Genomic DNA, 71,824 nt, shown 5'->3' on the forward strand with positions numbered 1-71,824 from the left:
GATTCTTCCCCTGCCTTCCTACATCCACAGTGTAAGCATCTTTGCTGACCCCCAGAGTTCTAGAACAAGATACTCTTAGGAAGATGCAGGGGAACAGTGAAGCCCACAGTAGTCCCAATCTCTGATGACACTACAGGGGCCCTGCCCCTAACTACCTCATTTCTGTCCCCAGTTGATTTTCACTGGTGGTCTAGAGGATTGGGAAATTGAATGATTTGTCCAGATCATGAGCTACAGTTGGGAGACCTGGAGCCGCAGCCTAGGAGTGGGGAGTGTAATGTCATACAGCTCTGACAACACCAAAATAATCAGACACATAGGAATTTTAAAAATAATTTTAATGTATTTTCAATAATTTTTGCCTAGTCTACCAGATAAATCATCTAAATAAATAGATGCTCTACAGTCTCTTACCCATCAGTACAAAAATAAAACCACATTCTGACCTGCTGCCTCTCCCCAGCACACATCCCAGGGGAAGGCTTGGACCCTCCTCACCCCTCCCAATACATTCATGTAGTCTGAACAAAGCTCGAAGCTCATTCTGTGCAAAGGAAGCGGTCTTGTGCTGAGACCTGGCAGCCAGGTGTGGCTCACCACTTAAAGCAAAAACCTATACCACCTCACTGACACTGAGCTCCTTCCCCAGTGGGCAGGAGGTGGGAGGAACTTGGCAATGAGATCACCATCTTACCAGATGATAACCACACAGCCCAAATGGGCAACTGTGGCATTTCGAGTGTCCACACCAGCAGTTGAGGTACATCTTTACCCCAGCCCAAAATGAGGGAAAAGTACTACCCAACCTCTACATTCAAATGGCAGGGCCAAGGGAAAGATAGCAGGTGGCCACCACTCCTCACTCTAGCGCTGGCCTTGTGGGTCAGTGTGTGTAGGAGGTACTGTCCACCCCATAGCTTCAGACTGGGTGAAGCCAGTGCAGCCTCTCAAAGCCTGCAGTGCAGCCTCTCAAAGCCTGCAGTGCAGCCTCTCAAAGCCTGCAGCGGTTCTCTCTAGGAAGCTAGTCCAGAGCAGTCCAGAGCCACATGACTGCCCAGAGGGATCCCCAGCCTAGGCCACAATTTCCCGAGCTAGTTGGTGCCATAAAAAGTCGTGTGAGAGAAAATGACACTGCCTGCTGCTAAAGACACAAGACAGATACCTGGAATGCCCCCTTCTCCCCACCCCCCCAAACCCCAAGCCTCATGATCCAAGTACAGGCAATTAGTCTCATGCCACTAGGGACAGGGAGCTTGTCATCCACTGGATGCTGCCCCCAGTACTGTGGGCCAGCAAACCCAGGTACAAAGCAAAATTTTAACCACCCACCCTCACCTTCTCTGCCAGGAGCTAGGACTCCTCCTGACTCTCCCCGCCCTGACCTACCCCAACATTCTCTAGATTCAGGATCGAGGTGAAACAGTCACCCACAGGAGGCTGTCCCCAATGGAAGCACTGAGTTAACCCTGGACAATTGAGAATTAAGGAGGAGGGGGAAACCAGGGACTTGAGAGGCTTGAGGACAACCCCCAGACACAGGGTACAGGCTCTTTGGTTTGGGAATGGGAGAGTCTAGGAGTCACCTTATTCTTGCTCATGTAGACTCTGCTGGCCTCCCAAAAACAACAGAATTGGGGGCTGCTGGGACCCAGCCACATAGGTTCCTATGGTGGCAGTGGGTGAGGGAGCATTTCAACCTTGACCAGGAGTTTCCCTTCCTCGGGTAGGAAGGTATTAGCCTATAGGACACCTGTGCAAACTAGCAAACTTCCCCTCACCAGGAACACAGGCTTTAGTACAGCCTGACTCAACATATATCATAGTTCAATCCTCACAAAGTAGGAGGGGCACCCTTAGCTGTGTCATTCAGGTGGGTGGGGAGGGAACACAGTAGACAAGGACTGCCCTGAGAAAGAGAGGGGACACTCCCTCCCCGACTGCCCACACCCACTGGCATCCAGATCAGCTGAGCTGCAGCGTGTGGGGTCAGCTGAAAGGGCTGAAGTCACCTGAGTCAGAAAGAACATGAATTCCTGTGGGAGAAAGAAGGGCCAAGTGTCTGCTATCCCAGGTGGAAGTGTCTGCACCTTGCACACCTGAGCCCGGTTCTATCTGTGGCTGGAAGATCAGATGCCACCAGGCCCAGGCTGAGCCCAAGCTGTCTGATGCTGTCACATGCCAGATGTGCAAGGTGGAGTGAAGGTGCCATGACAAGTTCATTTGTGCTGTGAATTACTCCATGTTCACCGGGTCATTTTCCAAAGGTGTGCAAGGTCCACGTGGACAAGTCTAAAGACATGGGGCAGGGGAGAACACACACAGGCAGTGTGTCCACACTGGGGTGGCTGGATGTGTTCACGGACATCTACACAGGCTAGTGATGGAAGGGACAGCACATTCAGAGGAGGCCTGGTAGGCAGCCTCTTCTCTGGTCCAGGCCACACCCTTTGTCCTGATCCTGTCCCTGGTGGCCAAAGCCAGCCTCCATGTCCCACCACAAAGCTGGAGTGGAAAGTTCATAGTCAAGACCCAAGCCAAGGAACAGGGAGGGGACACCACCAGTGAGCTAGGGTGATTGCTCAAAGCAGAATCTGAACCTCCTGGGCTCGGACTCCTAGGATCAGCCTCTGCAAGATAATGACAGAGGCATACTGGGCAGGGGAGCCCATCCCCATCTGCCCTGGAGATGAGACCCAGGCAACACTGCCTTCCCTCCCTGTGCCAGAGGCCCCTCTGCAAACAACCCTCATGGGGCAAGGCCAGGGTGGTGGGGCCTTCCCCATGCTTTTGCTTTTGTTTTTTTAAATAGTGTTTGCCCTGCTCCCAGCCCCTCCTGTCTCTGGAAATCCTCACCCAAGCCCCAAGGGACACAGTTTAAGAGGGGAAGCCGATGTTCACAGCTCCCCACTTCGGTCTCGGAAGAAGCCCTCGGCGGCCTGAGCCTCACGGAAGGTGACGGTGACAGAGTTGGCAGTGATGTCAGTCACGGTCACTTCACTTGAGGGGGGTGTGGGTGTCCAGGGAGGGGGCCCACTGGCCAGGTCTGCTTCGGCTGCAGCCATGGGACAAAGACACAGATGAGACGCAAGTTGGCACTAAGTGGTCAGTTAGTAGTAGTGGCAGCAGACAGCCCATTCCCCAATATGCTTGACACTGGATGCTTAGGGGCACACATGCACCTGCCTAGCTTACAGATGGGCAGGGGTCAAGCCCAAACCAGTCCTCACTATTCCACAGCTGAGTGGTCTCTAGGCCCTCTGGACAAAGGTCAGACACCTTTCAGGCTTTGAGGTCTTAGGATAACTGCCTTACCCTCCTCCTCTTCCTCCTCCTCCGGGGGCTGCTCCATAGGCTCCCAGTCATCGGTGGCCTGCAGGACATCTGGGGCTGGTGGCTCCTGCAGGGAGAGCTGTGATGGCTGTCGATGGCTGTGACTCTCCAGGTGGGGCCCGCTGTGTGGCGGGAACTTCTTGCGTGAGAGCCGCAGGTACTTGTGGGCCTTGCGCGGCTTGCGGAGCAGGAAGGGCAGGGTAGACACCAAGGGGCCCTTGTCCACCAGCTCAGCTGCCCCTGCCATGACCGCCCCCTCGGAACTCCCTCCCTGCTTCTGAGTGGGTGTGTCAGAGAGAAGCAGAGCTCCTCCTTGCCCTTGGCTTTGTGGGAGAGCTTGGACTTTGCTATACAGCCACTGCTGCTGCAGGGGCAAGCCAGGGCCTGGGTCAGCCCGCCTCCCACTGCGGCTCCTCTGCTCACGCTATTATTTTTCCAATGTACCCAAGTCTGTTTCACCTGTACGTCCCCTGTCCATGAGCCAGGGCAGACACCAGTCAATCTCTATACCCACTGAGCTCAGTCATCTCTCCTGGCCACAGCATGGGCCTTGTCTCCCCAGCCAGGGTCACGGCTCATCCATATCAGAGCAGTACACAAGTGTTTATACTGAAAAGTAACCCACAGAGGTAGGGCATAGCTCAGTGGCACAGTGCTTCCCTACCACATGCAAGATCCTGGATTTGTTAATGAGTGCTTTGCAAAGTTCAAAATACTAGATTTCTTAAGTAGACACGTTGAGGAGGTTTTTTGCCTTTTAGGAGGGGGTCTTTGCCTCCCAAGGACCCTTGAAAGCTGAAACGGGCTCTTCAGGGAGATGGCAGAGGCAAAGGGAGAAGTTGCTGCTGGGATCTGGGGGTAGTCCAGCTGCAGGAACAGCACCCCACCTGATCTTCACAGCTAACTTCCCTGGGCCTCTGCTGTCAACTCAACCTCAGTGAACAGAACAGGATGGCACACACACACACACCCCTAAGGAGTGGAACTCTAGAATGGGGAGTCTGTCTTCCAACTAACTAAGAGTAAAATTTGCACAGCTTCAGAAAAGAAAAACATTCCTAGATCAAGGCCAAAGAAGGTCCCACATTACCATAGGACACCATCAAATGGGGCCATGAGGTCACAAACCCTCCAGGTGGAGGAAGTGAGGGCATATGCCAGTCCCACAGTCCACGCTGCCCAGTAACCAGCATGTACATATGGTGTGGGTCACTGGCAGGAGGAGGAAAAGGCTGCCACAGGTAATCTCAAGGCTTTCCCTGAAGCCAGACCTAAGGAGACTTCAGGGTTTCACAAGCCATCTCATGGGAAGTTCCTTTGGGTCCTTTGTTACCTCACCCTGCCAGCTCTAGTCAGAGCTGGATTCTACCCTGCTCTGTGACCCCAGGCAAACCCCAAGCCTTGCTGAGCTGCAAGTACTTCATCAAAGTAAAAAACACACAAGCCTGTGTCCAACAGCACTGCCTTCTGGACCTATGGAGAGTGTGACTTCAGCCAAGGCCATAAACACTTATCTGTGAGGACACCTCCATAAGAGGACCTATCGATCTCCAGCACATGCAGAGCAACTGGGCAGCCAAGTTTCCTGCCCCAGCCCATCCTGAATGTATCTGAGGCTAAGATCACAGCTGAGACAGCACCACACCACCTTCTGGACCCACAGAGACCACATAACATGATAATAGCTCCATTTTCAAGTTGCTGTGTTGGGGTAGTTTGTCACACAGCAGTGAATGTCTGATACAACTACCTTGTTTTGCTGTAGAGAGGGGATATGTCCACTTGTGATGTGTGCTGGGTGCTTGTCTAGCAAAGATCACTTTCCTTCCTAGGGCCAGTTTATGACAAATCCCTTGGGTCATCCCCACCTAAAGGCAAGGCATCCTGTCCATCAAAGAGAACCTGAGATAATCCAGCACCAAGAGTGGTTAAACGCACACGAACCACATGCCCAGATGGGCCTTATGAAATCAAGAACAACACACTTTCACCCATCCCCTTATAGATGACCTGCCCAGAATCACTGAACAGCGTGGCTTCATACTCTTTTGGCTTCTATACCCAGATTTAAGGCATCCCGAGAGTGAGCAGAAACCTCTAAGGCAGGACAACACAGGCTTCATGGTCTTCTCCTGACACAGACACAGTTCTGAGTCTGCTGTTCCAAGGTCATATTCAGAATGCTAAGAGTGTCCAGTTCTTTAAGGTGGCAACCCTAGCCTACCATGCTTTTTTCCTCAACACTTAAGATCCTCAGTTATTTTGTGTTTTACAACATTTGAAGTTCTCAAAGACTAGCTACCTGTCTACCCCAGCGCAGGCTGACTTCCCTGGCTCCAGCTCTACACGTGGCTTTTACACAACCCCTTCTACTGAAATGTACACTGAATCTTTCCACAGTACCCTGGGTGGTGCTGGGTAGGGTGAGTAAATGGGCTCCAGGGCCAGTGCACATGCAGGTGGGGGCAGGCAGTGTCGGGCAGGGTAGGAGGAACGGGGAGGCTCAGAGACAGTGGTTACCTGCAGCAGAAGCCGCTTGGGTTTTGGACCTCTCTTCCTATACCCCGATGTTCGGTCTCTCTCCTCCCTGGGAGTGTGAAGAAGGTGGCATTAGACAAAGAAACACTGGTGACATCTAAGGGGAAGCATCATCTCCCATGGGTCTGGGTTGGGGACACAGGCCACCCCACACCCCCCATTGGGGTAACATTCAACTTCCAGGGCTCAGCCTTTACTCTGAAAACATATAGGCCCCTGCTCCATTCCAGGGCCACACAGCCCATGGTACAGGGGACCCTGTAAAAATGGAGCTCTACCATCTACTCTCACTTAGCTTTGGGTATCTTGGGACACTAAGGACTATAGCAAGTTTCTTGGCAAGGGGAGTTTGACCCAGCCAATCCATTTGGGACCTACTGGGATATGCAGAGGGGTCCCACCTCACCTAACTGAGTAGGAGAGGGGATAGAGTGTCCTGCAAGGTGCTCTCCTTACAAAGCCACCCTCAACCCATATGACACAACTCAAGATTCCACATGGCAGTGTCTTGGTTCACTCCACTCATCCCTTGTAGTCCCACCACGAAGACCTTGTACACAATAGAAAGAAAGTGTAGCGGAACGCACTCATTCTTCATTAAGGCTGGGAGACCTTAGGCCGCCTCTCCTCTGGGCTATCCATAAACCAGTCTTCCCCAAATGTCTTAAACTGGTCTTCCTGGTGGCAGCTGCCACACCCCTGACAGGCAATTATCTCCTGATTGGGAATGGACACTTGGCCTTGACCCTTCCCACTGCTTTCTTTTCTTTCTTTTTTTAAAAAATAATTTATTTAACTTTATTTGCATTGGTATGAAGGTGTCAGATCCCCTGAAACCAGAATTACAGACAGTTGTGAGCTACCATGTGGGTGCTGGGAATTGAACCTGTGTCCTCTGGAAGAGCAGAGCTCTTAACAACTCTGAGCCATCTCTTCTGCCCCTCCCACTGCTTTCTTTGCACAATCTAAGATAGTCCACACACCTGAACATGGTGGCACATGTCTATAATTCCAATACTTGGGAGGTAGAGGCAAGAGGACTACTATAAATATAAGGCCAGCCAGGTCTATATAATGAGTCTCAAGCCAGTCAGGACTATATAGTGAGATCCTGTATCAGAAAGCCAAGACAGTATATAGGACTCTCTCAGTGACACACCCTTTAGACCAGTGCTTCTCAACCTTCTTAATGCTTTGACCTACATACAGTTCCTCATGTTATGTGATCCACAACCATAAAATTATTTCCATTGCTACTTCATAACTGTAATTTTGTTACTGTTATAAATCATAATGTAAATATCTGTGTTTTCCAGTGGTTTAGGTGAACCCTGTAAAAGGGTTGACTCCCAAAGGGGTTATAACCTACAGGTTGAGAACCACTGTTTTAGACCAAGATCTCACCAAGAAGCAGAGAGAACAGAAACTGTGGGACAGGAACAAGTTAAAAGCAATGATAAAGGCTGGAGAAATAACTCAGTAGTTAAGATCACTGGCTGCTCTTATAGAAAACTCAAGAGTCAATGCCCAGCACCCACATGACAGTTCACAGACCAGGGGGATATGACACCTTCTTCTGGTCTCCCAAGGTACTGCATGTACATGGTATATTCACACATACACATAAAATGAAATAAATATTAAAAAGAACAACAGGCTCTTCCCCTTTCCTCTGTCATCATACACCGTGGTTTCTCTATATGTCTTCTCAAGACTTTCAGAATCAAGTGATTCCTGGCCAAGAAACAAAAGCATAACTGTCCTATTCCTCAAAGGATTCAGATGGAAACTGGTAACAAAATCAGGTACGATTCCAAGAGAAGACACTGGAGGAGACTAAGGCTGGGTCTGTAAGGAGTCAGATAATGGTAAAACTGAGAATTGACACTGAATTGTGGTCACTGATCAATCATACCAAAGGAGGTCAACATTTTAACCTGGAGACTTGGTCATGTTTAAGTTGGAGGAATGGTTTGTCCAGTAATAAAATGTGAAGTCTTTCAAAACAAACAACAAAAAGAGAACAACAATGAAGATACATCCTTTGAATCTTTAAAGGCTTCCAGAAGCCTTTGGGGAGAAGCAATAGTGTAGCAATGAGGGGCAAACTCCCTAACTGCTCAGGAGGTTTAGATTCCCCATTCCAATGACACCCTCCTTCCTGTGTCAAGAGATTACCATGAAGTGGCCAGGCCTTTAATCCCAGCACATGGGAGGCAGAGGCATGTGGATTTCTGTGAGTTCACGGCCAGTCTGGTCTACAGAGTGAATCCCAGGATAGCCAGGTCTATACAGATAAACCCTGTCCTCCCCCTGCCCCCCAAAAAAGGTTCAGCAAGTAGGAGAAAGAAGAAAGTGGGTCAACCCCAAGTCCAGGTAAGTCAGGGCTACAGGGCAAAAACTGGACTCTGTAAAAACAAGGCATGGGGTAGGGGACACTGTTGAGATCTTTCAGCTAGTACACAGCTCACTGCTAAGTCTGACAACCTGAGTTTTATCCCTGGGATCCACAGGGTGGGAGAAAACCAGTGCAAGTTACCCTTTAAGCTGCATACACGCACAGTGGCACTCATGTGTATGGGCATGCACATACAAATGCAACTTAAAAAAGGTAACAGTTGTGCCACACTTCGTGGTCCAGGTGGGAGCCATGAAGCCCATGGGAAGGCGGGATCATGACTCTCAGCAAGGTGCTAATGGGAGGTCAGAGGCCAAACCGGAAGGAAGCCTTCTTCACATCCCTGGCTTTGCTTGGCCTCATCAGACTTCCTTTTTTGCCAGGGAGTAAGATGCTGGCATTCCCACATGGGATGCATCTATCTGTCAGTGCTTCTGAATGAACCCTTGGACTGGAAGCAAAAACTGGCAGACAGGGAGACACCAACAACATACAGGAACAAGACTTTAAGTGCCTATCACCTTTCCCTGCTACACACCCCTAACCGACTCTTGCCCAGGGCCAGGACCAGCAGGCTTCCTGAGATATCTTGGAGCTGGCCTCAGGCCAGGCTCCAAATAGGCAGGGCTCTTACTTCTCCTCGTAGGCCATGACAAGGCGGGGATCCAGGATGTGTTCCTCTGGCTCCCATGTGCTGTACCTGGGGAGAAGAGCAAAAGGTCAGAGATACCCTGCCATCACCAGTGTCACAGAGGCTGTCTTTTGTACCAGCTTCTCACACAGCTTTGGCCAGGCCTATGAGGTGTGAGAGCCCTAATGTAACATAGGCTTTTTCTGTGGGTGCTGGAATTTGAACTCAGTTCTTCATGGTTGTGTAGTAAGTTTATATACTGAGTAATCTCTCTCCCCATACCTTTTATTACTTAGATATTTTTATTCTGTATCACAACTCCCCTCATTTGTGCCACACTGTTATCAGACTTCTACTATAGACTCCAATTAGATCTAATATCCTCCTGAGGCCTAAGGATGCCTCTGTTCCTCATCCCACAGCCTGGCAGGGGCTCCAGGATCAACCTATCTGAGTTCAAATACCAGCTCCAACCCTAGCTGACTGTGTAACCTTGAGCTACGTATTCTGTAGCCCCGTGCTTCCCTATCCCTCTCTGTGAAGAACTCAAGTACTAACTAAAGGTCTCAATGCTGTTCATTGTAGTACCTGGCAGAGAGAAAGGGTTTTTATGTTGCTCAGTCCCAGCTCTAGCCATCAAGCAAGGACCTTAGAGCCCCTTCTTCCTGAGCCTGGCCCACAACAGGTGTCTGGTAAATATCTAGTGATAACAAGTATCTTAAAAGAATACAAATAAATTTCTAAAGCAGTAAGTGGGAATACAAGTAGAATTTTTCTTTCTCTTTCTGAAACAGAGTCCTGGAACTTGCCCTGTACACCAAATGGCCTTGTCAGAAATCCACCTGACTCTGCCTCATGAATGCTGGGATTAAAGGTAGACACCACCACCACCTAGCAAATATAAAATTCTTAATTAAAAATCAATGGATGGATGCCTGGGTGTGCTGCTCTACATACAGAGTTCTAAGCCAGCCAGAACTATTAATGAGACCCTGTCTCAAAAAAACAAAACAAAACAAAACAAAACAAAAAACCATGCTCAATTATAGCACTCCTGTGCATGCACTCAAAAAAACTATTGCAGAAACACTTGCTCACTTGTGTTCATTTCTGCTCTATTCATCATGGTTAGGAAATGGAACCAGCCCACATGTTCATCAAGCAACGAACAGATAGAGATAGTGAAATGTGGCACACACATGCAATGAAATTTTATTCAGATGTAAAGAAAAATTAAACTATAAAATTCACAGAAAAACGGATGGAAGTAGAAAATACACTAAGTTACCCAGGTCCAGAAAGACATCACCACATGCTCTCACATAGATGGAGCCTAGCTGCACGTTCTCTAGGTTTTTTTTAATCTGATCGAGACAGGATTTCTCTATTGGAGCCTGTCCTGGAACTCACTTTTGTAGACCAGAGTGGTCTTGAACTCACAGAGATCCACCAGCTTCTGCCTCCTGAGTGCTGGGATTAAAAGGTGTGTGCCACCACCACCCTGCCCTAACTGCAGATTTTCAAATTTGTTTTAATTCAGTGTGTGGAGGTCAAGAAACTAGAAAGGTCCCAGGAGACGGAGGGAAAGAAGTAGGAAGGGGAGAGCAGAACCCAAGCATCAAAGCTGGGCGGAATGCCAGGGGTGGAAGGCTTAAGTGGGGATGAGAGTAAGGGATGGGGGAGTTAATCAAAACTACAGATGTCTGAAAAGTCAATGGAAAACCCACTCAGCTGTAAGCTAAATTTTGGGTTTTTGTTTTTGAGACTGGGTTTCTCTGAGTAGTCCTGGCTGTCCTGGAACTCACTCTGTAGACCTGGCTAGCCTCGAACTCACAGAGACCCACCTGCCTCTGCCTCCCGAGTGCTAGGATAAGCTACATTTTAAAATACAGAGGTTGGAGATGGCTCAGCTGTTAAGAGTATGGGCTGTTCTTGCAGAAAGCGGAATTCAGTTCCCAGCACCCAGGTCAGGCAGTTCACAACTGCTTGTACTGCCTAGCTCCAGGGGGTGGTCCATGCCCTCTTCTGGTCTTCTTGGGCACCTGCACTTATGTGCGCATAACCACACATACACACAGAACTACTACTACTACTAACAACAAAATCACACATATATATTTTAAAAGAGATTAAGGGTTGGTAAGGTAAAGGCCAGCTTGACAATTGAGTTTGATCCCTACTACCTACCAGGTAGACAAGAGAACCAAGTTGTACTCTGCCACAGTGAGACCTGAATGTTCCTTCCCACAAGTACACACACACATATAGAATTTTGAAAAACATGATCGTGAATGGGGCTATCCTCCATGAGAGGATGGTGCTGCTCCCAGAAAGCACAGGTTATTTAATGAAGATGGCAGAACCAGGCATGAGATGCCTCCCTATAAGATGCTTGACAAGATGGACTGAGGGCCCGAAACAAAACAGGCTATTGTCATTGTTCTTGGTTGCCCACCAAAACTAGGTGGTAGGACCCTGATGCTGAAGACACTGTATATTTTGATTATAGGACATAGACAATCAAGCTAAAACTGACTTGGGGGCTTCTTATTGGTTAGTTTTCATAGTTCTGAAAGGTACTATGTAGGCTGCTGGGGAGAAAAAAAAAAAAAAAATCACTGATAGTCTTACCTAGCAATGAACCTTGCTTGCTATAATATTGACCTACTAGGCAAGATGCCACCAACAATGCAACAGAGGCATAAATGGTAAGTAACCAACTTCTTTCTGATTTGACAAAGTTTATGTCTGGGACTGTAAACCTGGTTAAAATCCCATGGGAGAAGCCGGGCATTGGTAGTGGAATCTCTGTGAGCTCGAGGCCAACCCAGCCTTCAGAGTTTCCAGGAGAGCAACACCATACAGAGAAACCCCGTATCAGAAAAAAAAAAAAAAAAAAAAAAAAAAAAAAAAAAAGGAAGAAAGCCCATGGGAGAGAAATCATAGCTCCTAGGAGGGAACCTATCTGTTGTTTTGCTGAAGGGACATGCTGTCAAACTGCCTTCAAAGTATTTGTTTATACACACAGATCTGTGCTGCTCTCAATGTTAGAGAAGCTGTTTTTTTTTTTCAGTAGGCAGAATAATGCAGACTCAAAAATAGTTAAAAGTACAGCCAGGTATGGTGGCATATACCTTTAGTCCCAGCATTCAGGAGGCAGAGGCAGGTCAATCTCTGTGAGTTTAAAGACAGTCTGGTCTATAGAGTGAGTTCCAGGACAACAAGGGCTATTACACAGAGAAATGTGGAATAGAATATTTATTTAACTGTGTAAAGATGTATTGCTGCTTCACCTTGCCTACCTAAGGCACCTGATTGGTCTAATAAAGAGCTAAATGGCCAATAGCTAGGCAGAGGAGAACTAGGTGGGGCTGGTGTGCAGATATAAAAGGGGGCCAGCCAGCAAGACAGACATGAAGAAAGCAGAAAAGCAGGATGGACAGTATGTAGATGAGGGAGTCTCAGGGCAGCACATAGATTAATAGAAATGGGTTAAGTTATAAAAGCTAGCTAGCAACAAACCTAAGCTAAAGGTCAAGCACTCATAACTAATAAGTTTCTGAGTCATGGTGTGGGGGTTGGTGGTCTAAGAAAGCCTGCTACAGAGCAACCCTGTCTTAAAAAACACAAATGTCTAAGTGCTAAGAATAAGTTAAAGTTTGAGTGCTCAGCCCTAAATAGACATCTATATAGCTTCCCTCACCAAATCTGAGGCACATCACAGAAGGACAGGCAGAAATATGTTAAGAGCCAGACAAGGAGGACTGTAAGATGGACACAACAGAGCTAACACACCCCTGAACTCACAGGAGCTCTATCTATTTGTACAAAATGGAGCCTATCAACAATACACTACAGATGAGAGAGAAGCACACCAAACTATGTCCCTAGCTGAGGAACCATTGGCAGTCCATAGTTGCTGAGAAAGTAATTTTTCTTCAGAGATACAGCTACTAGCAAGACAACCATGACCAGGTAATTAACCCCACATCCATGCATAAGCGAGCAATCATACTTGAAACTCAGAGACTATAAACATACACGCATGGGGACGGTTCGGAGATGAAAGGGAACTGGAAACCTTTAATTCCACACTCCCAAGGCAAGGCAGGATTTCTGAGTCCTGGAACTCCCTCTGTAGACCAGGCTGGCCTCCAACCCAAGAGACCCACCAGCCTCTGCCTCCCTAATGCCGGGATTAAAGGCTTTCGGCCACCATGCTCAGTGCTATATAATAATAATAACATAATAATAACAAAATAAAATAAACAGACCAAGGCCATGTTCTATGATTTAGTGCAAGGTCTTCCTGAAGAATGCACAGAACTGGGTAGGAGGGGACATCAGCAAGGAGAAAGGAGGCAGAGACCCCTAAGAGCTAAAACCTTTCTCTTAAGTCCCAGGGACACTGGACCTGGAAGAGAGAGGGGCAGGCCATCAAGGCACGGAACTCTTCCTTCCTTCCTCCTTTGTTACTCAGTTGACAGGTGGGATCTTGGGCTGCCCCTAGGGGTTCAGCAATGAGCATCAACCATCCCCAGCACGCAAACTCTTCTCCCTGTCTAGCAGCTATCTTTTAATCATCCTTAGGAACCAGGTTCTTGTGGCTTCCTGGCCCAACTGGACCAACGCAACTGACTCAAGTCAGCCCCAGGTGTTCTAAGAAAGCTGCTGAGCTGACCCTGACCAGTGCAGGTACAAGTCATGCCTCCTACCAATACAAGGAGACCCAGTCTGCCCACTGTACGCTCCTTGCCTACTAAGCCCTCTCTGGCCTGCCCTGCCCACTTTCAGGCCCATTCCTTACTGCTGCAGCTACTATATGATTCCTGGTAAGTCCCTACCCTTCTCTGTACCTCGTCTAAAGAACAACTGCCCCCACTGTCTGTCACAAGTGCACCAAGGGTACTTTGAGGAATGCCCTATAATACTTCACCAAAGCAGATTCCTAAATAATCACTCCAGTTTACAGATTTAAAAGCAGAGGCAAAGTTTGAGCAACTTGCCAAGGTCATCTCGTTGCACTCCCCATAAGCTGGAGCATCCCTGGGCAAGATTACTGCCTATATCTAGGCCCTTTTAGATCTACAAGCTGTGAAATCACAGAAAAAGGCGGCCAGAGTCCTAGAACCAATTCCCAAGGCAGGAAAAGGTAACAGCAGGAGGGATGGAGGTGGGAGGAACGCTAACCCCACCCCCAGGCAAAGAGAAGCAGCAGGGTCCATAACTGGCTAAAAAAGTGCCGCGGTAAGGATCTGGAGCAGTTAGAGAGAGCTCCCGCAGGGTGAGGGTGGGAACACAGATCACTGAAAACCTATCTGGGCGGGGCATAGCCTCTGCTGGAGATAAACACGATCACGTGATCGTGATCCCGCCCCCCCTCCCGTTAAACAAGCTCCGTCACCGCTCCCAGAGCTGGGGTCAGACCATTGGGGTGGGGCACAGCACCCCAAGCAAGACAGGTCTCCTGGCCCTGGCCTGCCTTGCCAGGGTGGGGGAGGTGACTGCTAGCTGTATGCAGAAACCCAGCGAGCTGGAGCCACGCGGAGCCGGGCAAGCGGCAGCTCCAGCTCCATGACTCTAGTTTCAACCGCCCCAACTGCTGAACCTCATTCTAAAGCAGGTCTCCCCGCAATCCCTTAGCTTTTAGTTGTGGAGAAGATTCAACGTGTTAAGCCACATGACCCACATACTTGAGTGTGGCGCATAATAAAATCCAAGAAGTGTTCATTAAACCAGCTTCAGAAGCCTAAGAGTTGCAGGCATGGTTGCCAGGACTAAGCCAGGCTTCTGGGCCTAGAGAGGGAGTCGCTCTGTTCTGTACCTGGCTGTCAGGGTGCATTAGTGACTCCTAGCGGGCTTCATTTAATGGAGACACAGCCAAGTTAAAGAGTTTTGCCTTGCATCACTGCTCGTTGATCATAACCAAAGTTCATAAAGAGACATGATAGTCTGACACTAGAAAATCTAACAAGACACACGAGGGCCCCTATAGTGTCATTGGCATGTATACCAGAGGTAGATCAGAATCTCAAATAAGGACGCTCCATCTGTAAAGTATGCCTGGCTCATACTGGGGCTCTCACACTGGCAGCTTGGTCTTTCTGAAAAGATGGGGACTATTATGCATGCGGAGAAAATATGGAGATAGGGAGTAGTAGGGTGCTGGGCAGGCAGAGGCAAAAATGGAATACCCAGGGGTCTCTAAGGCAAACAGCATCTGCAGCAATACCTTCTGCCTGATGCCCCAGGAGTTCTAAGAGTTCCCCTCTATCACATTCACGGGAAGTGGAGGCTGTTGTTTGTCTTTTGCTGGGGAGAAAATGGGCAGGAACAAAATGGCTCTGCAGTGGCCTAGCAAAGGTACCTTCCTGTTGCTCTGAGGAGGGTAGCTACAAAATGGGAGACCCTCACCCTGGCCAGACCCCCAGGTCTGACACACCCACTCTCCTCTGCTCCAAGTCAGTTCCCTGAAAACCAGCTGGACCTGGCCAACACAGGTGGCAGGCATTGTACAAAATGGATGTTGTGAGGTGGGGGTTAGCTGTTATGTTCCTGTAATGACCTCCTATGAGCCTCAGTTTCTCCATCTGAAAAGACCATATTATTCTAAGGAAACTCCTATTTGGAATGGAATCTTTCCAACAGGAAAACAGCTGAAGGCCCACTCAGCTGACCCTGTACGAGTAGTTCAACTCAGAACACTGTTTTAGGAGAGGCTTTCAGGGTTCATGGTTAGATCAGCAGGCTAAGGAGTTGCCCAAGGGCTCCTAGGTGCCCACTGGGAAGCCAGGCCTGAAATCTAGAAGCAAAGAAAGCAGAAGGCATCACCCTCAGGTGATCTAGTCAAATGGCTTCAGAAAGAAACAGAAGAGTTATCAAGACCCTCATTCCCCTTCTCCTCAAGGAAGTTCTCGATGTGGTCAGCTGCAGCTAGCTGTGTGTGCACAGCAAACTGAGCCCTATTCAGGCTCACTCCCTTTGCCCCTTTGCCCAATCCAGATGACCACTAGTGACCAGTGGAAGGCCACTTGGGAAAAGAAGATGGGGTAGAATGGAGGAAGGGGTCATCAGCATACCACACCTGGATACCTGTGGTCCACTCTGAACCAACGTCTAGGCTTTCACCTTGCCAGGTTAAGCAGCCTGTAAGAGAAGTGAAGTCCCAGGCCACTGAACCCACTCTGTAGAGGAGGAAGTCGAGGTGCTTGGGACTGACTTCCCCTCTTCCCACCATCCCTCCATGATACCACATGTCACAATCACAGGTCAGCCCTCTCCCTCCAACCCCCCCCCCCCCATACACACAAGAGGAGAAGAAAGTTCCAGGGCTGTCAGAGCCATCAGGAAAGCAGAGGGAGTTTCCAGAAGCCAGTCTCTAAGAGGCAGGGCAGAGCATCCACAAACCAATAGACAGGTCCTATATCTAGCCTGTTCCCAACCCCAACAGCTCTTTGCTGGGAGGTGACTGGTTAGTGAGAAGGTTCCTCGTCAGGCTTTACCAGCAGAGGTCCACTAGCTGTACTAGGTATCATACCTAGCTCATAGGAGAGGCCTGAATAAATGGCTAAGCTTAGTCCAAGTTCCAGCTCTACCTCCCCTTGCAGTGTAACTTGAGGCAAGCTGCTTCTGCCTCTGACTCCAATTTTCACCTGAAGAGCTCATAATCACACCCCCTTAAAAAGAATGCCTGTACGCTTACTCTGTAGACAAGAGAGTACCATCCAAATGCAAGATGGCCAGGTTTAACCCCTTCCTATGCTACTGCACTGACTACTGGGAATCCACTGTCTAATGTTCCCATCTCACCTAGCACTCACTGTACCTGTTCCACATGGGGACCCCCTCACTTGGCCATCAGCCATTGAGGAAGCCAAGGTGCTGGGCCTTAATTCCCATGGCCAGAAAAAGGGGGCAGGATGAGGAGACAAGCAGGAAACCCCCTAGCAGAGGGGACCTGGGGCCTTGAAAAGCTGGTGATTTAGTCAGGGTTTGCCATTCAGTCATAAAAGTGCCAGGAGCTAAAGTCAATGTGGGGAAGAGATGATAGGCAGGGAGCACACACAGGAGCCTTACTTGGGGGGCCATCCTTTCCACTTCACCAGATATTCCACTTTGCCCTGTGAAAAGAAAAAGACAGTAAGATACACACCCCCTTACAACCACCTGCAGGACAACAAAGACCAAAGGACCCTCTGCAACAGTACAGTAGTACCAACCCATGAATGGCAAGGCTCTGTACCAGACCCTCTCAACCCAGAGACAACTCCCCGACACTCACTACTACATGACCATCCCATAGCCCTCGCCCTGATGCAGCATGGTAGGTGCATGTGGTCCCAGACATCCATGGAATCCAAGATAGGAACTCATGTCACAGAGGAAACCTGAGACCACATGGAAGCATGTATACATAGCCATGCACAGTGGCTGAAGTCCCAAGCCAAGACCAGTTTTCAAAAGCGCTACTGGAGACCCTAACTTTCTTCTCTGGGAGGCTGCCCAGAGGACCCTAATGAAAGGTGGCCAGCCCTCCCCCACGGGGGAGCCTTTAAGTGTCCAGCCAAGGCCCATGTACTCGCTGAAGCACATCCAAGTTCTCCTTCCTAGCACCACACAGTGGACAGTTCTTTATGAAGAGCACTTAAGTCCGACAAAGGCATCTGTGTTTACTTCCTCCTTTCTCCTGCTGCACCTGTGTCCTTTGCCAGAATACCAACCGAGAAAAGAAAAGAGAGCTTTGGGCTCAGAGTGGTACCTATAACACAGCAGCTTCCATACAGGTTTGTAGTGCTGAGCTGAGCTAATTAAGTGTTCCCTCTTTGACCTACCCCTGTACCCTGTCGGAGATGATGGCTATACCCACTTCAGTCTAGTACCCTGGCAAGGCAGGGACAGGAGGCAGCTCTAACCAATAGACAGTCATAGTCACCCAAGTCACCCACTCCGAGCCCACCCAAACCCGCCTGCTGAGTATCCCACAGCAGGTGCCTGCACTTGAGTCAAATGGGAGAACCTGGCTCCCAAGAGCTTCTCAAGGAGTTGCAGGGAGAAAGGGGAAAGGGAAGAGGCCCTTCTATAGATCCAGAAGCACTTTCCTCCATGCAAATGCCCAGATCCAAGTACACTCTTAGCAAGCACGTGCACAAAGAGCATGCACTTGAGGTCTGGACCGGAAACTCCAGGCTGAGGTGTGTGGTCCTGAGCGCCGCAGAACCGCCTCCTCAAATCTCAGGGTTTGAGTGGAAGGCCTTGGCAGAGGGGGCGGGGCTTCGAGGATGCCCCAACAACAGTGGCCCAGGCTTCGGAGGAGCGGCACACGGGTGGCAGGTGGGGGAGGGGAGGATTGGGGGAGGAGAAGAAAGGTGTGCGGAGGGGGGGGAGGGAGACGACTGGGATCGGGAAGGTCAAAGTCCAACAGGAAAACCCAGAGAAGACTCTTCCAAAGCTCTGCTGCCAACTTCAAAGGGCTTGGTACTAAAACACCAGAGGGCCGAGTTCGAAACTCACTTCGGCTCTAACGCACTTCCAAGTTGCTTCCTCAACTTGAGCCTTAGACTCCTCGAAAGTGAGCGTAAAGGGAACGAGGCGGAATGGAGCTCAGAAGCTCTAGTCCCGTCCTCATCTCCATCCCAGATGGCCTCAGATGCACCAGCATCTCAGGGCAACAACTTTAACTCTACTGGTCCTACCTGGTGGCGGGGAAAGTAAGGAACGAACTTTGAGGCGGGCCAAGCAGCGCAGGGTCCCCAGGTGTCCCCCGGTGTCCCCCACCCCCACCCCCGCACCACTTTCCGATCTGCCCGACCTGGAGGGGGCGGTGCTGGGGAGCAGGAGGCGACCTCGCCGCGTCGCGGGAGCCGCCCCCGAGCAGCCTCACCTTCCGCACGCGCTTCTTCCGGATGCTCTCCACCGCAAACACCTGCTCGCCTATGGCTGACAGCTCCATGCGGGGCGGCGGGCGATGGGCCGGGGGCCGGGCCGGGTCGGGGGTGGAGCTGCGGGGCCGCGGCCGCTGCGCGCGATGCTCGGGCCGGCGGGGACCCCGTCAGGCTCTGCCAGGCGCGCACGCGCACGCGCGCACACCCCCTAGCGCTCCCTCACGCCGCCGACGTTCCATTTTTGAACCTGCGCAACGTTTTCCTCAGCGCCAGCGGACGGGCGCGCGCGCGCGGGCGGGACTCTGAGAGCGCCCAGAGGGTCAGCCCCGCCCCTCCCTACCGGGACCACGCCCCTCACGGTCTGGGCCACGCCCCCTCCCAACCCCGCCTGCTCGCCAAGTTGGGAGGCTGGCAGCACATCTGATGTTCCCGACTATTTTGGAGCTTGGGATTTGAGCGCAACGATCTGCGGTACAGTTCATTTCTCTATTCGGCCTCTGAGCTGGACGTGATTATTTCCCCCAAATCCTCCCAGTGACTCGGAAGGTCCGAAAAAGTGTGGCCATGAAACCGAGAGTAGCAGGCCTAGTAATCTCAACACTTGGGCATCTGAGGCAGGAGAATCAGGAGTTCATGGCCAGCCTGAACTACATAAGACCCTGTCTCAAATAAATAAATTAAAACAAGGGCTGGAGAGATGGCGTTGTGTTTAGGAGAAACTGCTGCTCTTTCAGAGGACCTGGTTCGGTTCCCAACATCCACATTATGGTTCACAACCAAAGTTCCAGGGAATTCAGTGCTATCCTCTGATCTACGTCGCACGTACGTGGGCAAGCAGGCCATCATTCATACACATAATCCATTAAAGAATCTTAAGGCTGAAGGTAGCCCCCCAAGCACTGGGGAGGCAGAGCCAGGCGGATCTGTGTGCTCGAAGCCAGCCAGGGCTGCTTAGAGAGAGCCTGTCTCAAAAAAAAAAAAAAGTGTGGGGGCCGTGTTATGCAGATGGAAAACCGTCATTTGCTTCCCTTCGCACAAAAGAGACCTGGCGGGGCGGGGACCGTGGCACTGCAGGAGGGACGGATAGCAAAGCTTTCCCACCCGGAGCGCGTAGTATAGGCAGGCCTGAATGGTGCCTCTGCGCCCATCCCTCCAAGCCTCTACCCATCACACCCTGACCACCTGTAGCTGGTGCAAAAAGCTTGGGTCACACACGTGAGCGCGTTATCCGGAGGGCCCAAGCTAGGCAGTAACAATTCATCTCAGGTGGAGACCCTTTTTTGCTGGCAGCAAACAGAGTAGATTCCAGTGGTTTCCCTCCACTACCTTGGTTTTCTGCACTTTTGCCGCAACTAAATGTGGACCGAACGAACACTTAATCCCGGAATCGGCCCTAAGCCTTTCCCTACAATGGAGGTCGGGTCGGAGTCTCCCCTCCTCCAGGAGGTGACTCGGGGCCGCCCCTCCACATCACCACCCCCACAAACCGGATTCTTAACAACCTCCTCTCCCCCTCCTCCACCCGGGTGACCCAGTGAGCTTTCTACAACCAGACCCAACCAAGTCACCCAGTGCTTAGAAACATCCCGTAGTTCCCTATTCTTAAAATAAACTCTAAACACCTATGTCCAGCGAAGAAAAAAAAAGGAGGGGGGATGCTAGATGGTACCTGAGTTTTAACCAAGCTCAAAGGAAGCCAGAAGGCAAAGGACGTCAAGTCCCTGTCACGAGAGAAAATTAGCATCATCGACAACTGTATATTCCGTGGAAATATCTGCTAAGAACAAAGGTACAATAAAGACATTTGCGAAGACATACAGTAGGAATTTGACCATCCCCAAGGGGAATTCCAAACGAGGAACTGGGGGGTGGGGGAGGGAAGAGGGGGGGGGAGAGACCGGGAAAAGGTCTGATTCAATGAGGAAGAGGCAATGGAAAACACTGGTGGTACAAAAGCAGAAACCGCGTTTTCCAGAGAAAAACAGACGGAAAATTAACAAGATCCGCGGGTAACTAGGGCGACTGGAATTCAAGTGTGCTAAGATCTTTACATATCCCTGTGCACAAGAGTAGAGGGAAAAGGAGGAGGAGGAAGAGGAGGAGGAGAAGAGCAACCAAGCAAGAAGAGAGAAAGATGAAGAGGATGGAACTTCAAGTATCCTTTGACTCCATAAACTAGTGACTTAGAGGACTAATGCTGTGGCTAGTTTTAAAAAAGACAGGCTGCATGCAATACCAGCAGAGGCAATTTACACCAAATAACTACAAGGGGGTGTTTGGAAGCAAGGATAGTAAATGGACAGAGGGCAGGCAGCAGGCAAATGCTAAGGGAAAAGGTTGGCACAACTGTTTAATTATGAAGGGAAATGCATCACAAAGACAAAGGAAGCCCCTTCACACTCAAGGGTCCACTTCACCAGAGAAGGGTTTCAAATTGGTATGCAAAACTCCACAGTTGAAAGAGCAAAAACCAGAAGGAAGACACTTCCAAAAACCAGAAGAGTCCACAAATTAGACTGGGAGGGTTGCCGCCCTCCCCTCAGTGGGCCAGTGGGAAATGTTTAGTACAGGTACAGGAAGGAGACCTGAACATGACTCCTACACTTTTGACTTATGATTCTAGAACACAGTGTCAGCACCAAGCAGCAGATTCTTTTTAATACAGAAGGAACATTTACCAAAACAGCTTCCCTCAAGAAAATTTCAATACATATAATAAGGTGAAGATTTAAAAAAGCAAAAAAGTGGATGGAACAAGAAAAAAAAAATCCTGAGTGAGGTAATCCAATCACATAAAGACAAACATGGTATGTACTCACCCATATATGGATTTTAAACATAGAGCAAAGGATTACAATCCACACTGCCAGAAAAGCTAGCAAACAAGGAGGACCCTAAGAGAGACATGCATGGTCCCCCAAAGAAGGGGAAAGGGACAAGATCAAGATCTCCAGAACAAATTGGGAGCATGAGAGGAGGGGAGAGGGGGTCAGGAGAAAGAGAAGGGGAGAGGAGGACATGAGGGAACAGAAAGACTGAGTCAGGGAAGAAAAGAGGAGAGCAAGAAAAGAGATACCGTAATAGAGGGAGCCATTATAGGTTTAAAGAGAAATCTGGCACTAGGGAAATGGGAAATGTCCAAAGATCTACAAGGATGACCCCAACTAACAATCTGAGCAATAGTGCAGAGGCTACCTTTAATGCCCTTCCCCTATGATGGGATTAATAACTACCTTATATGCCATCCTAGAGCCTTCATCTAGTAGCTGATGGAAGCAGAATCAGACACCCACAGCTAAACACTGAGCAGAACTCCTGGAATCCAGTTGCAGAGAGGTAGGAATGAGGAGCAAAGGAGTCAAGACCAGGATGGAGAAACCCACAGAAACAGCTGACCTGAACAAGGGGGAGCTCATGGACCCCAGTCTGATAGCTGGGAAACCAGCATAGGACTGACCCAGATGCTCTGAATGTGGGTGTCAGTTAGGAGGACTGGGCACTCTGTAGTGGATCAGTATTTATCCCTAGTACACGAATGGTCTTTGGGAGCCCATTTCACATAAGAGGGATACTCTCTCAGCGTAGACACATGGGAGAGGGCCTAGGCCCTGCTCCAAATAATATGGACTTTGAAGATCCCCCAAGGAAGGCCTCACACTCCCTGGGGAGCAGAAAGTGGATGGGATGGGGGTTGGGGGAGGACAGGGGAGAAGAGGGGGAGGGAACTGGAAATGACATGTAAAACAACCTTGTTTCAAATTTAAATTAAAAAATATTATCATTAAAAAAAAGCAAAAAGGGCTGAGAGATGGCTCATAAGTTAAGAGCACTGACTTTTCTTCCAGAGGACCTGGGTTCAATTCCCAGCACCTACATAGCAGTTCACAACTCCAGTGCCAGGGGACCTGAAACCCTCACATAGACAAACGCCAATGCACATAACATTTTTAAAACTTAAAAAAAAAAAAAAAAGCGAACTGAGTTCCATCTCTAGAACCCATGGAGAAGTAGAATTGGCTTCACAAAGTTGTCCTCTGACCTCCACACACGTGCTGGTACACACACTTAAACATATGTAATACATGGGGCACACATACAATAAGTTAAATTCAAAACCTTCATATAAAGATAACATGAAAAGCCCCAAATATTTTGAGATTAACAAACATGTTTCTAAATAACTAATGGATCAAAAAAATCATAATAAAATGATAAAAATATCTTAACTGATTGAGAATGAAAAGTTTTTAAATCCTGAGAAGCCAGGCACTCAATGGTGTTCAAGTAACCTGTGACCCCAGCAATGAGGAGGCAGAGGCAGGAGGATTAAGAATTCCAGGGTAGGCTTGGTGGTGATGGAACAGGTCTTTAATCCCAGCACTTGGGAGGTAGAGACTGGAAGATCTCTGTGAGTTCAAGGCCAACCTGGCTTTAAAGCTACAGAGAAACCCTGTCTTTAAAAATAAAAATAAAATAAAATAAAATTCCAGGGTATGAGCTGGAGATATGACTCAGCAGTTAAGAGCATTCTGACTGCTCTTCCAGAGCAGAAGACTGGGGTTCAATTTCCACCAACTACATGACAGCTCATAACTGTTGGTACCTTCAATCCCAGAGCCCTCGAAGGCACTAAGTGTGTATGTGATACCCAGACATACAGGCAAGCAAAACACGGGGTTTCTTTTCATAGCCCTGACTGTCCCAGAACTCACTCTGTAGACCAGGCTGGCCTCTAACTCGAAGATGGGCCAGCCTCTGCCAACCAAGTTCTGGGATTCTTCCTTTTAGAAGAGACTAACCATCTGGCAAAGATAATCAAGAAAAAAGAGAGAAGATGCAATTAGCTAACACCAGGGTTGAAAAGAGAAGGGCCTGCAGAGTTTTGGGAAAGGAAAGGAAAGAGATACAGGAAGATTATGAATAATTTTATTACAGCCCCTTGAAAATCTAAACTACAGGGGCAAGTTCCTAGAGAAACAGCCGTTAACTGAAAAGCACTCAGATGAAGAAGGCTCCCTTACAGGACCCATTCCTGGTGACTTGTGTGTAGGTGTGGAAAAAGGCAGTCCCTGGCCTCAGAGTCCCTGGATTACAGGTATATACCACCAAGCCCAGCTTGTGTTTTTAAAATCAAAATAAATAAGGACTACAAGGAAATAGCTTACTCCCCTGATGAAGGTATCTACAAAAGAAGAAAAAAAAAAAAAAAAAACTACAGCAAATTTTCTCTTTAATGATGAATGCTGAAGTCACCTGCTGGAGATGGATGGTTGGGTGAGTTCAGTGAGACCCCCATTTCCATTGCACACTATACTGGAACCAAAGAGCAAACAGTCAACCCCCAACTCCTGGTCAAGAAAATTGAATCTCTGGCTATGATGGAGGCTTACAATTCCAGTTGGGCTGGTTCGAACCCTTGAGCTAAGGACCACCCCTAGGAAGACAAGCTCAGCCTAGGACATGCTAAAAAGATTCATCCCAGGTGCTATAACTCACTAAGCAACCATTAAAGGGTCTTGAGTTAGCCTGCTTTTCTGATTTGAGTAACTTTCCTTCATTTTGAGCTAGCCTTTGGAGGCATGCTTTCCTTAACCTTTTTTCCCCAGCATGCTGGGCTTCCTTATAGCTTCTTCTAAGTTTCCCTCCCCTCCTTGTGTCTGACCTCCATGCTGGTTTAAATGGTGTGGCCTTTCCCTTCTCTCTTCCATCTTCTTCCTCTAGACAGCTGCTGAGGGTTACGGCTTGCTGACAGTTTTTCTAAAACTCTAATCAAACTGTCCTTGTGCTTTCGTTTGAGCCTATTCTGAAATTTTTTTATTAGTGCAACTAAGAACCCCAAGAAGGGACCCCATTTTCCCCTTGAGTTGTGACCACTAGCCACAGTGACTTTGGTGCACTTGAGAAATGTGTATTCCAAGAGAGAGACATAAGAGTAAATAGAGATACAGATTTCAAGACAGTACCCAGGCTACTTATGCACACATTCAATTCAGAAGAAAGGCAATCAGATCTCTGTGAGTTCTGGGAGAGCCATAGTAAGACCCTGTCTCAAACAAACAAAATCAATAACAATGACAAGAACGGAAAAATAGCCAAAACACCAATGCCCCATCCCTGGTGTACCATATCAATAATTTTATAGTGAAGGGTGGCGGCTCAGGCCTATAATCTACTTGCTAGGCAGAAGCAGCTGGATCATTGTGAGTTTGAGGCCAGCCTAGGCTACAAAGTGAGACCCTGTCTCAAAGAACAAGAACAAGTCCCCCACTACTTATTTTAATACTATTCTAGAATTATAATATTTTGCTATATTAGGCTAAATAAAGTATAAAAATTAATTTCACTTGTTTAATTTTTATTTTATGTACATTGGTGTTTTGCCATGAGTGTCAGGTCCCCTGGAACTGGAGTTGCAGACAGTTGTGAGCTGCCATGTGGGTGCTGGGAATTGAACCCAGTTCCTTTTGAAGAAAGAGTAGTCAATGCTCTTAACCACTGAGCCGTCTCTCAAAAATTTTTTAATGTAGCTGTCAGAAATTTTTCAAATTATGGGGCTGGAGAGTTGGCTTAGCAGTGAAAAGCACAATTCCCAGGACCCACATGGCAGCTTACAACTGTCTGTAACTTCAATTCCAGGGAATTCAATACCCTCACACAGTCATACACACAAAAAACCCAAACAAACAAACAAACAAACAAACAAAAAACCCAATAAGTACACATAAAATTTTAAAAATCATTTTTTTTAAAAAACTAAAATTTCAAATTATACTTGCAGCTTGTATGTATGTTTCACAGACTTGTTTTTGTTTTTTCCAGACAAGGTTTCTCTGTGTATCCCTGGCTGTCCTAGCACTTGCTCTGTACACCAGGCTAGTCTTGAACTCCTGGCCACATTAGGTTATAATCTGACATTGCTGTCCTAGACAGTAGAGCAACAAAATAAAAGGAAGTGAAGGGATTCCTGAGCTGGGTCAGCCAGTAAAGGAGCTTACCACTAAGCCTGAGAACCAAAGTCTCATGCCCAGGACCCACATGGTGGAAGGAGACAACCAACTCTGGTAAATTGTACCCCGACCCTTCTCATGTACATTCTGGCGTGTGCACACCCAAATACAGGTCACCTCTAGAAGATACCAGAACATAAAGCAAACAAGAGGATGTTTACTTGATGTGCAAAGAGAAAGGGAAGAAAAAGAAGAGGCTGAGTATAGAAAGTGCATCTGTAGATTCTATGTGGAGAGAAAGAGAGATGACAAATTGTTAGTGGAGAAAAGATAACATTTCTGACAATGGTGCTAGAATGATTGGTTACCCATGTGGAATCGGTTCCCTTAGGCCTCCAGCCTCACACACATGCACACACACACAAAACAAAACAAAAAAACTAAAGATGGTGGCACATACCTTTAATACCAGCACTCAGGAGGCAGAGACAAGTGGATCTCTGAGTTCAAGGCCAGCCTTGTGTACAGAGTGAGTTCTAGGAGCCAGAGAAACCCTGTGTTGAAAAACAAACAAACAAAAAAACCCAAAATAATGTAAATGGTAAATTCTGATATTAAAAACATAATTATGGGGACTGAGGGATGGCTCAGAGGTTAAGTACACTTGTTGCTCTTGCAGAAGACCTGGGTTCAGTTCCTAGCACCATGTGTTGACTCACAATGTTCTTTACATAACTCCAGTTCCAGAGGAGCAAATAAAAAGAAAATCACTTTTCTAAGTGGGTCAGTGTGACAACATCTCACTCAGTCTGCACTGTTGGTGAGTGGATTAAAGAGAAAGCACAACATTCACAGCCCTGCCTCAAAGGAAGGACACACTGGGTTTTTCTGAACAAAATGAGTCTTGCTATTTCAGGAAAATTGAATTCATATATCCACCATGAAAAATAAAAATATGGCACACAGTGGTGGTGCACACCTTTAATCCCAGCACTCCAGAGGCCTCCCAGGTAGGTGGGGCTCTGTGAAATCAAGGTCAGCCTGGTCTATAGATCAAATTCTATGACAGCCAGGGCTACACAGAGAAACCCTGTCTCAAAAAGCAAAGCAAAACAAAACAAAATATGGCAGGTGGTTATGCAAATATGGCAAATCTCCGAGTTTGGCCACCTTGGGCTACAAAATCAGTTCCAGGATAGCCAGGGCCATATAGAGAAACTGGTCTCAAGAAAAAAAGGAAGGAAGAAAGGGAAGGAGGGAGGGAAGGAAGGGGGGAGGGAGAAAAGAAGGAAGGAACGAACATACTACGGTAGAGTTGAAGCTAGAAAGAAAATTATCTTTTTTAAAAATTTTATGTCCTTTGGTGTTTTGCCTGCATGTATGTCTGAGTGAAGGTGTTAGAAGCTCTGGAACTAGAGTTATAGACAGGTGTGAGCTGCCATGTGGGTGCTGGGAATTGAACCCCGTTCTCTGGGAGAACACATGATGTTCGAAGCCATCTCTCCAGCCCAAAACAATTCTCTTTATAGCCTTTTCATGACTCACATGTCCTTTGCTCTCATTCCATCCTTCCTCATCACCTAGTATTTTCCCCTCCTGGTCTCTTTTTTTAAATGTTTTATTTTATGTGCATCGGTGTTTTGCCTGTGTATGTCTGTGTGAGGGTGTTAGACCTTGGAGTTACAGACAGTTGTGAGCTGCCATGTGGGTGCTGGGAATTGAACCTTCGTCCTCTGGAAGAGCAGACAGTGCTCTTAACCACTGAGCCATCTCTTCAGCACCCCCCCCATCTCTTTTCTAAATGTACTGTAGCCACACTTATAGCTGTCTACAACATGTGTACATTATAAGCTAAGATCTGCATCTGAGGGAGAACATGCTTTTTTTTTTTTTTTTTTTACCCTGAGTTTGGGTTACTTTGCTTAATTTTATACTTTCCTTTAGAGCTAAATTACATTCCATTTTATTTGTGTACCACATTTTCATTATCCATTCATCTGTTGACAATCATCTAGCCTGGCTCCTTTGTTTGCTGTTGTGAATACAGATGCATAAGTATGGATATGCGTCTTGTGGTGGTGCACACCTTTAATCCCAGCACTAGGGAGGCAGAGGCAGGTGCATCTCTGGGTTTGAGGCCATCGTGGTCTATAGAGCGAGTTTGAGGCAGCCAGAGCTACACAGAGAAACCCTGCCTCGAAAAAAAACAAAAAACAAAATTAACGAATGAATAAATAAATATGGATATAAAGAAACATGGGTGCTAACAACCATCTGTAACTCCAGTTCCAGAAGATCTGACGTCCTTTTACCTCTTTGGGCAACAGGCACAAAGGTAGTGCCCAGACATATGAGCAGGCAAAAACACTCATACATACAAAGTAAAAATAAAGAATCTAAATAATTAATGAAAAAGTATGGGGAAAAGGCTCAGTCTGAAAAGTGTTAACTACACAATCATGAAGACCTGAGTTCAAATTCCAGCACACACAGAAAAGGCCAGATGTGACAGCATACACCTGTAATCCTAGGGCTGGGGAGTCAGAGACAAAAGGGTATCATGGAGCTTGCTGGCCAGCTAGTTTGGCTGAACAGTGAGCTCCAGGTGAGGTGAGGGACTCTGTATCAAAAAAATACAGGGCCAACAAGGTGACTCAGGGTAGCGTCTTGCCACCAAGCCTGTTAATCTGAGTTTGATCCCCAGGACCCACATTGTCAAAGGAGAAATCCAACTCCCAAAAGTGGTCCTCCAAACTCCATACCTACACCTTGACATGTTCATGCCCACATATATGCACACATGCACAAAATAAAGAAATGTCAACTTTTTAAGGTGATTGGCAGAGAAAGACACTAGAAATTGATCTCTGGTTTCTACATGCACACACACACACACATACACACGCTCATGCGCACACGTGCACGCACACACACATAGGCACATGAACATGTGTACACACACACAGAGAGAGAAAGCAAACAAAAAAAAAAAAAACCCTACTTGATTCACATAAATTGAAGGACTTAAACACTTCCTGCAAGTGTTGGCATACATGTGGGACAAGGTATGCTGACACTGATGGCTGAAACAAAGGCAGATATATTGTAGCACTTGGGAAAGCTTGGCATTCCAGAATACACTCAAGCCTGTCATTGGTCTCTGTGGGACATTCCTTAGAGTGACTCTTCCAAATTTGAAACAGAAAACATGTTTTAAAATATTCATGGCGACAATATTTATAAAGCCCCATACTGGAATAGCCCTTAAGTCCAGGAGCCCAAGCGAGGTTGCAGTTATTCTCACACTGGATTAGGATACACAGCACTGAAGCTAAATGAATTACAGGGGTACACAAGCTGAGCAAATGAAGGTGCTAAGCCACTTTTCCACCTCCAAAACCATGCAGAGGGCTGCTCGTGGATGGAGCACTCACTTTACACACATAAAGCAATCTGTAGAGACTGGGTATGTTGGCTAAACCCTGTAACCAGAAGGTAGAGGCAAAATGAAAAGTACAAGGCCATTCTCAGCTAGAGAGTTCCATGGCACACTGGGACACATAAGACCTATCACAAAATCACAAATGAACCAACGAACCCCCAAACCCAGAGTTAAGCAGAGATGGTAAAACCAACCAGCAACGAGAGGAAGTTGCCAAGATGAGAGCAGTGACCCTCCCTTCAGCAGAGAGGGAAAATGGTGGGAAGCCCTGCATTGAAAAACAAAATGAAACAAATAAACAAAAAAATTGGCTTCAAGAGGCTGGAGAGATGGCTCAACGATTAAGAGCACTGGCTGGTTTTCCAAGGATCCTGAGTTCAATTCCCATTAGGGATGGCTCATAACTATATCCATAATGAGATCTGGCGCCCTCTTCTGGCATGCAGGTGTACATTCAGGCAGAACACTGTATACATAATAAATAAATCTTTTTAGAAAAATTGGCTTTAAACTGGAGCTAGGGACCAGATTTCCATGACATTTTGGGCTGTTTTAAGGATTTTTATGTTGATTCTAGAAGAGGATAATAGAAAGGAAAGCAGTCTTCAAGCTAATGGAAATGATCATAACTTGTTTTTGATTTTGGTTTTGTTCATTTGTTTGCTTTTTTGGGGAGGATAGGGTTTCTCTGTGTAGCTTTGGATCCTATCCTGGAACTTGCTTTGTAGACCAGGCTGGCCTGGAACCCATAGATCTCTGCCTTCCTCTGCCTCCTGAGTGCCGAGATTAAAAGCATGTGCCACCACTGCCCGGCTTCCTTGCTAAATTTTAGTGTCCCCTTGGTTGCTGACTCTGAGACTAACTGGCATTGGCTTGGAATGAGCTTCAGATGGGTTCAGGCAGCCCGACTCGCGTTTGTAAAAGAGTTTCCTTACATACATAGATAACATAATGCTAGCCTCTGAGTGTTTTACAGATTACAAAAAAAAAAAAAAAAAAAAATCTCAAAGGTATTTGTGTGTGTGTTGTTTATAATGGGTAGGGATACATACATGTATGTGAAGTTCATACAAACTTGGTTGTAGTTCTTCAGGTTGTTGTTGTTATAGGGTCTCTCCCTGGCCTGGAACTCACTCAGTAAGCTAGGCTGGCACTCTCCATCTTCCCAGTGCTAGCTGTGGGGCCCAGGGTAACTTGGTACTCTCCTGCCGCTTGTCTGCACCGCTGCTGTGCCAAGGTTCAGTGGAGACCAACCAGGAAGTCGGCTTGAAGTTTCAGTTTACCCTGGGGGACACCTGACTCCAGGAGAGACCACAGGCTGGGACCACCTGGGCACCACCCAGGAATGGACTATCCGAGGGAAACGTACCTAATGGTCCAAAGGCAATTCCTAACTTCCAGCTATTGTGGACAGGATCACCCCATGTCCCTTAGCCTGGCACACACTCAATCTCTTTCACCAAGACACCCCTAGACAAATGTCAGTCAATCAGAGTCTTGAGCCCTAAAAATTACCTCAACCCCCCAACCTCTACTATGACAAACCCCACCTGGGCTGGATCCTCTCTTCTCTCAGCCACTTTGTCAGACAGATGGAGAGTCTAAGTTGAGCTTGAAGAAAGGCTCTTTCTGTCTCCTTGGTTTTGGGGGCACTCTGCAATCTGAGCACAACAAGCGGCATTACAGTGCATGCCACCATCCCCAGCTTTTCCATGTGAGTTCAGGGTTCAAACAAAGTGCTGGGTCCTGGAACTGACTTAGTTGGAGAGTTGAGGGAATGAAGAGAAACATGTCGAGTCTTAGTTACTTTTCTATTTCTGTGATGACACTATGCATGACCAAGGCAACTTATAAAAGAAATTGTTCAATTGGATTTAGACTTCCAGAGGGTGAGATTTTATGGTAGCAAAGCAAAGGCATGGTACCAGGCTGTTGAAACAGTCACATCTTGATCCACAAGGGAGAGAAAGAGCCTACTGAGGATGGCATGAGTCTATTGAAACCTCAAAGCCCTCCCCCAGTGACACACCTCCTTTAACAAGGCCACACCTCCTAATCCTTCCCAAACAGTTCTGCTTGTGACTAAGTATTCAAACAGAAGAGCCATAGGGCCCATTCTCATTCAAACCACATTAGCAAAACAAACAAAAACACACCCAAGAAAAATAAAAACTCCAAGAAGCTGAAAGTTCTCAGCGTATGAGAACACCCCACCTCACAACTGCATAGAACATTAAAATAATCTGCATGCCAGAATACTGACAATTGTCCTGGGAGGAGGGGGAGAAGGTGGGATGCCAATGTGAAGACAGCATGTCCTTCCGTTCTACCTGCAACATGCAATTTCCACTCAGATTCATTCACACCACTGCAACCAGCGGATTGAAGCTATAGCCCCAGCAAGGATTGGAGTTGAGGTGGGAGAGTTGGGGAGGGGCATAATGGGTCAGGGTAGGGTTTATTTTCCTCAATGAGCTTTGCAAAACCATAATATACTTACGTGTTTAGAAATTATATTACCTGGGCTGGTGAGGTGGCTCAGGGGTTAAGCGCACTGGTTGCTCTTCCAGAGCCCATGGGCTCAATTCCCAGCACCCACATGGCAGCTTACAATTGTCTGTAACTCCAGTCCCAGGATGTCCAACATACATGGTGTGGATACACACACATAGGCAGAATGCCCATAAAATAAAAATAAAGGTAGAAATTATATACCTATAGCGGTAAAGTGGGAGTACAGACTATGTGCATATAAATTTGCCCACAAAGTAGACACCAAAAAAGATGCCTCCTAAAAATATAATCTAAAAGGGAAGGAAGTGGGGGAGGGACCCTGGGTCACTAATGCCTTTGGACAGTTGTGAGAAGCCTAGCTGGGCTACTGGGATTACTGAGGGCAGAGGGAAGCATGGCTGTACTGTGACCCCACAGAAGAATGGGGGAGTGCCCAGCTAGGGGACGGGAGGGAGGTCAAGACTGATTCTGGCTCTGAGGGGATCAGAGAGGATTCCTGCCCCCCTGCCTGTCTCTCCATCCCCCACGGCTAGGGCGTGTGGCCAGTGCCATTCTGCAGGCTGCACACCTAGTTGGGCCTGGCAGTGCCATTTCCCCACCCTGGTGTCAGAATATTTATGCCAGCTGTGGAGTTAGGGGCCTTGTGTTCTCATCTTGCACAGGACCCATCCTATACTCCCCCGTGTCACAGTCAGGTCCCCTTCCTTCTTCCAGGACCGTCATACCTTCAGCTTCTTAGCTGTCTGACCTGCCCCGTCTGCAACTAGCACACCACCCTCTAAGTGTTCTGGACTCCTCCCTTTTCTGTAGTGGAGCTCACATTGTGTTGGACTCCAGCTATCCTGTGCACATCCGCTGGTGAGGGGCGCTGTGGATACCCAGCCAGAACAGACCACCAGGAGCAGTGATTTCCATGCTAAAAACGTCCATATTTTGCCATCACTGTTCCCTGGTGGATCCACTGGAATCCCCAACCTGTTCAGACAGGGATTGCCCTCCTCCGACGAGGCTGCAGCCCCTCCCCTCCTCCTGTTCTTTCTAACCTTTCTCAGGTACCTGGTTTGGCAAACTGATCCTGCCTCCTCTGGCTCACTTCTCATCGTCATCTCCTTCTCCTTGAACCCTGTAGCTGCTGCCACCACGCCTATTCACAGCCGTCCAGTCCCGGGCACTTGCCCCTCCAGTCTCTGCCACCTCCAGGCTGCCCCCAAGGTTAGGTAGCTTCACCCTATCCAGCTGACAGCCCTGGGGCTTCCATCTCTGCTACACTGTGGGGTTCACAGGAGCTCCTCCCACCCCATCATCCTTGGTTCACTGAAGGCTCTCCACAGTCACTAGGGACTCCGTCTTTGAAGCCTCAGGCATCCCTCCATCACAGCCTTGACTTGCTATCAGCCTCGAGCGTCTCCCAAGAAAACCTGTCTGTTGGTACCTCCACCCTAGGATTCAGCCTGAGGCTGATCTTCAACAAGGGCAGATGGGGAGCTACATTCCTGACAGAAGTGAGACAGTTACTAGAGAGCCAGCCTTCTGCTGGAAAACCAAAGTAAATTAACTTCAGCAAAAAAACAAAGCCTCTCTCGCCCCCCCCCCCCCACCCCACTCCCCTCTCCTTCCGGGTACCGCCGTCCTCCCTCCCTCCATCAAGACAGGCCACAGTGCCTCTCTGGAGCTCTCCAGAACAGCAGAACCCACTGTAACCACTAGGTGGCGCTAAGCACACAGGTGTCTGGCTGCCCTGCGTGCTCCCCCCTCCCTCCCCCCACTTCCCTACTGAAGAGACCTAGCGCTGGCAAGAGACAGAATTAGCCAGAATGCAGCAGAAACACCAAAGTCAACCATTGTACCTAACACCTTCCTTGCAAGCCAGCCCTTCCCCCAAGGGAGGCATGCTTTGGATGAGGCAGTATCACAGGAAAACGGTAGAGGAACAAAACCAGGTGACACCCTCCACACCATGCCCTCAGTATTTGCTAAATGCAGGTTTATGTAGGCATGCTCTTAGTCTCATTTCATGGATGATGGAGCCCAGGCACAGAGAAGCTGAATAGCTTATCCCATTCATGCTGAGTTCCCTAGCATCCCAGAAGAGATAAGATGCTAACAGCATCTTCTTTCAGGAAACTGAGGCCCAAAGACTGAGTGTTTCTTGGCTTGAGCTGGTCTTCATGAGTCACTGCCAGTTCTGAAATTCATATATGACACTGTAAGGTATCCAGAGTCACTGTCCCTCACCACATAGATGAGGGAATTCAGGCCCAGAAAGGGAGTAATTCATCCCTGGGTGGTGGAGAGGCAAGATGAGAGCCAATAGCTCTAGACCCATGCCCTGCCCCTTGGGCTCCCCACCCCGTGTGTGTGTGTGTGTGTGTGTGTGTGTGCGTGTGTGCGTGTGTGTGTGTGTGTGCGCGCGCGCGTGCACATGTTCACCACGCATGTGCTCAGAGAGGCCAGAAGAGAGTATCAGATCTCCTCTATAAGAACAGCATATGTTCTTTGGGTTATGAACTTAGCCTTTAACAGCTGAGCCATCTCTCCAGGCCCAGCCCCTAACTTATCTATTTAATTACTTGGGGTGGGCACAACTACACCCTTGTGCAAGCCAGACAGCCACCTTCAAGGGGTCAGTTTGCCCCCTCAGTCATTTGGGTTGTTGGAATTGAACTCAGGCTTGGGGCTAAGTGTTTCTACACCATCTCGCCAGCCCTGTGATGTCTCTTCCTGTCCCTAACTTTCCAGGATCTTTGTGGCTCTCCATGCACTGCCATCTGCCCTCCCTTCCCTGCTCCAGCCCTCTCTATAGATGTCCCTACAGCCCATGACATCAAGTCCCCGTAAGGAACTGAGGTATGTGATGGCTATTCTTGGTTGTCAACTGGACCACATATGTAATTAACTAAAACCCAAGTTCAGTGAGGGATTTTGTTTCTTAATTAAATTATGCGAAGTGGGAAGACTCACTTTCAGTCTGGATCTTTTGAGATGGGAATACCTTCAATCTGGACCACAGCTTCTGCTGGTAGTCTATATAAAGGACATGGAAGAAGGAAGTTTTGCTCTTTGCCTGCTTGCTCTGGCTCTCACTGGCAAGTTCATTACTGTCTACTTCTTCAGGATTCTAGTATATACTGAAGACCAGCTGAGACATCCAGTCTCATGGACTGAACAACTACTGGATTCTCAGGCTTTCCATCAGTAGACAGCCATTGCTGGACCACATAGCTGGAGCACAACCTGTTGTCATCTTAATAAATTCCCTTCCAGTTTCCATAAAGATTCAGTCTGTCAGTTCTGTTCCTCTAGAGAACACTGACTAACACAGAGGTGGACAGAAGAGGTCCCTAGGGCCAGATGGGGCCAGAGGACAGTGCACAAATGGACAGGAGGACAAGGCAGGAGACATGTCCTTTAAGCATCCCATCTGAGGACCTCCAGTTTGAGACCCAGGGTTGAGGGCTGGGTTGAAATTCATCACACTACCTTTGACACTGCCCTCCATTCCCCACCCCACATACACTTGCTGAACCCTGACCCCTGCTGTTTGTCCTGAGAGATGTTCTGTGGCTGTCTCTCTCTTTGAGATGCCATCCTTTCTCTAGTTCAGCCTCAGCCTCTACCACCTGAGCTGTTCAACCACTGTGTCCTTACCTCTTGCAGGTCACCCTCTTGCAGGGTTTCTTTGTGGCTTTGGAGCCTGTCCTGGAACTGGTTCTGTAGACCAGGCTGGCCTCAAACTCAGAGATCCACCTGCCTCTGCCTCCTGAGTGCTGGGATTAAAGGCGTGCGCCACCGACGCCCGGCTATTTATGTGTTCCTAGGGTTTGGCACTGAGCTAGCTGTGTTGTGAGATGGCAGAGGTAGAATTTAGCTCCATCATTCTAAGCTGTGCTGCCTCAGGCAAATCCTTCAACTTCTCTAAAAAAGCCTCTGGTTTTAGAATATATACAGGAATTATAGTGAGAATTAGTAAGGCAGCATATGCAAAAGAAACTGCAGTATAAAGTAGCTATTATTTAATTAAGTTGATTGAGCCCTTTAACCTATGTCACTTTAAAATTATTTATTTATTTCAAAACAGTCTCTTTATGTGGCTCTGGCTGACCTGGAACTCACTGTGTAGAGTGGGATGGCCTCAAACTCAAGAGACCCACCTGCCTCTGCCTCCTGACTGCTGAGATTCAAGGTGTGCATCACCACACCAAGCAGGTTTTGTTTGTTTGTTGTTGTTTTTTTTTTTTTTAAAGAAAAGAAAGGTCAGCTGCCCCAGACTCCCTGACCTCTGCCCTGTTAGGTCAAGCAGTAACCCAAAAGAACCTGACCTAGTTCCACACATCACCACTGTTCAAAAGGGACCTGTGAGCCTGCCTGGTCCAGGCCTTCAATCCCAGCACTCAGAAGGGAGAGGTAGGGGGATCTCTGTGAGTTCAAGGCCAGCCTGGTCTACCTACATAGATAGTGCCAGACCAACCAGTTATATTGTGAGACCCTGGCTCAAAAAAACAGAAAAGCCACCAGTGGCTGCCTGGCACTGGACAGTCAGGTCCCATCCTCTTCTGTGCGACTCTCAGGTCCCCTCTCGTTCTTCCCCATATCATTTCCCCTTATTTTAGGCTCTACTACAATCCCTCAGGTCTGGGGATCTCCTGCAGGACACCCAGGATTTTCTGGCCAGCACTGTGCTCAGGTTGTACACAAGTTAACAAATACACTGTGTTACTTTTGGTCTCTTTTCTCCAGTGCTACTCGTCTAAACATGCCTGCCACTCTCTAGTCTAGCCCTGAACACCATTGCTGATCGTTGGCAGGGGCATTGGGCCACCTCAGGTGCCTTGCTGGTGCCTCATTACAGAGGGTGCCCGGAATATCCCGTGTGCAGAGCCCAGCTCTACTATTGTTCCACCTGGGGTCATTTACACTCTGATAGTTCCTATGATAGGAGGCAACTGAGTGGATTTGTAAACGGCAGCCTTCCTTGCACAGAACCTGCTCCATTTCCAAGTACTACAAAGAGCTAAGGTTTCTAGGTCCCTCTGAGCTTTAGGTTCTCCTTCCCCACTCACAATGTTGGGGGAGATCTTACCACCAGAGAGAATCATGGGAGACAGAGAGGCATAAGCATGCCTCAGTAAGGACCCACCAAGTTTTCCCAGCTCCAATAACTGGGCGCCTGACCCCTGATGACGTTCTTTTACCTGTCTCCGGTACTAGTTAGTTAACAATGAACTAACACTGGCCTCCAAGAAAGTCAATTTATGCATTAACTCATTCCGCAAAATATTTGCACCTCCTGCGCTGTACCAGCTCGCTGAAGTGAGCTGGGAAGATGCCCAGGATGCTGAAGACACTGATGAGGGAGACCGAGAAGAAACAGTTTCAAGAGAATGTCACTCGCACAGATTTCACGCCAGGGCCATTATCCCTCTGAGTGCTTCTGCTGGCTGCAACTTTCCCCACTGAGTACCCCTTCTGCAAAGTGGGATAGGGCAGGTCGAGTCCTTTTAGCTTCCAGAGCTGCACCTGGGGCCGCAGTGGGAGCCACCGGGAAGGACCCTCGTGCCGCAGGAGCCTCTTCTGAGAAGGAAGTATTATTTAACCTACATTGTGTGGGAGGGAAAACACGGGGTCCTTGGAGCCCTGCCAGCCCCTGTCTTCAGGCTGTTTGGCTTTGTTTGTTTTTTTGGCCTTTTTTTTTTTTTTTTTTTTTTTTTTTCTCTTTCTTTGGGCTAATTGTTCTCATTAAATCTTTTTGTCCTGTTTTGTTTTTTACGGGCTGACAATGCTGCCCAGCGCTCAGTGCTGCTTCCTGTGTTTCTGCCCAGCTCAGGCCTAGTTTCCTGTTGTGAATCGTCGTCATGGCAACTGGAGGCCTCGGTGGGCTCCACGGGGTGGAATGGGACGGGGGCAACATGGGTGACATCACCTGGTGGGAAGGCTAGGAGCTGGGGTCGGAGAGGGCTGCTGGAGGCCGCCTGTGGGCACATTGCTGCGGGGTGACTCAGCCCGAGACGGGGAAGAATGCCTCACATTCTTTGGGGAGGTAAGCAAGGTCAGGCAGCTAGGCCGAGATCCTGTTTACCTGACCCTGGCCCCCCGGGGGACCCGGAGCCGGTGCCGGACAGCTCACTAGGATACAACCGCCAGAGCTCAGACGCTGAGCCTGGAATGGAGGAGGGGCGGAATCCAGACACCGTATGAATTCTGGTGTCTTAGGCCAGCATCAGATCACAGCTCAGCCAGGTGACAACTGTTATTTTGAACAAATCACCTGGCCTCCTGGTTTCTGATGGAGGGATTGGTTGGGGGCCTGGAAATCACAGGCCACAGATCTACACTTTTCCCTGCTCATCCTGTGTGAAAACAAGAAGCTGGGAGAGAAGGGCTGGGCCCCTCTTGAATCCGGTGGTGAAGCTGCAAGTCAGTAAAATGAGTGGAGAAAGTCAGCTTTAGGAGATAGGATATGTTCACCTGCCCTAGCCTGCATTCCCTATGTCTGTGACTCCTCTCAGCCATCAATATGAGCAAGTCTGAAAGAGCCCATCCAAGGACATGCATGTTTTCTGACCAAACTGAATCGCCCACAGCCCTGGAGACTGTAGGACTGGAACTGGAGTGCCAGGCCCATCTAGAGACAAAATGCCCACATTTGCTTTTCTTTGGCCAGCTTCAAAACAGACTAGTTGCCAGTGGTAGCTTCCATGTGACAGGAACCAGGACAGGACCCCTAGTCGTCACAGATGAGTGGAGACCTCCTGGCTCAGTGGCCAACCTTATGCCTTATGAATATCATGGCCAGGCTGGCCTGGGAGTCAGTGATTTTTGCTAGTTAGCGCCTTTGGGTAATGTCTTAGCTCCACAAGCTGCAGTCTGGCCCCAGGCTGGCCTTGAAGTCACAGTGATCCCCAGCTTCTAAGTGCTAAAATTAAAGGCTTCAGCCACCATGCCTGGAGCAGTTTACCTTTCTATAAAACCCCCAGGGGGGCTGTGAGCATCTGGTACACAGTAGGCCCTTAACTGGGTGTTGAAACCACACAGATGCCCACTGCCCTGCCATCACCCACCCAGCAGTGCTGGATCCAGACCCTGACCCTGGGCGCCTATTCCAAACACCCATCCAAACACAGGGACAGCGCCGCCAGATGCCCCGTGGTTTTCCCATAAAGGGACCGGGTTTCCCTGTATAGGAAATATCCTGTTCTGGCTGGAGGGGGGAGGAAGAGGAGCGGGAAGGACACAGCCGCCTACATTCCTGGCATTCTTGGCAACTGTCCTGGCCAGCTGCCTGGCTGTGACTGGGGGCACTGGCCTGGTGCCAGGCTAGCCTGGCCTCACAGAGTAGAATTCCTCTCTTTGGGTGCCCCTTGGACTTGGGAGTAACAAGGGGTCCCTCCTGTTTTCAACCCTCTCTTCAGTCCTGTTGCACAGAAAGCTGAAGTCCAGTGCCAAAAGTTGAGATATGGGGGTCTGGGGACAGTCAGTGAACATGGACAGGCATGTATGGCTTCTATTTTCAGTTCCTGCCTAACTAATGGTCCCCAAGGAGGTTCAGCAAAGTGGCCAGGACACAGTTGGAAGGGCAAAGAGACCTTTTTGACTCTCTAGCTGTAGAATGGTGGGCCCAGCTTTGCATACTGTGAGGTCACTGAGACTCTCCCTAATCAAGGACAGGAAGCCAGCCCTGCCCCACACAAGGGCTGGTATACTGCTTCATGGTGGTGTCCCTTTTTATTTACTTATTTTGAGACAGCCTTGCCATATAGTATAGGTTGGCCTTGAAGTATTGGTCCTCCTGTCCAGTCTTCCTGAGTACCAGAATTACAGACATGTGCTACCACACCCAGCTTTATCTACTGTTACTGAGGGTCAGCTCTGTCCTGAAGAGTTCTGATACTCATAGAGGAGGGGCTGGAAGCAGTCGAGGGGCATCAGGCTCTGGAATCACCCCCCCCCAGGGAGCTCCTCAGGGGTCCTGGGAGGAACTGGTCTAAGATCCCACAGTTAGTCAGGTCAGCTGCCTGTAGCAGCAGCATGCAGAGCTGTTGGAAGCTGCGTTTATTCTTTCCCATGTCCTCTGCAAACTGCCCCCATCTAAGCCCCATGAGAGCCAGAGCAGTGTGGGAAGAAGCCAGGCACTGCTGCTCACTGGGATCTGCCTCATATGCATCTTGCCAAAACTGGAGGCTGTGGACAGGTGGCCCCAGACACTCCATTCTGGGAGCAGGGATGGAAGGAGCAGGAGACAAGGCTTGTTCCAAACAAATGGGTGTCAGTATCCAGATCCTGGCTCTCCTGCCTGGCTGGAGACCTTTGAACCCTTTGTATTAGATTGTCCCATTTTCCATCTCAGCATCTTAGGCTCTGTTTCGAATCACACCAAGGGATGAACTTCTCTGTCCCAGCCAGGAAGGCCCCAGGAGACCCCAGTGTCTGTGACCCCAAGTTTCTGGATTTAAGACTTTGGTTCTCTGGCTATCTGTCTACCTATGTACTCCCTTGAGAATATTCAAGAGGGAGCCCCTGTTTTGTCTCCTGTCCTGACCTCAAGCCAGCAGCCAGTCAGGGTGACAGATCTGCTCTCAATAACCCCACTGTCTCCATTTTATCTGTCCCAGAAAGGCCAGCCACTCTCAAAGCCATCGCTCCACCTTCCCCTGGTGCCTTTCAGCCGCCTGTCCTGTCTGTCTGGCCATCTCTCTGTCTGTCTGAGAGACAGTAGGAGGAAAAGCCTGGAGCCTCACCCTGCTGGATGCACGTGTCCAGTGCATTGTTCTCTCTCCCCAGGGAGATCTCAATTGCAAAGCTTGGGAGTCCCAGGGCGTGTGCCAGGAGTCCCTGAGGGCTGGGGATACACGTTTGGAAGTGTGTTCATGGAGGACAGGGCTAGAAAAGAACATCATGATAGTGTGAGCAATGCTGGAATACATCATGATAAAATAATGCAACAGAATTGGGCATGATGACCAGGCAGTGGTGGTACACTCTTAATCCCAGCACTCTAGAGGCAGAGGCAGGAGGATGTCTGTGAGTTCAAGGCCAGCCTGGTCTACAGAACAAGTTCCAGAACAGCCAGAATCCATCACACAGAGAAACCCTGTCTTGAAAAACAAAGCAAAATTGGACATGGTGGTTCACAAATTTAATCCCAGCGCTTGGTAGGCAGAGGCTGAAGGATTTCATGTGTTCAAGACCAGCCTAAGCTATACAACAAAGCCTTGTATAAATAAATAAAGTGAATAAGGATGTGAGGCAGCCACCACATGCAATGTCGAGGATGTTGGAGATGACTCAGAGGTTAAGAGCACTGGCTGCTCTTCTAGAGAATCTGGGTTCAATTTCCAGTGCCCCCCCATACAGGGCCACACAGCAATCTGTAACTCTATTTCCAGAGGATCTGACACCCTGTTCTGGCCTCCATGGGCACCAGGCACACATGTGGTTCACAAACATACAAGTAACCAAAATACCATAGACATAAAATAAAAAGTTCTAAAAATTATGTTCAGATATTCCTCTCTGATGATCCTGTCCAAATAACAAATCTGGCTCAGAACCCTTCTCCAGTGCACTGGCCTAATCCAGACAGCCCTGCTGACACTACCCTTAACCTAAAGGGCTTTTGATCCCCTACCCAACCTCTCTGCCTAGCCAGGTTCTGCATATCTTGCTCCATGGTCTAGCTGGATAGGTGTAGATACCATCCCTCAACAACTTCTCTCTGTAACAGATGGAGATCATTAAAGAAAACAACTGAGCCGGGCTTGGTGGTGCACTTCTTTAATCCTAGCACACGGGAGGCAGAGGCAGGCAGATCTCAGTGAGTTTGAGGTCACCCTGGTCTATAGAGTGAGTTTCCAGGATGGCCTGGAGAGTCCACAGAGAAACCCTGTCTTGAAAAACCAACCAACAAACAAAAAACCTCAAACAAAAAACAAAACATAAGAAAACCACACCTGATCAAAATACAGAGCACATGTGGCCCCATATGGTACCCTGCCCAACTGACCTGTGTCTAACATAATTCCTGCACCTACAGCACAGGTAACATTGGGAAGAAGGCACAGAAAGACTGTAAGAACCAGAGGACAGGATGTCTGCCGTGAGATTTCATCTCCTAGAAATGTCAGGAAGGCCACACCCATGAAGTCTCAAGGCTCAAGAATAAGACCTAAAAAAGTATGATACCAACAGTTATGCTACCACAGAAGGGAGAAATCTCACAGGACCCCAACCGTAGACAAAATCTGACAGGCAGCTAAGGAATGCTGAGAGCTAGGGAAGAGTCTTCCCCAGGGAAATCTCTAATCCGCTATCCCATACCAAGCAGTCAGTCCTGAAATCATACACATATAAGTAACACTATACAAACTGAGCAGATTGTATTACTATATTTAGGAATACACACACACACACACACACACACACACACACAACACACACACACGTAGGTGATAAAAATCAAAGGAAAAAAAAAAACACAAAGGCTTCTGGGCAGTGATGGCACATGCCTTTAATCCCAGCACTCGGGAGGCAGAAGCAGGCAAATCTCTGTGAGTTGAGGGATCCTATGTCTTCTAACTTTACAGGGACCAGGCATGCATGTGAAATAAATCTGAAAGTTATATATAAATATAGATAAAGTTATAAAATTATCAGTAATGTATGTATGTATACAGAAAGAAATGGTGAAGGAAAGAGAATACAAAGGGAAATAAATCTACTAGAACAAACGGAAGAGAAACTAAAACATTAAACATGCCCTAAAATAAAGACCTAATGGAAAACAAACAGGAAACGGAACCAAATGTTTAACTCAGCAGACACTGTACACCTGCTGTGTGTCTAGGCTTTGCTTAATGAAGTGACACCTGATGTCAGAACAGGGTGGTCACAAGACACAGCAAGCAGCATCCACAAGAGGCAAGCTAGAGGAATGGGGGAACTTGAGGTGACTGCTTACAGGTAGTGAGGGAGAAGCCCTGGAAGGAACCATGAAGTAGGTGCTGGCATCCTCACTAGCCAGAACAGGAATGACAAGCAGGCTTCAATTCTTTAGAGAAGTCTGGAGTGCTGGGTTGAGAGATATTTGGAAGCCAAGTGGGCATGCCTTCGGAAAGAATTCAAGGACCAGGTCATTTACTCATTCATTTAACAAATATTTCTAGATGCCTCTCCAGGCCTGACATACCTCCAATACCATAGGGGACTTGTTCCCAGGTACAGGCAGTATAGCAGCAATTGAAGAGAATTCGAAGACAGATGAGTGCCAGATGAGGACAGAGGGGGCTCCATGCAGAGCTGTAGGAAGCACAGCTCAGGTGAGGTCAGGGCAGGGCCCTGTTGACCATCATTGGTGAGGAAGGACAATAGAGTCAATGTGATGCTGAGGCTGGGGCCTTAGATGAGCCAGCAGGAGGCAGGGATTAAAGGCAGACTGAAAGAGAGAGAGAGAGAGACAGACAGACAGACAGACAGACAGACAGACAGACAGAGGGGGAGTCCGTTAAATGGAAGGGGGATAATGCAAAAATCAAAGCCTGCCCAGAGGTTTGGAAGCACCATCAACTGGATGAGACCAGCATGGAAGGGGTAGGTTTGGAATGGGGACAGGAAGGAGTAAACACTAGGGGTGGGCAGGATAAGGATGACATGGAGGCTAAATCAGTAGCTGAGTAGGCACCAAACACCCAAGTTCAGGTTCCAGTGTGCTGGGCAGCATTGGCCTGTGGGTGGCAGTTACTCTGTGAAACTCCTGAGGTAACTCAGGCCCAATCACTAAGACTCTGGAGGTGAAGAGGGACCAGAGACGTGCCCAAAGGGACAGCTGGGGAGGTGGGTTCCCAACAGAACCAGGCTTGAGTCACAGTGCAGTGCCCCTAATGCCAGGAGGTCCAGGAGGTAACAAGCGGAGTTCTTGCAGAGCGATGGGAGAAGTTTTGAGAAAGAGCAGCAGGCACTCCTCAGAGCAGCTGTTTCCTCTAGGGAGGGTGTTTTAGTTAGGGTTTTTATTGCTGTAAAGAGACAGCATGACCACTGCAATTTTTTTTTTCTACTTAAATTTTATTTGTGTTGGTGCTTTGCCTGCATGTATGTCTGCTTGAGGGTGTCAAGTCTTTGGAGTTATAGACAGTTGTTAGCTGCCATATGGGTGCTGGGAATTGAACCTGGGTCCTCTAGAATAGTCAGTGCTCTTAACCACTGAGTCATCTCTCCAGCCCCAACCACAGCCACTCTTACAACAAGGCAATATCCATTGCAGCAAAGTTACACTTTCTAATAGTGCCACTCCCTATGAGATTATAGGGGCCAATTACATTCAAACTACCACATTCCACTCCTTGGTCCCCATAAACTTGTAACAATATCATAATGCAAAATTCATTGAGTCCAACTTCAAAAGTCCCTGTAGTCTATCACAGTCTGAACAATGTTTCAAAAGTCCCAAGTCCAAAGTCACTTCTGAGATACTTATTTCATAAGTTCTTTTTTCTATCTGTGGGCAGAGTAAGGGTGTCCACAAAGCCTGAAATAAAAGGATATCAAATAATTGTTTGGAGGACAATCACATGATAAAGGTAGAGAGAGCTGCTGTGGTCTTCTGCCTTGTGGCACTGGAGGCTGCCATCTGATCTGCCACCGTCACCCAAGAGCCTGCCAGCAAGAGGGATTCACAATCCTGTCCTTCAGTTTTTAGGTTGTCACCTGGGCAGACAAGCCCTAAGGTGTGGCTTGCTGCCCCAAAAGTCATTGGCTAAATTGATTGAAATTCCACAACACATTTCCTTTTCTTCCAAATAAGAAGATTCTAATCTTATCATAAAACTAAATACAAATGAAAAAAATATCAAGTGTCCAGGAGAAAGAAAAGGTTAAAAAAAAACACACAAAATCAGAACTACAGCCAACCAGAACAGCATCAAACAAGAAATACACATTAAATGTCCAGGCTATAGGTAATTGGTAAAATTGAGAGATTATTCCAACAGCTGTCCTATCCTGAGGAGCCTAAATCTTGTACCTAAAATGGCTCAGCTAAGATACGAGAGGGTAGTGACTGTGACTGTCTAGTCTTCAACCCCAATAAAGACCTGAGAAGGAAAATAATATTGTCTGAGTAAGCAGGAAGTGCAAGTAATCAGCTTCCAAAAGGTGCAAGAAATGACAGAAACAGCTGGTAAGTCTCCCTGCAACATTGCGGCAGCCAACTTTGACTAGTACCTAAGATATCTGACAGACCATTTTCAGAAGCAGGAAGATTTGAAAGATTGTCCTACCCTGTCTTGCCAAGGTTCAGCAGTCACTTTTGCTTGCATCCTGCTTGTCCAGTTTGGACAGCATGCCTACTGTCAGCAGTTAAGACAAGGGCCGTTCTTTGCACAATATGCCAGTTTTGCCAAGAAGAAAATAAACTCCAAATGGAGTGTCTCCAGTACCCAACATACTCTTGGGAAAAGCTCAGTGCTGTCAGGAGCAGTTGTGTCTCATGTTAACAGAGTTTTAAATTATTAAAACATCTAAATATCATATTCTGTAGATCTTTGAAGAGTTTCAAGATCATAACTATACAGAGTATATTTCTGTGCAATTAGAGAACCTAATTAACATAACTAGGTAAGAAAAGCATGGTGACTATAATCTATAATTCTTAATACATAGCTTAAAGACTAAACCTTACATATAATATAAAAATAAACAATCTTTAAACAGATGTGCAGCAAGGAGGACAATGACTTCAAATTGTAACAATATACAGAGAAATATTTTGATCAGAGGTAGAACTCTGTAGTGCAATATAAAAATATACAAAATATCTTAAGCATTTGTAGAAGCATACAATATGACAAAAATAACTTGTTAGTGTGCAAAAACATTGTAAACAGAAAGGGGAACATAAACAACTGACAAATATAATTTCGTTTGTATCAATATACAAGAATCTGAAATCAGTGTAAATCGTAACTAATAGTTGCTAAAATAGTTCACAATATAACTTATTATCCCATCCCATCCATTCTCCCTTTTTCTTTTCCACAAGAGATTCCTGAATCTAAACTTTATTGTTCCACCCCAACTCTATTAAAATTTATAACCAACCCTTAATAAGTGACAATTGCCCATGACCCTGAGAAAAACTCTTAAAAACCATCCAATCCAGCTGTTGGATGTTAGAATTACTCCCAGCTGTCATGGGGGTGACGGTGTCTCAGGAATCCTGTAAACACTAAAATAAAGGTTAAGTCTCAAGAGTACTGTCTGTAGCAATTGTAGACAGCCTCTGAGTAGTGGGTAGGGTTTATCTGAAGTTCTTATATGAAGTTCTGACCAGAGTGTTGCAAGAAGGTGTTCCATCTCAGCTAGCCAAGTTAGAATCATCTTAAGCAGTTTGTGGCTGAAAACCAATCTTAGAGTGGTATATCAGCTCAGCGACATCATATATGAGCCAGGTAGAAGTGTTGTTGTGGGGCCCCATCTTTTTGGAGACTTAAGAGATTACTGTAGGAGAATTCATTGTGCACTGTGGAAAACTTCAACATTACTGATATCAAAATGGAAAGTTTAAATTTTAGTCACAGCCCAACTCCAAAGCCAGCTTTGATTTGTAAGTGAGTCTGGACTACCACTACACTGAGAAGGACATATAGGTGTTTAGGTAGTGAGACTACAACACTGCAGAGAATATTGGTACCAACAGTCAGATTTTCTTTGTTTGGTGATTTTTTTTCCTGGATAACTTATCCTTTCTTCTTTAGGTGCCTATATGGTCAAGGTCTTTTGACTTTTTGAAGACAGGCATTTCTATTTTCCTGCAAAGACAAGAACAAAACCCTGCCCTGACCTTTGTGAGGTTTCCTTACAACTTGTAGTATTGTCACCTCGGTGGATGAGCTATCATTTCTCTTTATCAAGAGGTTTCTCCTGTTCAAACCACGCTTGATTAACTTTGATGGTATCCATAGCTTTTCTAACCCTGTGGAAACAAAAGCGAAACCCCTTCCCCAGTGTAGCACATATCCTAGTTTCCATTTTGAGGGCAGCACATCCTTGAAGTACATCAGCTGATTTAACTCAAAAGTTTTTTCTATTGTTGGGTGTCTCTCCATAGCCTGCTGGAGCTATGAGCTACCACACTGTGAGGAAGGCCCACCTACCCAGGAAGAGTAGGGGACTCCTATCTACATAGCTGAGAGGCTGCTTTGCAGAGTGAATGGGCAAGGTGGAAGGCTGAATGTGTGGTTCAGAGCTGGAGGGAAGCTCCAAGCAGAGAGAACTGAGTGGCATGCTGAGAAGATAGCTGTACTCCTAGCAGATACTACACTGTCAACAGGGCTGGGGATGTGAACTTACTTGGTAGAGTGGCTTCTCTAGCTTTTCTTTTTTCTTCCAATTTTGGAGACAGAGTTTCTTTGTGAAACAGTCCTGGCTGTCCTGGAACTCACTCTGTAGACCAGGCTGGCCTCAAACTCACAGAGATCTGTCTACCTCTATCTCCCAAGTGTTGGGATTAAAGGCCTGTGCCGATGCCACCACCAACCAGCCTTTAATAGCATTCTTGAAGCCCAAATTTGATCCCCCATCCCTGCATAAAATGGGTCAAACAGGGACCCTTCATCCCCACCCTGCAGCAGCCATGTCCCCAAAGCACGGGGTGTGGAAGAATGACTCTCACAAGCAAATGATGGATATCAAGTTGAGGAGTGTTTGTCAGAACCTTAACAGGGGCCTGGCAAAATGGCTCTGTGGGTAAAGGAGATTGCCATACTGGACGGAAGACCTGGGTTCGATGCCTGGAACCTATGTGAAATTGGAGGGAGATAACTGACACTACAGGTTGTCTCTGACCTCCACACTGACATGATATACAACAGTAACATTCTATACTCTTAACCCAAGTGCTGCTCCATGGGAGGAACTTGGGTCTACTGCCAGCACTGTCCTGCTGCTCTCTTGTAGACCAGATGCTACAGGACCTGTCTCCACACTTCTCTAGCAGAACCTCATCCCCCAAGGCTGGGCTCGTAGAAACAAGGAAACCGCAGACAGGGGGTCATTGTCTAGCCCAGCCAAGCCCAGATCCACAGCTGCCAAGCCATCTGGGCCACAAGGTCTTCTTGAGACCAGCCTGCTATGTGTGGGGACATTTGTGTCCCAGTTGCCATAGGAGACTGAGATTCTCCACTGAGTACTTTCTAAAGTGTCCTGATGATGACCCCAGAGCATCTCCGACAGCAGGCCTGGGAAGGGCCTGAGGGACAAAGCCACTTTTGGCTGCAGGGGTGTTTGGTAGCTGAATGTTCGTCAGTTCACCAGTCAGGCTGCCCCTGGGTGTCACCATGTACATCTTGTTTTTTGTCATGACACCCATGACAGAGTAGATGATTCTCATCAATTCTGACTGAAGTATTTCTAGACATTCACCCCTACTGTCCACCCTGTGGCACTACCCTGTCACCTCCCATTCTCCCTGGCTCTGTCTGTTCTGCAGCTAGAGGGAGCCTTTAGAAACACAATTTAACTACATCTGTCCTGGGCAAGAATCCAGTGAGCACAGCACCCACTTGTCCCAGCACTCCACACCAGCTGGGACAGTTAGTAAAGCTGAGTTTGCTTTTGTTTCCAGCCTACACTTTTTTTTTTTTTTGGTCACCGATCCCCAAACAGTACAGTATAGGGGCTATTTCCTGGAATTTCCATTGCATTAGATTTGGGGGGTTTTATTTTGTTTTCTTGAGACAGGGTCTCATGGTACCACACAGGTACCTCAAGCTCATATGCAGGATGACTTTGAACTTCTAATCCTCCTGCCTCCACCATCCTCATGCTAGGGCTGCACATATGTGCTACCATCTTATTGAGTTGGCAAGGGCAGAGGACCTACTGTGTGCTGGGGCAGTGCTAGGGGCCACCACCTCTCATGTCAGATTCCCCACTGAGCTGCTTCTTGCCTGAGATCTCAGCTTCTCCCTGAGTGTTCCCCATCCCACAACTCAGTCCTCCACCTTGGGACCAAACAGAACACTTTCCTATCATCAGGGGAACCCAGTGCATTGGTTACTTTTCTGGTTGCTGGGGCAAAAAATAAAAAATAAAATAAAATAAAATAAAACCCTGACAAAAGCAACTTAAGGCAGGCAGGCTTTATTTTGGCTCACAGTTCCAGGGTACTGGCCATCATGATGGGAAAGGTGTGGAGGCGGGGCTTGAGGAGGCAGCTCATCACTTTCTAGCCATAGTCAGGAAGCAGAGAGAGGAAGGTGGTGCTCAGCTGGCTTCCCCTTTTTACTCAGTCTGGGCCCCTATTCTGCTGAACAGAGCTGCCCACAGTTAGGGTGGGTCTCCCACTTCTGTTAACCTAATCAAGATAAACCCTCATAAACATTCCCAGATGTTAACTAGGTAATTCTAAATCCTGTCAAATTGATGATCAATATTTACCATGACAAATTGAGATTTATAAGCCCAGTAGGACGAGGTGGCCTAGGTTAAGGTGATGGACTGCTAATCCATTGTGCTCTGCACTCATGGGTTCGAATCCCACCCTTGTGGTCAGTCCCTGAGATTTACAAGCCCAAAACATGATCTAAGGAGTGGTGGTCACTTTGCCAGAATAATCTCCTCCTTACCAAGGACTCCTAAGGTGATTTTAATTAGTTTCCCAACAGGATTTTGCATATGCAGTGGGCAGGCATGTACAGGCTGCTGCCTCCCAGAAAGCAAGATGCTAAAACACTAGCAACTGTGGCAGCTGGTGCTGTTCCTGGGTACAAGCCCAAACATGTGGCACCCAGGTCCAGGGGACCTCCTGGGCTCTCCTAAAGCAGCTGAGGGCTGAAGTAGCCCAGATGCTTTCGAGGAAAGAGAGACACAAATAAACTGCTGGGCCATGAGAGGGCTCGGTCAGTTGGTCCTTAAGGGTACCTACTGCCAAGCCTAACAACAGAACTCCACCCCCAGGACCCATCTAGTGGAAGGAGAAGCAACTTATACAAGCTGTCGTCTGACTTGTACAGTGATCCGCAGTCCACATGTATGTAAAATAAATAAATATGTGATAACTAAAAAATTATTTAAGGAAATAATCATGATGGTCAGACATAGTGGCTGTGCTGGATTGTTTTGTCAACCTGACACAAGTTAAAACCATTTGAGAGAAGAGAACCTCAATTAAAAAAATGTTCCATGGCCAGGCACTGGTAGTACACGCCTTTAATCCTACCACTCAGGACGCAGAGGCAGGCAGATCTCTGTGAGTCTGAAGCCAGCCTGGTCTACAGAGTGAGTGCCAGGACAGCCAGGGCTACACAGAGAAATCCTATCTGGAAAAAAAAAAATGAACAAAAAACAGAATTTAAAAACTGCAGGCACAAAGTGTAAATACTGTGGCAGGCTGTGTGAAGGTAGAGAGGATGGGAGCTAGCCAGGTATCTCAGGGCCTGAGGAGCAACTTCCCAAGATCTCCTGTTTGTTTCCATTTGCCCCAGATATGCTCTATAGGTATAGAGCAGCAAAAGTCAGCGGCCAGAGTACTGATAGACAAAGACATAAAGACCTCCTGCCTTTAATCCCAGCACTCACGAGGCAGAGGCAGACAGATGTCCGTAAATTTGAGAGTAGCCTGGTCTATGGAGTGAGTTCCAAGACAGCCAAGATAGAGAGAAAAACCCTGTCTTAAAAAAAAAAAAAAAAAAAAAAAAAAAAAACCAAAACACCAAACTCTGGGGAGAACTTGTTCTCCACCCAAGAACCAGAAAAACAGCTGCCTCATAGTACACAAAACCTCCAAGCCACTCTGTTCAAATACAGTTTGTCCCACCAAAGTGGGACTGGATCCGGAAGTCACAGTGTCTGGTGTGGAGGGAGTGTGGGCTTTTAGTGGGCATTTGGGATCATGAAGGATGTACTTTGATAAAAGGATTAGTAGGTCCGTGAGAATGCTAATTATCACAAGAGTGAGTTCTTTATAGCAAGACTAACACCTCCCTGTTGGCCTCTTTCATACACATGACCACTTTTCATGCATATCAGAGTGTCCTTGAGCTTCACCATGCTCAAGCTTTTATCAAAAGCTAAGTAGACACTGGCACCATGTTTTTTTGTTTGTTTGGTTAGTTTTTGGTTTTTTTCAGACAGGGTTTCTCTATGTAACAGCCCTAGCTGTCCTGGAACTTACTTTGCCTCTGCCTCCCGAGTGCTGGGATTAAAGGTCTTTGCTACCATGGTCCAGCTCACACCATGTTCTTGAACTACCTTGCCTTCAATACAATGACTGAGCATAAGGCTTTTTCCTTATAAAGTTTCTAGCCTCCGGTGTTTTGTTATAGCAGCATAAAATGCAACAATATACTAATCAAACATCTCAGAATTTCTCTGGACTCACCCATGCCAGCAGAGGCTAAGTAGAAACCCTCAAAGGGTTATAATAGCTGATAACAAGAATAATAGCCTGGAAGCTGTCAGAAAAGGCTGGCCAAGGATCTGGGACTTTCATCCCCTCTTAACACACCCTTCAGAAATGAGGGGGAAGTCAAGACACTGCTTAGATCAAGGAAAACTGAGCTGATTACAAACAAACCATCTCTTTAGAAAGCTGAAGAAAGTTCTCTGAAGAGAAAGGATAAAGAAGGAGTTTTGGAACATCAGGAAGGCAGCATGCAAAACCTTGGATGCATACCATAGGCTTTCCTTGTGTTTTGTTTGACCACTGAAGCAAAAGCATCACACAGTCAGATCCAGGTCTCTGTGGCTGTAGGGAAATAGTTAAGACAACTATAGTATGAAGATAGAGTGAAGGGATTAGAGAGCACTAAGGTTTCCACAGATAACTGAATACAAAGCAGTCCTAATATATGTGATGGAATGGCTACAGAAACTGTGGGGAGAGGGGTATACAGGGACTTTCCAGAAAACCTGACAACATATGTTTGATCCTGCACTCACAGGATGGGGGGGTAAGAATTTACTCCCATTACTTGTCCTTTGGCCTATGTACATGTACATACCTACACATATACACAAAAATAAATAAAATGGGTTTATGAAGAATGTTCAAGCCAGGCATGGTGGCCCACGCCTTTAATCCCAGCATTTAGAGGCAGGCAGATCTCTCTGAATTTAAAGCCAGTCTGGTCTGTTGCTTCTCTTCCCACCTGGTCCCACAGTTACCTTTCAGCCCCAAATAAGCACATAAAGACTTATATTAATTATTAAACTGTTGGCCAATGACTAGGGCTTCTCATTGGCTAGCTCTGCCTTAATTATTAACCCATAACTACTAATCTATGCATTTCTACATGGCCTTATCTTACCAGAGAATGCCTGGCACATCCTGTCTTCCTGGTCTCCACATGCTGTCCCTTAGCTGTGTCTCTCTGCTTATCTTTCCCAGAATTCTCCTTGTCTTCTAGTCTTACCTACTGTCCAAACAGTGTTTTAATCATCAACCAATAAGAGAAACATATTCAGAAGGACATCCCCCATCATCTCCTCTTTTCTGTCTAAATAAAAAGAAGGGTTTTAACATTAACATAGTAAAATTGTAACTAATAAAACAGTTCCCGAGTAAGAACTATAGTTAATAATATTAGTCCATTAACATTTGGCAAAATTTAAAGAAGACATCTATCATCTATCTTTGTGAATCTAAATTTGGGGAAATTTTTATATGTAACATCTTTTATCATTACTGAGGGAAACTATAACCATAACTATTTGTCTTCAACTCCATCAAAGACCACAGAAAGATAATATATAAACTCTAGTATTGACAGAGACATCTTGCTGCCTGAACAGTCACCCAAAGTTCCTCTGTAACGTTGGAGCATCCATCTTCAGGCCATAGGCCACAGTATGTCTGTCAGGCTTCTCAGTGAAGCAGGGAATTTTAAACTGTCTGCTGGTATTGGCAGTTTCAGTCATTTTTCTTTGTGTCCTGCAGAATGTCTGGCAGACTCTTCCATGAATTGGGAACTCTACAGGACTGTCCTATCTTGTTTTGCAAGTTCAGCGATCACTTTCGTGTGGGTCCTGCATTTCCACTTTATACAGCATACAGTCAAACATTCCAGGCAAGAGCAGTTTCTTGCCTAAATGGCTAGTCTTGCCATGTCAAAGGCAGACTCTATAGAGAGTTTCTTCTATGCTCATCTTCCTCGCTGACATAATCAGTATGGCCAGGAGCAGTTGTATCTCTTTGTCATGAAAAAAAAAAAAAAAACCTAATAAACCAGTTTAAATGCCACATTCTGTAGGTCTTTGAAAGGTTTGAAGAGTATCTCAAATGTATCTCTGTATATCTAGAAAACCTAACTAACTTGTTTTGACTATTATAGGTGACTATAATTTGTATTTAATTATATACATTCTTAAATGAGCTTTATAAACACAATACCTAAACAAGAGGAGAAATATACCTATAACAAACTGACCTTAAATGTGTATCAATAAATCAAAAGCCATACCAATACAAAGTATTAATTTCTATATCATATTCCCCCTATCTTCCTTTAGAAAGAGATTGGCTGTGATCATTAACCATTTATAAACAACCCCATTTAAATGAAACAACAAACATTTATAAACAATATTTGGGAATTTGGGCATTGTTCTCTCCAAACTGCTTCCTGCTGTTCGGGGGCGCTGTCAGTACCATGGGGATCCTTAGAAAACCCAGAAACCAGGAAGGAAAGAGAAAGAAAACAGAAAAAAAAATGAGAAAGAAAAAGCAAACAACTAAAGAACAGAATTAATCCCTGGAATACAATGTTTACACTAAATGTTAATGGTCTAAATTCAGTAATCCAGACAGAAATTAGCAGATCAGACAATATGCTGTTTACAAGAAATTCAAGTATAACAGTATAGGTAGGTTGAAAGCAAACAGATGGAAAAAGATGTGAGAATATATATATTTTTCTGGATTTTTTTGAGTCAGGGTTTCTCTGTGTAGCTTTGTAGACTAGGCTGGCCTCACCAGTCTCCCACCCTCAAGGAAAAGTGGGGTTGGAGAGATGGCTCAGTGGACTGGGTTTGATCCCAGCAATCCTACGGCAGCTCTCAACTGTCTGTAACTCCAGATCTGATCCAGTCTTTTGGCTTCTGAGGGCACTGGGCACACACAGCACATACACAGACACATGCAGACAAAATAGCCAAACATAAACTAAATAAACAGAAACACATATATAGGAGTTAAGCCTAGCATGCTGGCAGATGCCTGTAATTCCAGCACTTGAGAAGCTGGAGGACTAGATTTAGACTCCATGGTGAGACTCTGTCTTGGGCTGTGTCTGTAGGAGGGGGGCAGCTGAGAGATGGCTCAGTGTATGAAAGGCATTTGCTGCCATCCTGAAGACCTGAGTCCCAGTCCAGGACCCACATGGTAGAAGCAAAAAGATGATTCCTGAGAGCTGCTTTTAAATCTCCACGTGCGTAAGTGCACATGTGATAAAACTACAAAATCCTGGGAAAATGTACCTGACTTTCTTCTACAGCACTGGCCAGCTCCCAAATCATGACATGGAAAGCTTATTAATTATGAATGTCTGGCCTTAGCGTAGACTCATTTCTTGCTAGCTCTTAAAATTTCACCTGTCTCTCTGTATCTATATTTTTGTCTCTACATCTTACTGTCACTGCTCCTCTTGTCTGGCTGGGGCTGCTGGCTTCTGACCCCAGGCATGTCCTACTCTTCCTTCCTGTCTTCTCCTCTTTCGTCTCTCTCCAACCTAGGTTTTCCTACTCATTCTTTTTGTCTGCCAGCCCTGCCTGTCCTTCTCCTGCCTAACTATTGGCTTGCAGCTTTTTTATTGGACAAGCAGGCAAGATGAAACAAATGTAACCCATCTTTACATAGTTAAATCGTCCACAACAGCGAAAGAAAGATTGTATATATAGGATAGGACTGGGTCTCAGTCCTGGCTGGCCTCAAACTTGTGATTCTCCTGCTTCAGCTTCCCAAGTGCTGGGATTACATGAGTGTGCCACCAGCCTGGGCCAAGATACCCTATATTGGTAAATGAGAGATTTGACATTATAATGTCAATTCTCCCCAAACTGACATTCACCCCAGGTGAATCCCATACAAATGTCAGTAATTTTATTTGTAAATATGGGAAAGATTATTCCAAAGCTTGTAGGGAAAAACAAAATAAGTGAGGTTGTTAAAACAAATGTTTTGCCTTTATATGTGGAGTATGTGTGTGCGAGAATGATTATGTATGTGGTTGTGGAGAGCAGAGGTTGACATTCCAGTGTGTTTCTTAATCACTTGCCACCCTTTAAAGTGTCTTTTGAAATTACTATTGTTGTTGTGTGAGAGCAAGTACAGGCACATGTGTGTACGCGTGTGGAAGGCAGAGGCCAACTTTCAGGAGTCAGTTCTGTCCTTCCATATGGAATCCCAGAGATCAAACTCAGCTTACCAGGCTTACATGACAAGCACTTTTACTTACTGAGGCACCCTGCTGTTCTTCCGGCCTTTTTTGAGGTAGAGCTAGACCACTGAGTCCTCTGGGATCCACCTGTCTCTGCCCCTCGCATTGGGGTCATGGGCATTCCCATTTGTTTTTGTGGATTTTGGTTTTTAGGTTTTTTTGTTTTTGTTTTTGTTTTTTGTTTTTTTAAAGACAGGGTTTCACAAAAAAAAAAAAAAAAAAAAAAAAAAAGAAAAGAAAAGAAAAAAAAGAAAAAGCTGGGGTGGTGGTGGTACACGCCTTTAATCCCAGTACTAGGCAGGCAGAGGCAGGTGGATCTCTGTGAGTTTAAGGATAGACTGGTCTGCAGAGAGTTCCAGGACAGGCTCCAAAGCCATACAGAGTAACTCTGTCACAAAACAAAACAAACAAACAGAAAGGCAGGGTTTCTCTGTGTAGCCCTGGCTGTTCTGGAGCTCTCTCTGTAGACCAGGGTACCCTCAAATACTGATAAGCCTGCCTTCCCTTCCCAAGTGCTGGTATTAAAGGTATGCACCACCATCACCTGGGATTTTTGTGCTTGTACCCTCAGCTGGCCTGGTGTTCACTATTTAGAAAAGATCAGGCTGGCCTTGAACTCACAAAGATCTACCTGCCTTTGCCTCCTGAGTGCCTGGTTCTTGAAACATAATCTTTTTTTTTTTTTTTTTTTTTTTTTTTTTTCCCAAGATATGGTTTCTCTGTAGCTTTGGAGCCTCTCCTGACACTTGCTCTGTAGACCAGGCTGGCCTGGATCTCATGCAGGCATTTCTCCAACTGAGAGTCTCGGCTCTCTAGCTTGTGTCAAGTTGACAAATAAAACCAGCTGCTACCTATTCTAAATCTACACGTCTGTGCTTTGCGAGTACAACCACACAGCAGGGAAAATAACATGGTCCACTGAATATTTTAGGCTCACCTTTGGACCTGCTGCTGGAGAAGAAAGATTCCTTTTGAAGAATCATTGCTTGCTGATCAGGACGTTGGCTTCCCAAGAGCTCTGAAGGAAACTGATTCATGATGCCCTTCTGTTCCACAGCCCATGATCAAATCAGATTGTCCAAGAATGATCTTGCTGCCATAGATGGTGGTCCCTCTGATGGATTCAGGAACAGTAAACAGAAAACTTTCTAGAGAGGACTCACTATTCTAGATGCCATTAGTTAAGAGCATCTACATACAGGCATGGTAGTGGATGCCTGTGATCCCAGCACCAGGCATGCTGAAGGAATTCAAAGTCTGTCTGAGCTTCATAGTAACCCATCTCAAACAAGTCAAGGGATGCGGCTGGAGAGAGGGCTCAGTAGTTAAGAGTACATACTGTTCCTGCAGAGAATCCAAGTTCAGTTCCCAGCACCCATGTCAGATAGCTCACAATCACCTGTAACTCCAGCTCTAGAGGATCCAACACCCTTTTCTGAAATTCTCAGGCACCTGCACTTCTCACACACACGTGCACACATATGCACACATGCACACAGTTAAAGTTAAAGAGAGCCTAAGAGATGCCTCAGTGGTTAAAAGAACTTGCTGCTCTTGCAGAGGACCCAGGTTCAGTTCTCAGAACCCATATGGTGGCTCACAACCATCTGCAACTCCAGTTCTAGGAAACACAATGTCCTCTTCTGGTCTCCTTGGGCACCCAGCATGTACATACATACATGTAAGCAAATACTCCTAGACAATAAAGTAGAATTAAAAACTCTCTCTCTCTATATATATATATATGTATATATATATATGTATATATATATGTATATGTATATATATATATGTATATATATATGTATCTATATATAGGTATTTTAAAGGGCTGGGGATGTAGCTCAATGGTAAAGCACTTGCCTAACATGTGCAAGCCCTTGGGTTCTTTCTCCTGCTCTACAAAAAGGGGTGGGGGTAGAGACAGAGAAAGCCAAACTAAGGAGAATCTACAGATGTCATAAGCACATAGCAATATGTTCACCATCACTAACCATTGGTGAATGCACATTTTAAACCACAATGAATTATCATTACACACCTATCAGAAGGACTGAAATAACAATTAAGAAAATAGTGACACCACCACACATTGGCAAAGCTGCAGAGAAAATGGATCATTTGCACTTTGCTGGGTGGAATGTAAAATGGTCTGGCCGCTCTGGAAAACAGTCTGGCAATTTCCTTTGAAAATTAAGCATGCAAATACCGTACACCCCAGCAATTGCACTGCTGGGCACTTCTCCCAGAGAAATGTGAGCTTATGCTCACACAAAAACCTGTACAGGAATGTTTACAGCAGCTTTATGTGTAACACCCTGAACCTGGAAACAGCCCAGATGTCCTTCAACACATGCAAAGTAAAACAAACCATGGAACATCCACACTATGGAAAACTACTCGGCAATAAAGAGGAGTGAGCCATTGATACACAAGAGCCTGGATGACTCTCTAGAGGGTTCTGCTGAGTGGGAAAAGCCAGTCCCCAAAGGTTACGTACTGTGTCATTCCATTTATGTGGCATTCTTGAAATGCCAAAGATGCAGATATGAACACAGCAGTAGAGGCCAGGGGCTGAGGAGCATGCACTGGCTGTGGGGACAGCTGGATTGGGATAAAGGGCAGCTTCAGGAGCCCTTGGTTGATGAGTGTGCTGGTAGTCTAGGCTCTGACTGTCTAGCTTGTGACACCTTTTTCTAGCTTTGTAAGATGTTGCTATTAGGGGAAACTGGATACAACACAAGATCATTATGTTATTTCCTATGACTCTACCTGGGTCTACAATGATCTCAACACTAAAAGTTTACTTTTTAAAAAGTGCAAGGTATGCTGGGTAGTGGTGGCACATGCCTTTAATATCCAGCACTTAGGAGGCAGAGGCAAGTGGATCTCTATGAGTTTGAGGTCAGCCTGGTCTACTGAGCAAATTCCAGGACAGGCTCCAAAGCTACACAGAGAAACCAAGTCTTGAAGGGAAAAAAAGTGTAGGTTGAGATGGCTCAGTAGGGTCAAGGCACTAGCAGCCACGCCCAATGACCTGGGTTCAGTTCCCAGAGCTCACACAGTGGAAGGAGAGAACTGACCCCTACAAGTGGTCCTCTGACCTCCACTTATGCATGGAGACATTCTTGTATAGATACACACATTAAACAAATAAAAATGTAAGAAGAAATGGGGGCGGGGCTGGAGAGATGGCTCAGGGGTTAAGAGCACTGGCTGTTTTTCCTGAGGACCCAGGTTCAATTCCCAGCACCCATATGGCAGCTCACAACTGTCTGTGACTCCTGTTCTAGGGGATCCAATACCCTCACTCAGACATACATGCGGACAAAACACCAGTATATAAAATACAAATAAATAAATTAAAAAACAAAATGTGTGACTAGGGCCTGGGGAATGTGGTTCAGTAGAGTGCTTGCCCAGCATGCACAGTCATGGGTTCAGTCTCCGGCACCATAAAAGGGTGGTGTAACCCTGGAAGACAGGAGGGTCAGAAGTTCAAGGTCATTGTCTGTTACATAGGAGTTTCAAGGCTAGCCTGGGGTATGTAAGACCTTGGGATTTGGGGGAGAAAAGTTAACCAGAATCATCCTGCTTCCTTCTCCTCATTCCTCCATGAAAACTGAGGTGTAAGATCAGCTTTTGGGGACTAATGTGCCACACAGAGACTCCAGGTGTGGCCCAGAGACAGGGGCCACTGTGGTCATCATGTAGAAAAGGCCAGTGTTAGTGTCGGGTACTAAAAGCTTTCTTCTGAAGGCTGAGGAGGAAAAAGAAAAAAAAGAAAAAGACTCCCTTAGTTCTGTTAAATCTTAGCACCAAAGCAAAAATAAATGGAAACATTGGAAAGTGGGGCGCACCACTAGGAACAGAAGATACAAACTGGAGACTCACTTTAACTCACTAAAGGATGAATGTGGAAGACTCAGGGGCTGGGGGCGGGGTGTCCAAGCCATCAGGGGTGCCTGGCATCCAGATGTTGGTTTGTATAGAACCAGTGGGTGAGGGGTCCAGAGAGTGGCAGAGCCACTGAGTGATTTGTGTTTCAGGACCTGCACTTCCCAGTGGGGAATCTATGCTAAAACAAAATGGGGATTAAAGAGCAGCCCAGGCTCTGGGAAGGAGAGCTAGAACTGATGGAGTAACTGGGCCAGTTTGAAGATGATGTGGGGGGTAGGGGAGCTCATAGTTCCCCCCCTGAGGTCATTACTGTATCCTAGGGAGGCATGGTGTTTTCACAGGGCTCCTCCCTATCACCCTGACCCCAGCAGCCTCCACAGCGCCTTTCCCAGCTTCTTTCTTGATAGAGCTGGGATGAAAGGATCATCTAACATCAGTCAGGACACCAAAGTTGTCATGTCCCCATTTATAATCAAATGTGTTGACTCTCAGAGAAAGGCAGGAACCTGCCCATTGTGACCAGCATTAGAATGCAGGCAGCCAGCCTAGAGAAAGGGAGCCTTACACTACAGAAGGTAACCAGCGCCCTATCTCTCTCCAGCCACTGCCACAGCCCTGGATCAGCTCCTTTGTACCTGAGACCTATGATCAGTGATTATTCCTCCCAAGACAGGTGCTGAGAGCGATGGTGCTCCCACAAGGAGGAGTGGGGCACACAGCACTCTCCAGGTCCCTAGCCCCATGACATTATGTCCATACCCTCCCACCCAAGTGCTGGGATGATCTGTGTGTGACACCATACTCAGTTTCATGTGGGGATGGAACCTATAGGGCTTGTGCATGCTAGGCAAACATTCTACCAAACAAGTTGCATCCTGGCTTTCAGTGTGATTTCTAAAAAGAGATCTGCCTCCAGTCCTGCCTATCTACATAATAGGTTGTGCCAGGGTGTGGATCAATGTAAACTACTAACACAGTATGACATTGCTAACACTATTGAGTATTTCTTCATGCTTTCAACAGAATCAAAAGACAAACAACATTTTAGCTGGGTGTGATGGCACATCCCTGTAATCTCTGCAAATGTAGGCAGATCACAAGCTAAAGTCCGCCCTGGGTGGCATAGCCATCCCTGGCTCAAAAGCAAAACAAGCTCAGGGAATCATGTATTTGTCGTGCAAGCATAGAGATCTGAGTTTGGGTTCCCAGAACCCACGAGGAGAAAAAATAAAAAGTGGCAATGACAGCATGCACTTGTAACTCCAGTGCTGGTGAGGCTGACAGGTGGCTCCTAGTGGCTTGCTAACCAGCCTAATGTTAAGCCTCACATTCCAGTGATAGATCCTTTGTCAAAAACCAAAACAAAGGTGTCAGTCAGATAGTTTAGTAGGTAAAGGCACTTGCTGCTAAGCCTGACAACCTGAGTTTGATCCCAGAACACACATGGTAGAAAAAGAGAAGTTGTCCTCCCTTCCTAAACATACACAGTACATGATACACATATGCACAAAATAAATAAAAATAATAATAGTCAAGTGTGACTAAAATTAAAACAAAAAACAAAGTACACAGCTTCAAGGAGTAAACTTGGAATTAATCTCTGGCCTTCACATTTGTGTATCACACACATTCACTCAAGCACACACACTGAACATCAACTTGTTGGGCCTCTGGATGTGATGAGGCCCTCGGTCAATGGATCTGCTCTGACCTGTCCCCAGTTTCCCTGACCTCCTAGGCCTCTCCTGAAAAGGTGCCTTGTCCTTCCCAGCTCCTTTCTTCTGGGAAGGAACAGAGAACCTTGTTTGCAGTACAAGAAGCTAAGCTAATGCAGTCCCGTTAATCATGTGACAAATTTTAAGGCTATCCTTCCTCTTTGTGGCCTCCTAGACACTGTGGAAGCCTCCCTGAGTCAAAAATAAACTTCAGGCTTTAATTGGGAGTGTGGGGCCCAGCTGGGACCAGGGGTGGGGTGGGTACACAACAGGTAGGATCTGAATTAGAGATGAAATTGGGTACCAATCTGGAAGACACAGTCTCCAGTCTGCTACCTCCACAAGTCATCCCCTCTTCAAGGTCCCTATCTAGGCCTTACCTAGTAGAGGAAGCCACTAGGGTGCAGTGAAAGAGATGGAGGTGACAGCCCTTTCAACAACCTCAAGGTGCCATGTCCTGGGCCATCTTAGGACATGGATCCCAGATGACCTTTTAGGAGTACCACTGAGACCCACGTAGGCATCATGAATGACTACTTAGTCCCCAGCCCAGTTCTACCCATGAGGGAAAGCCACCCAGTGTCCTGCTTTCCCCTCTGAGTCCCTCTGGAAGAAGATATTTTAATTGGCTTTGACATTCTGGGAGGCAGTGGTAAGGAGTGGGGTCAGGATGGTCTGGAAGTTTCCCAGGCCTGACAGGTGGCCAGGGAGCAGAGCTGGGGGGAGGCCCCACTGGAGGAGCTCTCTGCCTTCATCAGTGAAACGTTCCAGCATCTGTCATGGGAAGGCGGTGGCTTCTTGCCATCAGTCACCCAGGAAAGGCAAACAGCTCCAGCTGGGACCAGCCCTACTTCCCACAGAGCCCCAGCTCCAGCCCTACCCCATCCTGATCCAGGGGCCAGGTTGGGGAGAACCCCAGACCTCCACTGCCATTGAGGCCACCAGGGAGGTCTGACTCAAGCTCTTCTTGCCCTACCTTCCTCTCTATACAAACACAGATAGACAGACACACACACACACACACACAGCGCCAACAGCATACAAATATATACACAAGGACAGAGGCTTCTACCACACCCCTATGGTAGACAGCTGTGCATACACACACATCCCTCAACACAAACCTACAAAGAAGAGGTGCCAGTACAGACTTTAAACAGCACCCCCACTGGGTGGGACCCATTGGAGACAGAACTGTGAGGGCTATTACCTGGCACACAGTAGGTCATCTTTGATCCCTCTATATACTCTGTGCACTTCTCCAAAGCCCATTTTTCTCTCCATTCCCCAACTAGACTATGAGAGCCCCAGCACAGGGTCTTGGTCCCCTATTAAGGGTGTCCCCTGTGCCCAGCATGGGTCCTGACACACAATAGAAAAGCATGTAAGGCTGATGGGTTGAGTGAATGACAGACAGGACAGCCTCAGCCAGACTTCAAGAAGCTGAAGGGAGAGCAAAGATCTAATCAGGGTATGGTGGCACATGCCTGCTACTGGGTGGCTGGCACAGGAGGATCATACGTTTAACACTAGCCTGGGCTACTTAGCAGGACATTGTCTAAAAAAATATGTAAGAGAAAAAAATATGGCTGGGTACTGTGGTGTACCCTGTAACCTCAGCATTTGGGAATCAGAGACAATGTCATCTGCTACATGGTGAAGTTAGGGTTAGCCTGGGCTATATGATACCTGTCTCAAGAACAGGAAACCGAGTGGGGGTGGCTCCGTTGGCAAAGGGCTTGCTGCACTAGCATGAGGACCTAAATTCAGACCCCAGGTATCATGTGAAGAGCTGGAGCTCATTGGCCATCAGTGAAATCAGTGAGCTCTAGGATCAGTGAGAGACCCTGACTAAAAACATAAGGTGGAGGGCAACAGGGAGAGACACCAGGTCAGCTCTGGCCTCTGCATGTATGCACACACCCACATGAACATGTAAATACACCACAGACTACACCCCCAATAAAAAATAAGAACTAGGGGGAAAAGAGGGAAGGAAGGGAGGAAAAAAGGAAGGAAGGAAGGATGTGGGGAGAGAGGGAGATGGTCTGTGGATATAGGAAGGGAGGGAGGGAAGGAGGGAGGGAGGGAGGGAGGAAGATGGTCTGGGGATGTGAGAAGGGAGGGAAGGAAGGAGGGAGGGAGGGAGGAAGATGGCCTGGGGATGTGAGAAGGGAGGGAAGGAAGGAGGGAGGGAGGGAGGGAGGAAGATGGCCTGGGGATGTGAGAAGGGAGGGAAGGAAGGAGGGAGGGAGGGAGGGAGGGAGGAAGATGGCCTGGGGATGTGAGAAGGGAGGGAAGGAAGGAGGGAGGGAGGAAGATGGTCTGGGGATGTGAGGAGGGTGGTGCTTTGTATAGAGATCTGGTCTCAGAGAGGTGTCCTTCCTAGTTCAAGGGTCAGAGCATCTTGACAGACTCACAAGAGAAGACAACACTGGCCAGAAGGGCTGCTGCAGGGCAATCTTCTATCTTTTTTTGGGGGGGGCATACACTTAATATGGAAATTACTACCTTTGTTGTTTCTGAGTCCATAGTTCAGGGGCATTAGAGGTGTCTCATTAAAGTCAGCACCACCACCCATCTTGAAATCTTCATTTAGCTGCTAGATTCTAGCAAGAGATAAATTCTGTCCCCATTCAGCTCTACTTGCCTGTTGTCCTCCCCATCCTCCTTTGTCCTGGTAGCCACCTCCCATCATGCTGCTTACTGTCTGCCTTCATGAATCTGATTTCTCCAGGGACTTCAGGGAGGTAGGTGAGGCAGTATTTGGATGTTTGTGTCCGGCTTATTTTATTTAGCATGGGCCCTAGAAGCTCATTCTGTTCTATGTCAGGAGGCCCCTACTTTTCAGGGCTTAATAGTACTCTGTTATGGAGATGGAGAGGGACCTTATCCACACCTACTGGTGAACCTCTGGGCTATCGTGACTTAAGTTGTTAGGATAAAGACTGTTCCAATCCCTCTTTGACAGCCTGCTCCCAGTTCTCACTGGTGTAAACCCAACCATGGAATTGCTAGATCAAAACATAATTCCATAATTTCTTTTTTTTTTTTTTTGATAGGATCTCTCCATATAGCTATGGTTGGCCTTGGACTTCCTATGGAGACCAGGGTGGCCTTGAAATCACAGAGCTCTGCCTGCCTCTGCCTCCTGAGTGTTACGATTGAAAGGCCTGTGTTATCACTATAAAGTGTGTGTGTGGGGGGCTGACATAGAACATGTGGACACTTGGAGTGTAGACACTGACAGACCACAGGGCTTTTTTACATCTTGGAGGCAGGATGAAGAGTATGTGAGTGAGAACCGTTCAGCCTCTAGGAGCCTAAAGCATGACTGAGAGTAGCCTGGACTTTAATTGAAACTCTGATATCTGGGTCATCCTAAACTTATTTGCATTAAAAGCATTTTTCCCCAAGAGAGGATTTCTCTGTGTAACCCTGGCTGTTCTGGAACTAGCTCTGTAGACTAAGCTAGCCTTGAACTACCAGAGATCTGCCTGCCTCTGCCTCTGGCTGAGATTAAAGGTGTGTGCCACCACCGCCCAGCTGCATTAAAAGCAATTTTTAGAGGAGGATAAGGAATCACAGAAATGGTTCTTTTCAGAAAGATAAAGGGGGTGGAATTCTGAACACAGTGTAGTCGAGAGAGAAGTCACCACGCAGGAGCAGGGCAGTGAGACGTAGGTGACACTTCTAAGGAAATGTAGAAAGGGGACAACAGAGGCAGATCTGGGCGAGTCTAAGGCCTGGCAAGGGTGACATAATTCAACTTAGTGAGGGTAACAGAGTGAGACCCTGTCATAAAAGAAACAGAATAAATCAACCTCAAAAAGTATTCAGGTGACAGCTGTTCAGGTGACATGGGTCAAGTATGGACAGAGACAGGGAGGACACCCACACAGCAGAATGCACATGATATCTGGAAACTGCCAAGAACCCAGAAAATGGACAGTCTTGCCTGGGGAGGATGCAGGTAGAGTTGAGCTTGGTCAAGAAAGAGCTGTTCATTCATTCAAGAGGAAGGAAGGCTGGCTTTTGTGCCCAGCCCACAGGGTCCTGGATGACACAGAAGAAACATGTGTACGTGACCTATAAGAGATCTCTGTTCCCTACTCTGCACTTAACACCTCAGGGAACCATGGAGGCTTAGCAAACAGTGTCCTCCAGACCCCACACACAGGACACCACCCTAACCTTCAACCACTTCATTTGACACATTGCTGTTGGTGTTGCAACTTGTCACAAGGGTCTTGGTCTCAGGTGGGGCAGTCACTTTGTGGGTGGCTGTGAGTCTCCAGTTTGAGGCTTCTGCTACCCTCTGTGGCCCAAGTCCATGCTCCAAAGTGAAGATCAACTCAAGTTTGCTCATCCCAGGCCCCAAGAACACCAGACTGTTGCCACTGCCTCCCTGCAAAGGGTTCCCTGAGTAGCATCCAGGTGCTGCTACTCTTGTCAAGAGTGACAATTGATCAGGAAGCTCCTTCCCAGTGGGCCCCAGAGGGGCAACCAAGGCTACTGCATTGTCTCCTCAGCTTCCCAGACTTGATTTCATTTTTTTGTGATTGAGGCTTGCTATGTAGTACAGAGTGGCCTACAGTTCATAATCCTCCTGCCTCAGTCTCCCAAATGCTGGGATTACAGGTATGTGCCACCAAGTCCAGGTGTGTGTGTGTGTGTGTGTGTGTGTGTGTGTGTGTGTGTGTTTTGAGACAGGGTCTCGCTCTATAGCCTTGGCTGTCTTGGAACTCACTATGTAGATCAGGGTAGCCTCAAACTTACAGGCATCTGCCTGCCTGTGCTGTTGGTATTAAAGGCTTGTTAATTTTGATTTTCTAGAATTCTGCATGGACTGAGTTATCTGGATGACTCAGGCTGAGTGCTGTGTCACCTTATCCTGGGCCCTCAAGGAAACATTTCCTGATTCAGCAGCACCTACTGTATGCTCATGTGTGTGCCTGCACCTGCAGCAAGACCAAGGCTCAGAAAATTTCACTCCCCCACCTTCCCAGTTTATGGCCACATGAAGGCAGTAGACAAGAGTGATGGATACTCGGACACTCCCCGATCAGGTGCACCAAGACAGGATTGAAAGCAAAATGAGGGAGGGCTACAGAACCTTCTTGGTTGGACCCTGAGACAGCAGCTCTGTTCTGGGTCCTGTGTGTACGAGGTGCCAGGCACAGGGCAATGCCACAGATGTCCAGAGTGCAGCTCTCCAGCCTGCTAACCACGTGTGAAGCACCCAACATTTTTTTTTCATATTCATACTTTAAGCAACCCTTTCTCCTCAAGTTAACCTGTGCTTTCTCTTGCTGGTGTTGAAGACCATTGCCTTAATAGAAATTGGAGCCTGGACTGGCTGCAGGCAGTGCCTATTGGAGGAGACTTAGGGAAACTGGAATTGATTATGGGGACTGCTTGAGAATGAGTTAGTAAGAATAGGCATATGGGCTGGGTGTTGGTGGCGCACGCATTTAGTCCCAGCACTCGGGAGGCAGAAGCCAGCGCTGTGAGTTCAAGACCAGCCTGGTCTACAGAGCTAGTTCCAGGACAGCTCCAAAGCAATACAGAGAAACCCTCGAAAGACCTGGGGTGGGGGAGAATAGGTACATGGTTAAGACAGCTGCAGAAGCCTGTGGTGTGCAGCTGGAGCCAGGATACCTGGTATGCAGCCAGAGACAGCATGCCAGCTCTGCCATTTGGAGTCATCTGGACTGAAGGGTCCATTGAAGATGTGACTCTGGTCCTCAGAAGGAAAGGAAGGAGGAATTTCATTGTGGCAGTGGGAACCAGGGAACACTATCCTAAATTCCTGAATTCTTTTTTTGTTTTGCCTTTTTGTTGTTGCTCCTGTTTTTTGAGACAGAGTATCCCTGTAGCCATGGCTGTTAAGGAATTCTCTCTATAGACCAGGCTGACCTCAAACTCATAGAGAACTGATATCTCTGCCTCTCAAGTGCTGGGATTAAAGGTGTGTGTCATCACCACTGGGCAACTCCTGAATTCTTGACCCAGAACCCAGACCAAGAACTCGGGGCTCAGCCTGGATGGAGTGTAACTCTGTGGCTTATCTGGCACAGGTTCCATCCTCAGTACCACACAAGCAGAACAACAACAACAAAACAACCCAGAGCAAACCTTGAGGACTTCTACTGCTTCCCTGAAAGTTCAATGGAATTCTTGCAGCCTCAGGACCAAGAGCCACAACCCCTCAGGAGCATCTTGAGATATTCTAAACCCGGTCTTCGAAGAGATCCTTCACAGCTAGTGAAGGAAGGGATAGGTGGATAGATGGATGATAATAAATAGATAGATACTGGATGGGTATATGAGTGGAGAGATGATGGGTGGATGGATGGATGTTGAATGGATGGATAAGTGGATAACAGGTACATGAAGGATGCTAGATGGGATGATCATGTAGATGATGGGTAGATAATTGGTAGATGGTTAAGTGGGTGAATGATGAGTAGATGGGGGATTATGGGTGGATGGATGAATAGACAGATGAGTAGATAGGTGGAGGATGGATAAATGGGTAGATGATAGGTGGACAGTGGGTGAGTGATAGGTAGATGGATAAGTGGGTGGGTACATGATGGATAAACAAATGATGGGTTGATTAATGGAGGGGGTTGAATGTGTAGATGATAGAGGGACAAATGGATGGATGAATGGGTAGGTGGGTAGATGATGGGCAGATGGATGGATATGGGATGTCTCACTTCTAAGGTTGGACCTGACATTACAAGGACCCCTGGGAATACAACCTGTGAGGTCTTTAGACTATGGCCAAGTTTATAAAAAGCTGAACAATGTGAATTGCTTTTTCATATCAGCAAAGCCCCAGAGGTTGCTGCAACTGTGCACATCCAATGGAACTTATAAGGGAAACTGTATTTACCAGTGCCTCTGAATTCAGGATGCTGTATCCATTGGTGAGGGTGGCTCTAACAGCTCTCCACGGGCTTGCTGAAGAGCAGCTGGGTAGAAATATATCCACAAGAACACATCTTCTAGAAGGGCTTAAGTTTGTTGCCCAGTCTGACTGGGGCCCCACATGGCCTTAGACATATGGTCTCCCCCAGCCCATCTCAAACTCAGAACTTCCTATAGGGAAGAAGTGGTCTGGCCCACAAATGTTCCTCCAGGGGACTGTTGCCATTTGTAAGAGGGCCAGTTGTACCCAGTGGAATTGTGGGTAGTTGTTGGAACTTATTGACACCTGGCCTGAGACAGAACAATAGGGCCACAACAGGAACAGACACAGGTATTACAGCAGTGAATCTAAACTCCTTTGCTCACTTTCTAGTTCTAGTTTTACCTCATCATACTGCTGTTAGCCATTGGCTGGATGTTGAGAAGAGAGAACAAATCCATCACTTACCAGGCCACACATGCTGAGCAGGTCTTTGCCCTTGGATCTCTAAACTGTGAGCAGCAGTTCTGTGAGACTGTGCAAAGGGAGGAAACAAGGTTGCGATAGAGACCTAGTGTTCATCACTAAGTTGTGTCCTCTGCACTGTGGGTTTCAAGCTCCTTGGAGATTGATAGAATGAGGTAGCAAAGACTGAGAGTGGAACATGGTATGGGTGACACACCACAAAGGAAGAAGTGGGGCAGGGATGAGGGACAGGATACATGGATGGATTTGTGAATATATGCACAAGTGGGTGAACATATGGGTGGGTGGATAGATGAGTGATGAATGGGTGTGGGTGGATAGACAATAGATGAATATGTAAGTAGACTGGTAGATGTGTAGAAAGATGAATGGATGATGAATGAGTGGATGGATGAGTAGGTGGATGTGTAGATGATAGATGGAGGAGCAGTTGGATGAATTGGATAGACACACATGGACAGATGGATATATGTATGAATGATAGATGTATTGATGAAGGGATGCATGAATGAGTGGGTGGATAGATGGATGAGTGGACAGGCAGATGGGTAGATGAGTAGACAAATGGTTGTGTATATGAATGAGTGGATAGACAGATGGAAAGATGTATGTATAAGGGCTGCTTGATGGGTGAATGGATGAGCAGATGAGTGGATGAGTAGACAAATGGATGTATATATGAATGGGTGGTGGGGGAACAGATGGCAGATGAGAGGTTTGATAGAAGTACAGACTTGGAGAGAGATGTCACTGGACACATATAGAAGGTATTGGACATGACCTCAGCATCCACGGCTCTTCCTGACAAGGAACATGCTGGGCCAAGCAAAGAACTAGTGAGAAACTGAAACCTTTGGTCAACAGTTACAGCCTGAGTCTATAGTTTTCCGACCACACCATGGTGGGTGAGCCCAGGCAGAAGAGCTGTGCTTTGGGGCAGAAACACTCCATTCTTCCAATAACAGATAATGACCTTCACAGTCTTTTCTGGGTGATTGTGACATATACATCAGATAACTGTAAAGTGCTAAAGAGGAGTAAATAAAATAAGTCATGTGGTTTTTTTCCTTGACAGGTTACCATGGAGACCAGAGAGATATGAAGAGAATGCTGAGCTGGCACTCAGGAGGCAGAGGCAAGCAGATCTCTACAAGTTCAGGGCCAGCCTGGTGTACATAGTTGAGTTCCAGACAAGCCAGGATTATATATGAGATCCTGCCTCAATCCTGCCCTACCTCCTCCCCCCAAAAAAGAGAGAATGCTTTCCTTAGCAGAAGTTTTTTGGGGAATGTCATTTTAGCCTGATGCTTTAGAGGCCCACCAAGCCCCTGAAGGTCCACAGATTCAGTGGTCACCTGGCAAGGAACACGGGTAAGAGGATCCAGGCAGCTCTTTTGGAAGGTTCCTGCTATCATCCATGAAATGGTCCAGCTGTCGGCAGCTGTCTAGATGTCCCAAACCCTGGGCTCTGCAGCTGTCTCAATTTCTATATTCTGGTGAATCGCCTCCCACTTGTCTCCCCCGCACCGAGCCCAGTTCCAGCACTAACTCTGATGTCTGGGAAATTGGATATTGGCGGTCCAGGGAAAGGGAGGCTCTACATAAGAATGTCAGGCTGGATGGGAGACTCCAGACATTTTCTTTCAGCTCCACTCACCACCATGGAGACCCCTCTCCTCTAGCACAAGTTGGGACCCAAGTCATGTGGCTCTGGACGCATTGGCAGGGACAGACACTTGTAGTAGGGCTCAAGGGGTGAGGGGACAAATTGAGTCATAACCATGGGAGCCTCTCCATCAACCAAGATGGCCTCATCTGCCCTTGCATATAATCAAGGGACATGGAGCCAAGCAGTTCAGGCCAACATGGTTTTAGTTTCCAGTCATCCCTTCAATGAGACAGACTCCCCTCTCCTGAGCTCCTTGTCAACTCTACATTGTAAGCAGGACCCAGAATACTTCTTTATAAGCTGGAACCCAAGGCTCCATGGGCAGAGAAGACAGTAAGGTTGAAGTGGAAATCTGCTTTGCCTTGCCAGCACCAAAAGAATAGGTTGAAGCAAAAGGCACAGGACTTCAAGGCTGATCCTTGGCTGCTCCCAGTCCCTTCCCTTCCCATCTCTATGGTCAGTCTGAACTGGCAGATTTAGGGCCGAGCCCAGGCCAGGGCTTGGCCCTTTTTTGATGAATTCCACAGCCCCTCCAGGACCTCCTCCAGTCCCCCACACATGCTACCTGTAATGTGGGATTCTACATCCACCTGGAGGCCCCTGCTCAACAGAAATCAATCAATCTATAGGAGCAGGCCCAGGGGACCAGGTTTCAGGTCCTGCTAAGGGGCCAGGACCAACTCTCCCTCTCCCTGGAGCCAGGCCCAAATATGCATGAGCACGTGAAAAGTGTGTATCTGTGTGTGCACATGAGATGCCCAATGGTGTCTAGCTTTCCCGAGTGAGAAGAACACGTAGCAACACGTAGCAAGCTGTTGGCACATCCTGCCAACATGGAAAGGTTAATTGTCACACCCGATGCCAACAGACTGACTTCCGGAGGATTCGCTTGGTTTTGTTTTGTGGTTTTTTTTTTTTTACAACTTTAAATACAGAATATAAATAAACTTTACATTTAAAAAATAAAAAGAAAGCCCCCAAAAATATAATCACCAACTTTACAAACTGAAGGATGTGGACCTGGGAGGGGGAGGGAAAAGTGTGTGGGGTGGGGTGCATCAACTCCAGTCCTCCTGAGGGTTCTAGAGCTCTCCCTCTCTCTCCCACTTCCAGTCTACTAGCTAGCTTCCTGGAGGAAGCCATCAGGTAAAGCCACAGAAGATCTGAGGGGCAATGTGCAAGCAGGAGAGACTGCCCCACACCTGACAGGAGGGAACAGCTGGAGCGGAGGCAAGCGACGTGGAGGCAATAGGCAATAACCTGCAGTGCTACCCCAGCACTAGACTCCTTGCTAGCTTCAGGGTGGGTCAGGGCACACACACCAGTCCACACAGGCCTCGGCATGAATTAAAACAAGGCTTCCTTTCCTCAGAGGATTGACCTACATCTGCCAGAAAGTCGTAATAAATAAGACAAATTGGCCATATTCGGGTGTGAACAGAGTTCTCCACATGCGGTGCCATGTGCAATGCACATCCCACACAACATTACTGGGCAGTCTTGGCTGGGTGGAATATAGCAGACAGGTCTCCTGTCCTAAGGAAGAATGACAGGGCCATTCAGAGCCTTGATCAGGGTGGCACCCATGGTGGGACAGACTGAAGGGTTTATGAGGAAGAAGATGCAGAGTGGAGGTAGAGAAATGAGACAGAAGTGAATGCAGGGGAGGTGGGGAAAGGCAGGGGACGTGGCCCAGGTCACAAACACACTGCACCTCCAATCCATCAGAGAAGGTGTGTGGCCACCTGCCCAGAGGAGTTCATATCTTCCATGATTTCATACTCATAAAATGAAAAGCCACTATGGGCTGAGGGGACAGTGAAAGATGAGTAGCAGATATGGGTGCCACGAGGGGTCCTCTAGTCTGTGCTCCCCATGTGGTCCTGGCCATGGGACAAGGGACCCTAGCCTGCCTGAATATGTTCCCTGCTGGCTGGCCAGGGGTCCAGGAACCAGGCAGGGCATGCAGAGGTCCTCAGGCCATGTCCCAGGTTCCTGGGGCCAGTCCACAGTCCCCCATGAGGCTCCTGC

At 47.3% G+C, this 71,824-nt stretch overlaps 2 protein-coding genes across 4 annotated transcripts in view; both read right to left on the bottom strand.

Moving 5' to 3' along the window:
* Positions 1-320: 320 nt before the first annotated feature.
* On the bottom strand, positions 321-19,073 carry Cbx7 (chromobox 7). The gene is made up of 6 exons (XM_051189403.1): positions 18,778-19,073; positions 16,974-17,017; positions 8,901-8,966; positions 5,851-5,917; positions 3,313-3,397; positions 321-3,052 (listed from the first exon to the last, which is right to left on the bottom strand). Exons 1-6 carry the CDS (start codon positions 18,844-18,846, stop codon positions 2,895-2,897), a joined length of 489 nt encoding a protein of 162 aa, XP_051045360.1. The 5' UTR covers positions 18,847-19,073; the 3' UTR covers positions 321-2,894.
* Positions 19,074-70,682: 51,609 nt separating this feature from the next.
* Positions 70,683-71,824, bottom strand: part of Pdgfb (platelet derived growth factor subunit B) — an 18,738-nt gene continuing 17,596 nt past the window's right edge. For all 3 annotated transcript variants that reach the window (XM_051189390.1, XM_051189389.1, XM_051189391.1), the window contains exon 7: positions 70,683-71,824. This exon is cut by the window's right edge and continues 247 nt beyond it. The gene's annotated coding sequence lies outside the window, so the exon portion shown is untranslated.

This window comes from Phodopus roborovskii, unplaced genomic scaffold (genome assembly GCF_943737965.1).
Source record: "Phodopus roborovskii unplaced genomic scaffold, PHOROB, whole genome shotgun sequence".
In the NCBI taxonomy this organism is placed as follows: Eukaryota; Metazoa; Chordata; class Mammalia; order Rodentia; family Cricetidae; genus Phodopus; species Phodopus roborovskii.

What these genes read in the sequence shown, in the direction of transcription:
- Cbx7 (XM_051189403.1), bottom strand. Translation starts at nt 18,846, where the DNA reads ATGGAGCTGTCAGCCATAGGCGAGCAGGTGTTTGCGGTGGAGAGCATC. An exon ending in TGGAAAGGATGGCCCCCCAA is followed by an intron (nt 8,967 to 16,973) that starts GTAAGGCTCCTG and finishes TCTTCTCCCCAG; the next exon opens with GTACAGCACATGGGAGCCAG. An exon ending in CCAAGCGGCTTCTGCTGCAG is followed by an intron (nt 3,398 to 5,850) that starts GTAACCACTGTC and finishes CTCTCCCTGCAG; the next exon opens with GAGCCACCAGCCCCAGATGT.